Source organism: Carassius auratus, chromosome 10 (genome assembly GCF_003368295.1).
Source record: "Carassius auratus strain Wakin chromosome 10, ASM336829v1, whole genome shotgun sequence".
Taxonomy (NCBI): domain Eukaryota; kingdom Metazoa; phylum Chordata; class Actinopteri; order Cypriniformes; family Cyprinidae; genus Carassius; species Carassius auratus.
In genome coordinates, this window is record NC_039252.1 from 7,631,495 (window position 1) to 7,703,583 (window position 72,089).

General features: G+C 36.4%; 2 protein-coding genes and 1 pseudogene across 2 annotated transcripts; 1 reads left to right on the forward strand and 2 right to left on the reverse strand.

Annotated features, from left to right (window-relative positions):
• Positions 1-9,047: 9,047 nt before the first annotated feature.
• LOC113109697 (signal peptide peptidase-like 3) lies at positions 9,048-35,250 on the forward strand. The gene is made up of 10 exons (XM_026273429.1): positions 9,048-9,523; positions 21,944-22,021; positions 24,981-25,072; positions 25,179-25,298; positions 25,450-25,528; positions 26,689-26,801; positions 26,923-27,029; positions 29,145-29,499; positions 31,000-31,109; positions 33,133-35,250. The coding sequence occupies exons 1-10, from the start codon at positions 9,501-9,503 to the stop codon at positions 33,202-33,204; spliced, it is 1,149 nt and encodes a 382-aa protein (XP_026129214.1). The 5' UTR covers positions 9,048-9,500; the 3' UTR covers positions 33,205-35,250.
• A 14,516-nt stretch (positions 35,251-49,766) lies between these two features.
• On the reverse strand, positions 49,767-61,632 carry LOC113109698 (cytosolic purine 5'-nucleotidase-like). Its single transcript, XM_026273430.1, has 18 exons — positions 61,476-61,632; positions 58,742-58,815; positions 58,538-58,655; positions 56,729-56,824; positions 54,392-54,483; positions 54,255-54,312; positions 53,876-53,969; positions 53,142-53,195; positions 52,936-53,019; positions 52,766-52,807; positions 52,543-52,644; positions 51,468-51,534; positions 51,203-51,373; positions 51,064-51,115; positions 50,698-50,758; positions 50,378-50,554; positions 50,187-50,273; positions 49,767-50,049 (listed from the first exon to the last, which is right to left on the reverse strand). Exons 1-18 carry the CDS (start codon positions 61,511-61,513, stop codon positions 49,966-49,968), a joined length of 1,551 nt encoding a protein of 516 aa, XP_026129215.1. The 5' UTR covers positions 61,514-61,632; the 3' UTR covers positions 49,767-49,965.
• Positions 61,633-66,869: 5,237 nt separating this feature from the next.
• LOC113110453 (spindle and kinetochore-associated protein 1-like) overlaps positions 66,870-72,089 on the reverse strand; it is a 7,276-nt pseudogene continuing 2,056 nt past the window's right edge.

Here is a 72,089-nt window from a genome sequence, read left to right on the forward strand (position 1 = left end):
AATTTTACATTTAAATCATCTTAAAAAATATATATTTATAATATAATTACAAATATCAGTATTCAATATTGTATGTTTAAAATATCAAAACAGTATTAATGCATTTGTAACTGCAGGTTAAATACATTCATGTCCTGCATTAAACTGTGCTAGGGCTGCATTTACTGCATGTCTAGTACAGATCCAATCTTTTGACCATATCCGATTTTTTGGCCTGTCTGTTTACATTCAATAGACACAACGATAGGCTATCTGTTGTTTACATAGTTCCCGCCCAAAATGATTGTGAGTGATCACACATGGTTGATCCTCGGGTTTGGAATGGCTGTGCTATTAAAATTATTTATATAATTCACGTCGAGTGGCCATTTGGCTATTATTTGCCAGCAATTTTTTTACGTTTCCATCTCAGTAAAATGCGAGCGCATACAGCACACCGGCATTAACATGCTATCTTTTCCAGGCAAATGTGTCGCCCTCGCATTCGGGAGTTCTGCAGGGAATCAGATATGTGTGTTTAGATGTAGGCCGGATGTCCAGAGTATCTGATATAAAACCACATTTGGAAACGGCTCAGATCGGATGCGAAAAAATTGGATCTTGTGTGGATTTTTGTGTTTACACATGTGCATTAAATTCTGACCTGTGTCAGATGTGGGCAAAAAAGCGGATTTATTGTAAACACTGCCTAAATGCCACCTCTAATGCAACTTCTGTGTTTTCTCTGCATTGCAAAGATTAATTTTATCAATACTGATTTCATTTGCTTGGTAACAGCCCAAATGACTTCTAATTGACTGATCCAATTTACGAATTTGACTGAAAAGATTATGCACATTTTTAAAAGAAAAAAAAATAGCTTTATAAATAATAAAAATCTATTTAAACTTGTTTCTATTTGAACTAATTTCTATCACTTCTGTGAACCGATCACCACACAGAAGAAGAATATAAAAAAATCAGTCAATCAACCAAAATACCATCTAATTATAATTAGCGATAAAATCCTACAAAATAATGAAATATATTCTTTGTCAACATCGCATACCTCTAATATATTTAAACTTTTTGTTTATAAAAAATGTTAATAAATATGAGAAGTGCACGACAAAATGTCTGTGCACGTCCCTGTGTTGTTGGATTTGCTTTCTTGCGTTCTGGGTGAGATGTGATGTTACATTTCTATAAACAGCTCTCCTGTGGGAGGAGTGATGTATGCGCAGTCTGTCCATGCAGGCAAAGGAAAAGTTTGGCACTTGAAAAATGCTTTGCAAACTATCATGTCACGCAACAGTCATTGCATCTCCATGAAATAGCAGGTAACATGAGTTTATGTATAATTTAAGTGTTTTGAATACAGCATTCATCTGATCTCACAACGCATAAAAATTCACGCGGGCCGCATTTTCATATTTCGTTTTCTTCAATCACATATAAATAGCAAATGCATGCCTAATCTGCTCATGCACGCTGGGATGCAGTTCACAACAGCAGTCTTTGCACGGATATTGCTAAAGGTTCAATTGCGATTGGTTCAGCTGTTTATTTAATTAGAGCTATTCAAGACCCATGTGTTCAGTTGCTTGCACCATGTTTAGTAGTTACAAGTTTTCAATGCTTTTCAGCCACACTAGCCTAGTGAACCTGTGGTTGTGCTGTGTGCTTGACGGATACAGGGTCGCACTGCAAGGGTTTCAGGGGAAATAGATGTCACAGATGCAAGACATGACCTCGGGCTTATGTGCGTCTTATCAGATCACAGCAAGCAAAGAATGACATCGAAAAATATTACACAAATATGACATTAGAGGCACTTTTTTAGATACGGTTGGTAGCAACCACTGAGCAATACATTCATTTAGGCTAAATTTGCACCCTGTTACTTAATTCTGTTGATGCACATTTAATGCTTGCTGCTAGAATAATATGATAATAACAATACAAAATTAAAAACTTAAAAAAAGGTTTATGAAATTTTGCTACCAAGGTTGGCACAAATGTGCAAACCTCATATAAGATGAATAGTTTTGAAATGAAAATAATGTAATATTTCTGCTCGTACAGTTTTAGTCTTGGGGTTTTCCACGTTTCACCGTTCTTGTACTAAGCATTTCTGCATTCTGTATGTGATTCCACATAATTATAGCTGTCTCTGTGCCCTCTGTTTGTCTGTCTCTCTCATTCTCCATCTTCCCCCCTCTCTCTTTCTGTCTGTCTCCGCGCCTCTCTCGCTGCTTCCTGTCTCCCTAATCCGTAATCCTGTGAAAATCGGTCAGGCGAAACAGGGCGGCTTTGATCAGGCTCTTATATCAACGGTGGATTCGGTGTCAGCTCACCCGGATCCCACAGAACCCTGGAGCCCTGGCGCAGGAGCTCCTGACAGCAGCTCATCCACCCAGCCCAGACACCCTCATCCTAAAGGACTTATGATGCATAACAGCTACAGCATATGGCTCATTTGCCATTGGATTTCTCATTATTATACAGACTATTTTAGGGATATTGTAATGTTTAAAGACCCCCTAAAATCACTAATTACTGTAGGGGGCTCTAAATTCGCAAAAATACTCAAACTACATAATCTGCTTTCAGTCCTCTACAACATTATAATGTTGTTGTTGTTTTTTTTTGCTTTTGTGTTTTCCATAGAAAACAAGGATCGATCAGAATTATTTTTAGGGTAATCAAAATTGTGAGTTGATTTAGTTCAACTGTTCCTGAACCCAGAACACGCTTTAATATTCATCTGCTGGAGCAGCCAGGTTCTCTGTTTGTGTTTTGCACCGGTCTCAATCCCTATGTGGGTCTGGTGTTGAGTAGCTTTGCTCACCCAGGGAGTGCAGACTTTCCACTTCCTGCGCAGTGATCTCACACCCTGACGGGTAACCAGGGTACCCATTTGACATGGACAGTAACTTTATACTCACAGGACGTGAAGTTAGCAAAGCCAGACATCTTATCTCGTGAGTGAAGCACAGTATTGGGTTTGTTGTGTGTTTAAAAGGGATCTGTTTTATATCAACAGTTCAGCGAGGTTTTACTGAGCCATATTTATGGGCCAAATTTCTCTTGTCACAGAGCTGAACTGACCGGAATATAATATAAATAAATACATATATTCTCAGCACTGACTTCACTTTTCTGAACCCATAACTGTTCCCAAGGTGATTTTTAGTGTATCATTTCCCCTCAATTTCACACAGGTGGTTTAGCAGAAGTAACAAACTTTTTTGAAGATTTTATTTTATTTTTTGCATATACTGTATGAATATATATGTGTATATATATATATATATATATATATATATATATATATATATACACACACACATTTACATAATTATTTATTTTTTTTTTTTACATAAGTGCCTCTTGGTTTTGCAGGTGCATGAGAACTGTAATCAGGTTCTTTGAATCAGTAAGAGTGCATGAGCATAGGTGCGCCCCAGCACTGCACAGGAAGTACAGCATCTGATAGTCAACCACCTAGATGAGCTTCTATCTCTTCCATCTCTTTCTGCAATTTCAGCAACTAATAGCGATACCGTAAACACTATGGGTTTTTTCCATTTAAGACTCAAAACTGATTAACAGTGAGCGGTGCAAGTGTACTAATGAGTATGGATGTCCAGTGATGCCTGTTGATTCAGATGAGGTTCATTAGTTCTCATTTTGTCAGCGGGTAATAAAGAAATAATTTTTTTATTCTTTTTTTTTTTTAAAGCTGGCATGAAATTAATATTCATCCTACTTTGTCAATGCATATTATAAATCTTGTTGTGAACGATTAATCTGTGCATGTTTCCTCAGGCCATCCAATATGTAGATAAGATGGTTTCTTCATCAGAACAAATTTGGAGAAATTTTGCATTGCATCACTTGCTCACCAGTGGATCCTCAGCAGTGAATGGGTGCCGTCAGAATGAGAGTCCAAACAGCTGATAAAAATATAATTTTGTTTCTAACTATCACAGCTTTTTTACTCCACAAGACATTAACTGATGGACTGGAGTGGTGTGAATCACTAGATTATTGTGATGTTTTTATCAGCTGTTTGGACTTTCATTCTGACGGCACCCATTCACTGCAGAGGATCCACTGAAGAGCAAGTGATGCAATGCAAAATTTCTCCAAATCTGTTCTGATGAAGAAACAAACTCTCCTATATCTTGGATGGCCTGAGGTGGAGTACATTCTCGGCTAATTAAAATTTTGAGTGAACTATTCCTTAACATTGTATATAACACATAAAACAATGAATGTTTTATAATCTTTTACATCATGATATGGGGGGAAAAAATAATCTGTCACTACTCACTACCCTAAATGCGCTTGTTGGCGACATAAGAGAAACTTTAAGGCTCCCTGTAAAAAAATCATCTTTCGGTTAGAGGATTTATCTAAAAATTTAAGAAGATGGAATGTGAATAATTTTTATTGTTAAAAAATACTCTTTTTTATATGTTTTACAGTAAAATAACACAAAAGTAATATTTCTTTTGTTTAATGTTCCCACATTTCTTTCTAGTTTAAATGACTGTAGTTACTGCAGGGTGAATACATCACAACCATCTGGAAGTCATGATGCACTGGATAGGTTGTATATATCTAGGAAAATGTGAACATTGTATTCACCCACACTTCTTAATCATTCACTGGCCGGATGGTTTGTGAAGCTTGAGTATTTATTTCACTGGCACGCCATCTAATGGTTATAAATGATACTGAAAATGCACTAGAGGAAGTGCACATGTTCTTTATACATAATAAATGTCACAAAAGATGTCCTAAGCAGCTTAAATAAAGAATATTAAACTATCACACTCATGCACTCAGTCAAACATTCAAGGGGCTGTAAAAATGTTTCCCAAATAAAAACATCTGAGACCAGAGGTTTAAAAATGGCCAGCAGCTATTTCCACTGTGTAAATAGTGATAGAGGATATTTACACTAAGTGATAATAGTTATAGATTCTATTTACACTGTTAAAATAGCAGGGTTTTCTGCTATTTATGCTAGCCTACTTTCTGCAGATAGTGGCAGTAATCTGGACATCAGTAGGCCTATTGTAGTACAATTTAAAACATGCAATAATAACTCACTGAGTGTAAATTTTAATTCAAATTATTAAATGGATGCCACCTTATTGGGACAATAATGTCCTCCCTACACCTACCCTAACCCTACTTTATTTTCAACTTTTTGATTATTTCCTTCATTTTTATGAAAAGAAATGCTTTTCCGATGTGATTTAAAATTTGAAAAGAGGGAAAAAAGTTTGCCAAAAAGGCAGATTCGATCACGTCAAAATGAGTACAACACATGTTTAACCACCTGTGCTACTGAACCTGAAGACTGTTAATTAACTGTCTTCTGTCATGTTGATTAAACCAAATCACGCGTTGGTGAGCGGAGTTAGTGTAAATAGCCTCTGCAGACAAGGCGGGTTATTTGCACTTAGTGTAAATAGACACTTGGGTAAAAAAAAAAAATTTGTATAGTTATTGAAACACTACTATTATTTCTGTGATACTTTGAGGTTTGACGTGTAACTGTTTGTGCAACTGTTGTGGTTACAAGGACAGGTTGGGAATAATCTCTGGGAACAACAGCTCCTTGCAGATTTTTGTAATCCCAGGCTGAAGCCCCCCGGGGGGGATTAATCCGACTCCTCTCTATACCTTACACACAAAGACCCTGTCACTGAGCTCCTGGACTGAGGAAAATAAGAATAATGGTGTGTACTGTAGTTTTGGATTTGGAATTAGCAGGAGATCGCCATGCATCCTCTTATTGACTGAATAACTGATAATATACCCTGTCACGGGAGGAGCACAAGACAGACACAGTGGGCGTGGCGTCAGGCCTCGGAGAGGCTTTTATTAACAGAAATAATAAAACACAGGGAATAAAAGTGGCCAAAGGGGGAAAGTGTCCAAAATAACAGGGAATCTGGTGTCCTCGTCGTGCTGCGGGATTTGTGTGGGTCGGGCAGTGTTCATGGAGGAAGGGTCCAGGTAAGGGGCGGAGTCCGGCGGCCGCACGCGCTCCCCTCCTTGGTCCGGGCGCGAGGGGCGGCGGCTTCCTCTAGCGGCCGCGTCTCTCTCGTCGGCCGCGGCGCTGGTAGGGGATGGACGGCCCGGCATCCTGGCCCGTCGGCCGTGTAAACGGGTGCGGTTCTCCTCCGGATCGCGGGTCCGGCTGCTCACGTCTCTTGTGGCGCGGGAGTCCCTCAACGCACCCTTCCTGGACCCACGAGGACACCAGTGTGCATGCACGGGGAAGAGACCGGTCTCCTGAGGAGAGGCGCGTTGGGCTTTTAAACAGCGGCGGTAATGAGGCTCCACTTCCTTCAGGTGTGCCCCATCACACGCCGCCAGCCCTGACTCGTCCAGCGCCCCTCCTCTCACACACCCACTCCAGTCGGGAGCCTGGTGAAGGGCGGCGATTTAGGACGGGGTGCCGGTGACAATCAGGGAGGAGGCAGCTGACTCGTCACATTCCCCCTCCCAAGCGACATCCCCGTCATCAGGGCGCCGCCCACACGGGAGTGCTACCATCCTCAACCAGGCTCCAAACGGTCGGAGTGGGCGGGGCTTCCTCTCCGGGCGGTCCTCCCTCTCGCAGCGCACCAGAACAGGGACAGAGAAACCGGGTTTTAGTGACAGCCTCAACCAACCACAGGGTAAAATGACAATGGAAAAGTCACTTACCCCTTGTGTGGCTGGGAGGCTGTCCCCAGTTTTCCTCCGTCCCAGTCTGGGTTCTCACGAACGTTTGCAAGCGAGAGGGAGTGACGTCACCAGACGTTTCCCAACTGCGCTGTCTAGGCTCCGCCTTGCCCGCATTCTCCACCAGTGTCACGGGAGGAGCACAAGACAGACACAGTGGGCGTGGCGTCAGGCCTCGGAGAGGCTTTTATTAACAGAAATAATAAAACAAAGGGAATAAAAGTGGCCAAAGGGGGAAAGTGTCCAAAATAACAGGGAATCTGGTGTCCTCGTCGTGCTGCGGGATTTGTGTGGGTCGGGCAGTGTTCATGGAGGAAGGGTCCAGGTAAGGGGCGGAGTCCGGCGGCCGCACGCGCTCCCCTCCTTGGTCCGGGCGCGAGGGGCGGCGGCTTCCTCTAGCGGCCGCGTCTCTCTCGTCGGCCGCGGCGCTGGTAGGGGATGGACGGCCCGGCATCCTGGCCCGTCGGCCGTGTAAACGGGTGCGGTTCTCCTCCGGATCGCGGGTCCGGCTGCTCACGTCTCTTGTGGCGCGGGAGTCCCTCAACGCACCCTTCCTGGACCCACGAGGACACCAGTGTGCATGCACGGGGAAGAGACCGGTCTCATGAGGAGAGGCGCGTTGGGCTTTTAAACAGCGGCGGTAATGAGGCTCCACTTCCTTCAGGTGTGCCCCATCACACGCCGCCAGCCCTGACTCGTCCAGCGCCCCTCCTCTCACACACCCACTCCAGTCGGGAGCCTGGTGAAGGGCGGCGATTTAGGACGGGGTGCCGGTGACAATCAGGGAGGAGGCAGCTGACTCGTCACAACCCGAATACCCGATGCACAAAATGTTTTCAGGAAAAAACAGCCATAATCGGTGTACCATGTGTTTCGTATAACCTCTGCCATACAGCCAAAAATAGTGGCCCATAAATAAACCTGAAACAACTGAAGCAAAAAACTTCCTGTGACCCGAGCCAAAAATGCTCTTCGAATGAATTAATAGAATTGTGTTGCAGATGTAATGGCAATATTGTTAATAAAAAACAAAATGACTGTTAAAATTGTTAATACATAAGCATGGGATTTCATATAGGGATTCTGTAATTGACTGAATGTAAAAAATAATTTGGAACAAAACCAAACATTCTTGTACGCTGGCAAATAAAGTATGTCTCTAAAAATAAAATCAAGCTAAATCGTCTCATACATCTTTGTGTGTGATCAATAAAAATGCGAAGCTTGCAATTTATATTCTTATTAAAAATATAACAAAAATCGAATTTAACAATACCTTTATATAAATACATAAAATAGCACAAAAAAGAATAATTCACACATATGTATAAAATAGGTATATCTGTATAAATATCTATTTAAAAAATAAAATAAAAACATATTTATAAAATAATAATTTGGCATTATTTATTTTGTTTAAGAAATGTGAAAATGATTTACAGAGGATCACAGACTCAAAGCTAACATCATTTGCAGCTTCCTGGCCTTTTTCACATTTGTTCTTTTTAAAGGGATAGTTCACCCAAAAATTGTAAATCTGTCATTAATTACTCACTCTCATGTTGTTGCAAACCCGTAATACCTCCTTCGTCTTCAGAAAACAAATTAAGATATTTTTGGTGAAATCTGAGAGCTCTCTGACCCTGCATAGACAGCAACACAACTGAAATGTTCCCAGATCCAAAAAAAAAAAAACATAGCAAGGACATCTGTAAAACAGTCCACGTGACATCAGTAGCTCAACTAAAATTTTGCGAAGCTAGAATATAACTATTCTTCCACCATTTTGGAGAGCACCACAGTGCATGCACGCACTTTCCCCAGAATGTAGACAACGTAATCAGCACTGTTTACATTCTAGGGAAAGGCTAGCACAGCATGCACAAGGGTAGCCTACTCTCCAAAATGGTGGAAGATGTTAACTTGGGGAGAAGAAATGTATAATAAATCATGTTATTTTTGTTTTATTTGCACACAAAAAATTTTCTCGTAGCTAAGCAAAATTTAAGTTGAGCTATTTTAAAGATGTCTTTACTACCTTTCTGGACTTTGAACGTGTCATTTGTGTGGCTGTCCATGCAGGGTCAGAGAGCTCTTGGATTTCATCTATATATCTTAATTTGTGTTCTGAAGATGAATGAAGGTCTTAAGGGTTTGGAACGACATGAGGGCGAGTAATTAATGACAGAATTTTCATTTTGGGTGATCTATGCCTTTAAACATATGCCTACAGTATTATTTGAGCCGAGCCAATCACGAGGCGCGTGTGGAAGGTGCAGTACTGCATGTGACCGCGTGGCAGAGCGTGTCCCTTCAGTCTCATCTGTGTGGGCAATCGCGTGCACGCGCACTCCTCTGGCATAGGCGACAGTCGCGCGCTCGCCACAGAAAACAAAGCTATCCGTGCGCTTCCATTACGAACCCATCATCACACACAGCTCTCTCTCTGCATGCACACCCAAGATGGGTTTGCAGCTCATCTGAGGGCCTTTGAAAGCGGGGCCTGTTGCGAGGACAGCCAGCCAGCTGAAGTCAGCCAAACGTTTCGGTTTTCCCCCGGACTGCTTTTGTTTCTTTGCCGCGACTAGCAGCACAGCCACAATCATTGTCATTTCTGCTGCGAGCTGCCGAAGGAAAACACATCGCCATGTTGTTAACGGAGGGGGCTCAGTGAAGAAGGCGAGATCGTGAGCTTGTGGAGGAGATAATCTCGTCGTTTGAGCCGAACCCGAGTCCTCAGCTGCTGCCTGACTGACTGACTGACGGACATGGCGGAGCAGAGCTACTCCTGGTGAGTGCCTGCAAATATTACCATTCAGACACAAAACACTGATATTCAGTGCGCTTTAACTCTCGTATTTCCAGTGTCAGCGTCTAAAAGGTGTGCTTTTACCTCAGTTTCGATGTTAACACGGCAGCATTGCGCTCAGGTGATAGGTCTGAGGCGTATTTTGGGTCTAATGTAACGTTAGCCCATTAGCTCTCTTATATACGGTTTGGCGTTTTAATCTCAACCGCCACCAAGCCAGCCACTAAATTAATTCGTTTTACCTCACAAATGATTTATTTACCAATTCTTCTGCTATTAATAACGCATATTTCCCGTCGTGTGCGTGTGTGTTTATGTGGTTGCTTCTGTGGTGACACAAAGGGAAATGCAGTGCGCTAACGTGCTAACACGACCAGTGCAATCTGAAACATGATCATAATGTCATTTGATTTTTATCATTATTTCGTCGTTTGTCGTTAGAAGCTGTGTTGTAGTAGCCGGTAATCGTAGATTGGGTCGTGCTTGCGGTGCTTTAGCTCATTAGCTGCTCTAATCCAGTCTTTTAAGGAAGAGAGCAGTGTATATGCAAGACACGGGCTGTGTTTTATAAGCCCAGGGAAGCTGACTACACAGACAACCGGTTTTGGCGTATTCTAATTCTAAATGAGATGACCTAAAATGCTCTCTAGGTAGACGGCACTCTAGGTTTAGAGATTCAGGGTGTAATGTGTAAACAAGATATTCAACTCTTGTGAAATGAGTCCCACATTTTAACTCTTGGTTGATTTGAATGATAGCATATGCCTCACTCTTTCACCTGTGTCAGGTGTTCAGTTTCACTGAGATCAAGCTGGAGATAAACTGTGAAAATGTGTGAAATGTTTTAGACCACCAAGTTGATGTCTGCCAAGTTTTGGGCCTATATTAAGAAGTTCTCTAAATATATGTGCATTTATCATGATTTGCACGATTTGATTTGTATATCATGTTTAATATTATAAATTACATAATATAAAATGATAAATTTGTGTATATGTAATGTTATATACTGTATAAGTTTTATGTAATGTTAAGTTTTTAGTACACTTTTATATTTCAGTTTATATTATATTTAAACAAGTTAATTGTTATAATCAGATATTACTTAATATAATATTACTATTTAGCACGCATACATTATTAGATTAAATCATGCTATTACAATATTCTGTTGTATAGTACGTTTTACAATTTTATATATATATATATATATATATATATATATATATATATATATATACTGTGTTTATATAATTATCTATTTAAAACTTACTTAAAATATATTTGCAATAAAAGTTCGAAAATACTGTTCAGAAGTTAATCATTGTGTTTATAAGATAAAAAGTGGAGTCTGTATATCTGAAACTGATAGGAGATAATCTTTTCATAACTTTCTCACTTATCTAGTTATCTGAGCTCAAGTCGATGAAACGGCTTTCCAGGAAGTTTGACTGGTGTGTATGTGTTCATAACCGTCTGCATCTCTAATATCTCGACTGGGCAGTATTGAATGATGTTTACTTTTCTTGAAGAGTCATGGTATTGTTGATCTTAAGTTGTCAGCCATGATTTGCCTGCAGTTGTTCTTGACTAAAGCAGCAGTTGAAGTACACTTGACTTTATCAGTGAACTGTAACACTGATTTATATCTGCTACTAGGGCTGGACCAGATTATTCGAATATTCTTTCGGTGGGTTGGCATTCGATTTTCAATTTTGAGTCGCACACATAGCTGGGACATCTCATAGGCGTAATGGTTTTTATACTGTACAAAATGTATATTCTATCATCCTTCACAAACCCTACACCTAACCCTAACCCTCACAGGAAGCTTTGTTCATTTTTACTTTCTCAAAAAAAACTAATTCTGTATGATTTGTAAGCGTTATATATAAAATTTCTAACACCTGGCAAACTGATATTCCTGCCTTTATTACACTGTCTACACAGGATTCAACAGTTGTTGTGTCGTGCCACATCTGTCCAAATTCTGTCTATAAGGTACGCGACAAAGCGACCATTGAAAACCATTTAAAATTGAGTCGGTATGTAATAATTAGAGCGCAGCCGCAGTTTACTGTCGGGAATTTGTCAGCTACGCCACATCCAGACAGCATATAGATTCTGTATTGTATTTTGTAGACTGCATTAGAGAGAAGAATATGTTCAGCCCCCTCCCCCTGAAGCTTCAAATATTCGGTCTTGATTACGTCCAAAGCTACGAAGCTCAAAAAATGACAAGTATTCGCACCAGCCCTACCTGCTACTGTAATGCACGCAAATATATGAGACACATGTACACAACAGCTGATATTTATTCAGTGACCTCATGCCACATTCTCATTTTTAGAGTAGATTGAGTAATTTGCATGTAATTGTTGACCTCATGGCCGTATGTGAACAAGTAATTGTCTTGCACTAATCCATTTAAACGAACAATGTCAACTAAGCAAGCTCTTTTGTCATTAATAGGCTATTGTCTACGTCTACTTTAATCAATAGTTTTCAAAATGCATTAGCTTGGTATGTGTAAAAGGGCACAAAATTTGGTTGATATTTCATATAAATTAAGTCCTTTTAATACTGTATTTTTCTGCGTAATCGAACCATGGGTAATTCTGCCTAGAATACGTCTGTAATCTGAAGCTTAGCAAATGATCACAGAACACAAGTGTGACAACATTGCAGTAGACCATTGACTACAGTGAGCCACTTTTGCTTCCTAAAAGGTTTGTTTGATATCTACAACATCTCAGGTCTTAAGATCTGCTTACTTGAAAAGAAAGTATGAATTTTGAACTAGTGAGATATTAAATGAGCAGAGCTTTTTATTCATGCACTTTGTCTAGATGTAGAACTGGCTAAATGTTTACGAGGGTTATGGTGATAGTGGGAAACCACAGTGGCTGGTAAATCTATGTTACGTCTCTTATATTAAGACATTAAATATCACAGACTTGGAAATGTGAAAACTCTGCACATGCATGTGTTTTGCTGTGCACATTAGCCCCGTTCCACCGCAGGAACTTTCCCCAGGAACTAGGGACTTCAGCAGTCCGCTGCAGAAACCATTATCTAAATAAAGTTCAGGGTAAAAATTTGCCCCTCAGAAAGTTATCAAGTACGCTGCTGTTCGCAGAATTACCGGATTTGCGTCATCGCAGACATCACACCCCCGAGTCGAACTGGTGAAGTCCGAACTACCGAGGATGCAAGTCCTAAATTTTCATACCTGGTATTGAGAAACGCGTGCAGACCTACATCACCAGACTATTTGCCTAATCTTCACAGTAGCAACAGGTCTGGGGCATAAAAGCTCCTGGCACAAATTGTTCCAGGTAATTTGGGTGGAAAAGCGAGCGCCTATTGATTTTGTCTGACTTGAAGATATAATTATTTCGATTCAAGTGTGCATTTTTGCTTCTATACATCAGCTTTCTTATGTCAATCTGAGACTTTTGACAGGTCTCCCACCATAGGGGTTGGCGGAGTAAATTCACCCACCACAGCAATGCACAAGTACCAGCAATTTTAGAAAGCCAAAGACATAATAACATGTATCCAACATTTATGTAATGCCTTAGTAAGCTAATAGTGGGATGAAATGGTTCACGTTAAAAGTTTTGATACATAAAACTGGGTATTGAAACACATTTCACAATTATTTGATTAAGTAACAATCTTTGTTTAATTTGATTATTGTATCATGACAGGTAGTATACATCAGATAATGCTGTAAACCATACAGGAAGCCCTGTCATTTCCTGAGTTACTATAATATTAAAGGTTAATTAACAACTGATTTGTATAAAACATTTACATTAAGTTGAGTACTTTATTCAAACAATATTCAAGCTTTAAATATAGAAGAACAGGTTGAATAAAGATATATATAACTATCAGAAAATACTTCATATAATGCATATATTTAGATAGTGTTGCTCTCTAGAATTTTTTTTTTTTTTTTTTAGCTAAATACCAAGCTGTGGTCTTTGAATGGGTTTTCTGTGGAAAGTGCAACCTTAATTTATTATTATTTTTATATATATATATATATATATATATATATATATATATATATAGCTGTTTTGACGTCTTTCTGTGGTTCACTCATTGAGCAATTATATGAGACATTCAGCAATCTGTCATGACACAGAGATTCAAAAGATTACTTGTTTTGAATTTTCTAACAAAATTGACTGATTTTGAAAGCAGGGAGGCCTTGTTTCATATCTGAAGTACGGGATTGGAACAGAGGCACAAGACTAATGTTAGTGAGTTTTGTACATGCATTGACCGAAAAGGTCATAGACTGAAAGGTTGATTGTTGGGATTTAAGAATCCTTATCAGTTCATCAAAATGAGAATCTATTAAAATCTATATTTTTCAACCCAGCCCTGTTGATAGTCTTTTGCATATCTTTCTCATAGTCTTCTTCAGAAAAACAGCAGTTATGATTATCAGTGCATTAACATTTTCAGTGATTATGCATGTTGTAAGGCGTGTAGTTCAGAAGAATGCTGCTAATTTTAGCTCGGGTAACTTGTGTAATGCAACATTGTCGCATTGCATGTGCCACTTGATTTGCTTGAAGTGGATGAAACTGTGGCTTGATTTTAAGGCAACATAAAAAAAGAGCTGAATAAATGCAGCACATGTCTGCTGAACTTAGTTTTAAACTGAGTTTCTTCTTCGGATGGGCAATACGGTTTATATCAATATACTTAAAAATATAATGGAGCACACCGAGAGAGCTGCTGCAGAAAACGCACTCAATCCAAGCTTTCCAAAACAAATCTAAACATGAGATGTGCTTTAAACTAACTTCTGAGTTTGCGGCTTGCCCATCTGTCAGATGCATGAGATGTTTAGTGCATTTAAGACATGTTTTCCTCCGTGCATGACATTTTAAGATTTAATATTCTCAGAAAATTTTAGAAAGTTGTGTGAGTATTTTTTGCGACTCACAGTAAAGCAAGTATACGTTTAACTTGACAGTTCGCTGAAGGAGCGTCAACATATGCTTGTGTGTCAAATAGACAGTGCAACAATTCTGACTTAGAGAGATATTTTGCATCCAAAAGTGGAAGCACATAAAAATCTCTTCCCCTATTTTACAACACCAGAGACTGCAGTAAAAACAGTGCGCTGTAGCCACTTTTATGAAGACCGAGGCTAGTCAGGAATTCACTCAAATTAAATAAAAAAACACAGAATGAAATGTTTAGTTTTTTCATCTCTTCTGTATCAAAAACATACCAAACTGTGACTTCAAAACAAAGTACGCACTGAACTGTTGTTTTTTTCTGTGCAATTACTTTCTTAAAGGGATAGTTCACTCAAAAATGAAAATTCTGTCATCATTTAGTAGCTTTCTTATGTTGAACATAAAATAAGATATTTTGAAGATTGTTGGTAATCAAACATTTGGTGGTTCCCATTGACTTCCATAGTATTTCTTTTAGGGCTGGATCAGAATATTTGCTTATTAGAGAGAAGAATGTTGATTACTACTGAAGCTTTGAAGCTCAAAAAATGGGTTTCGGACCAGCCCTAATTTCTTTTCCCACTGTGAACGATCACGATTCAATTCTCATTCACAAGGTTGAGATTTTATTCGATTCCCGATTTGATTCAATTCAATATCGACAGTTTTGCATATATATCAGGTACGCATGCAAAATTTTCTCAAGAAAATGAAAATCTCAAAAGATCTGGACTGTACTTTTGAACAAGATACTTGGGAACTCACCTGTGAAAGTGCTTTAAGGTTTTCATTTAATAGTAGACAGATTAATGCAGTTCAATATTATACATGGAGTATATTATACACCTGAAAGATTACACCAGATCAGTGATTCATAATCATAATATTGCCCTAGATGTAAAACAGGTACATTATTTCATATGTTTTGGAATTGTTCTGAACTTAAAATTTATTGGAGAAAATTAATACAAACTATTGACAAAATTACGTCAAGCTTCCATATGACCCGAGATTTATCTTATTGGGGGATGAATCAATTCTTCAACCTGATCAAAGGAAGATTTTACGTTTAGTTAAGATGGCTCTGATAGTAGCAAAGAAATGTATAGCTATACAATGGAAATCATAAGAACCACAAGGCCTATTGTATGGCTTGGAGAACTTTCGTCCTATGTGCCTGTTGAAAAAGTAATGTTTAATCTGAAAAAAAGTCATCAATGTTTGTGACAGTTATTGCATACGTAAATAATTTGGATGTTACATTGACTGAATGTGATGTGATAATGTAACCTTTGTAGACTTGAATTTCTTTATTATCAGAATTATGTATTTTATTTATTTGGCAGTCATAAAAAAATATCAGTTAAACATCGAAGTACAGTGAAAGTTATAATGAATATATTATATGGTGCGATTGATTACATGAGACAGGATACATATTGTAAAGTTGTACTCTTTCTTTTAACTTGCCTCTGATATTTAATCATGTTTATTTTGTGCTGAACTGGTATTAATCTGAAGGAGATAATTAATTCACGTGTGCTAGTGCTAGCGCTGCTGCTTCTGTTGAACTGAGATGCTACAGCAGCGATCTGTCACTCCACATTAAACGGCGCCAAAATGGCATGAATTATTTGAATGACAAATAATGACAGCGAATGACAAAATAAGTCCGCATAACAGAACATAAACCTGACAATAAATTCATTAGGCTATTGTTAGCCTATAGTTAGTGCTGAATCTCGAATCTGATTGGACAAGAGACTTTTCCTGTTGATATTTCACTTGCACATTCTGGACAGGCTTTCATTGTGATGCTGAAAGGTGGCAGCCAGAGACTGTCTTTGAGTAAGTCTTTAAACCGTTCATTCAGCTACACATTCAGAAATGCAGGTTCATTCAAAGAGAGATGTAATGAAACGCTGTTAAAATCATTTAAACTTTGAGCGCTACTTTAAAAGGCTCAGCTGACCAGCAGAGGGTCAATGCTTAAACAGAGATTTCACTTTCCTTGGACATGACAAATTATTTTAACAAATATACATTACTCGGCCTGAAGGACAGATGCAGGTAATCGCTTGCGCTCAGTCAATCTCTCGCTCATTCGCTGTCTGTTCAGGCTTAAGTGCAAATCTACAGAGCCTTTGTAAAAATCAGCATGGTGCATATTATGTTATTGTTACTAACTTATTTCATATTTAGTACACATGCACAAAGTGTAAATCGAACAGGTCTTAACCTTACAAAAAAGAAAACCCGCAAATATTGCGGTTGCTGCGTTCTTCTGCGGTTATGCTCATCAATAGTGCGGTATTGCGATGTTGCTGTTATCGCAACTGTCCTATTTGACATTGCTAATATTTTCATGTTCTGGCTCCATTCTGGTATAAAACACCCACACCATCCGAATCATTCCCCAATGGATAAAATCTTGACGTTTTAACCGTTATATATATCTTTTTTTTCACTCAAATAGTTTATGGAAGTGAAATTGTTTGCGAATGCATGTTGACTTCAAGTGGAAATGAAGCACTGGGAATCTGTTTGTTTTGGCCTAAGGTAGACGGCATGTGTTCAGTATAAACATCATTGTAATCTGTTTAGTAATATGACAGTAGCCTTGTATTAAATTGTGAAAGTTCAGATGGAAGCACTGTTGAACTTTCTATGAATGTTTTTTATAACAAATGTCATAAGATGACTAACTAGTGATAGACTAAAGATGAAATACATGGACTGACAGCTGAGCGGTTAAAGCCTCAAGCAAAGCACTTAACCCTAGATTACTCTAGGGTGACTGCAGTTGCAGTTCGTATACTGTAAACCACGTACAAAAAGCCACTGAAAAGTGACAAGTAATGAATGTGGAGCTTAGACGATTTAAAAAAGCAATATACATTTTATGGTTTAAGAAAATTGTGATATATCTCAAAAACACCAGTCATTTCAGGTCTTACTAATCTGTATCTTATTAAGCTGTCTATTTCTATTGCTGTTATATGGAATTGTTTACTGCGATGTCAGGTTTTATGCACTTATTGCCGCAAACAGCCATGTTATAAATGGTCATATTGCATTGCATTTGGCCCACACTCAGCTGTTGTCCCTTTAAATAGGATTTTGCTATTCAGGAAGTACCATACCACTGAATTGCATTTAAGAGCAAGAAAAAGCCTATATGTAGTGCTGAATGCAGTGCCCAGTACAGGATCTCGTTGTGTAATATGCCAGAGCGGTTTTTACCACCACACTTCTGTCATGGCCTAGTGGATTATTGGTCCTACTGGCGGTTTTGTTGACAGTTTTGTCAGCCTGAATGACACCATTTTCATGAATTTGCTAAAAGTGCCTCAAGCGAAACTTTGCTTTGACAGGTGTGCTTGGCTTTAGCGCTTTTCGTAACCAAACTAATCCAAGTGTATTCAAATCAGTGTAAATCTTAAGGTATTGATGATCAGATGTGGCTGTGGAAGATAAATGAGGTAGTGAGCTGTAGAGAGGGAAGTGTCTGCTCTTGAAAGCTGTTGCATGATGCCACTTCTGCCAATCTACAGCCAATAGGCTGTGAAGTTACTCAGACATATATGTGCTAACTGAGCAGTCTGACTCAGAGGCGAATGAATTGGACCCTGATGATTGAATATGCAGGAAAGGGGCTAGCTTTTAGAAGAAATGTGCTAGACTTTAATTGTAGTGGAAGATGCCTTTGTCTCAATTTGTAGTAATATTTTTTCAAGTACACTGAATTCAAAGTAGTGTTCTACTTTGTAAAGTATAGTCAAGTACTGCATATAATATTTCAGGAAAGGACATTTGATTACGACAGTGATTTTCTTTTTCTCTCTCTGTGTATTCCACTTATCAGCATGTATATCAAACTGTTCATAATAATAATAAAATTAAATCTCTAGCGTATTGGTTGTATTGTATTTTGCAATCTCACTTAATTTATAACATTTGTTCCTTTTGCATTTTCGGCCTGTAGTAGGCCTAACTATATAATTTAAGTCAGCTTTTGCAAAAATGCATCAGTAAGGCAGCATTCTGCCTCCCAGCACCCCCTTGTGTATTTACAGGGACTTTCTGTAGCAACTATCAGCTGTTAGATTATGGACAGAACAGCGAAGGCAGTGTCCTGAAATGTCTGACTGGAGTCAAACTCTGAATGTCTGTCATTGACATGATTGTCTGTTTGTATGTCTCACCACACTTAAGATGTAGAATAAAAGCATGCTGCAGAAGGAAATCTGAGTGGCGTGATGTAGTTTCTAAGTTGTTAGGGTGTTTCTGGGTGGTGGCTTACTAGCCTAAGTCAAAAGAGTCACCCCAAGTCTCTATAATATTCTGGTCAGGCCCTTTCTTTCCTTAGCAAACACCACTAATTATGTAAATAGTCTATTTAACCTCTGGAATTCAAGATAATAAAGTAATTTTTAATGGAAATTGCTAGATAACCACATGCATGTCTTACATGTGCGGTTCTGTTTCCCAGTGAGCACTTCCTGGTGGTCAGAGCTGGGTTGAGCAGTTTTATAGGGTTTTAGGGGCCAGACGGCCCTCTGAGGGCCTTCACATGTTCCTCACGCCTGTCTTTGAGCCTTGTCCACAAACACCCCTCATCATCTTCACCTCCATTTTCATCCCCTTCTACAGTTTGAATATATGCAGAGAGAATGTATCTCTGTACTGCGACTGTATTGTCACATTTTGCACCTTTTTTCTTGTTGGTGTGATTTTATTATAGAGTTTGCACCGTTGCCACAACCATTTGACTAACTGTTAACTGCTGGTCATATCTGTTGCATATGAGAAACAATAAAAGGCAAACAGGTCAAATGTGGAATGAAAAGTCTTAGACGTTTGAACTGCACCATATGGACCATCAGCTCAGGCTAGAAAACAGTGCAAGCTCAGAGCAAATGCATTTACTCACTGACCGGTCTCACCAGTATTAAACAGCACTGTCAGATCCAGTTAAAAGCATTCGGGTTCACTGCAGACTTCTCCACAAACCGGTGACTAGTTTAAAGCCAGACGAATCATCACTGACATTCTCAAAACACTCTGTCACAATAATCCAGAAGGCTTTTCATTTCACAAAACACTAGACTATAACACTAGACCATAGCCATGGAATTGTGGCAGAAATGTGGGGATATTCATATCTAATTTTATAAAAAATAAATAAGGTTGACTTAAGAGTAATGGAATGTACGTAGTTTTTGTTATTAAGCTGTTGTGGGTTTTGTATTAATGGGTCAAAGATGAAAAAGGTTTCAAGCATCAAAACAGTAAAAGTTTAATACAGATTAATTTTTTTTAACTATACATAAGAATGTGTCCTGTTTAATTAGCAAAAAACAATGACATAATCATACAATTATTTAATGATTTAGAAAAGACACCCACTAAAAAGCATACAGTCTAACACTATTTCTTTAACCTAAAAAATCTTTTCCGGCATATTTAGAACTTGAATCATTAGATGGCATTAAAAGGATCACAGTGAAGACCCAACTACTAATTTGTTGTTTTACTAAACAGCAACAGGAATGCAACGTTCTCAAAAAAATATATATGCACAGGGGATGGCTGCCATAATAAAATAATTTATGATTTAGGCAATTCGAAAATCTCCAAGATTATTTTAAATAATGATTCAATCCATTTCGAACAACTGTTCAAAAAGAAAACACGCTCCGACCGCACTGAAGTCACAGGGACACTTGGGTACAGCTGCGCAAGGTGGGGGTATTACTGCCAATTTTCCACCACATAAGCCGGTCGCTGTCAGCTTGCTATGGTCCTTTTCATAACTCAGAATTTCCTGTAACTAGATGCGCGAATAAGGCGAATACCCGTCTACCTAGCCGCGAGACCTCCAGACACAAGTAAACGCAACTTTACATTGACTTAACATTGAAATAATTCGCGCCAGATGCTGTATTCGCGTTTGGTGTGAACGCAGCATAAGAGATCGCTTTCAACGTCACTATAGGCACGTAAATTGCTGGTATTTTCTGTCTAGCTTTCGCAAGGCATACTGCACTTTAGGAATTCTTTATTTTCTTTTCTGCTTATTTGTGAGTTTTGTTACATCTATATTTTTTAATTGTTTACTTATTTAAAAATGAATAGTGTACATATTTGGTTAAAATCGATTCCCTATTTTCATTTTCGAAACTTTTTTTGGTTGGTCCGATCGATTGTGCAATGGATTTTCGAACTAAAATTGACAAAAAAAGTCACTTTTTTTTTTTTTTTTTTGGACCAAAATGTATTTTTGATGCTTCAATAAATTCTAATTGACCCTCTGATGTCACATGGACTACTTTGATGATGTTTTTTCTTACCTTTCTGGACATGGACAGTATACCGTACACACAGTTTCAATGGAGGGACTGAGAGCTCTCGGACTAAATCTAAAATATCTTAAACTGTGTTCCATCTTATGGGTTTGGAATGACATGAAGGTGAGTCATTAATGACATAATTTTCATTTTTGGGTGAACTAACCCTTTAAGACTTTTTATCTTTCTGTAAAATAGGACAAAGTAGTAATGAAAATAAATGTTCATGACGTAGTAATGAAAATAAATATATATCTGGAATGGATTCTACTGTCAAATGTGTAATTCCAAGAGACAAAACATGTAATATTATCAATGTTACATGTACAAATATTAATATTATTTTTATTATTAATAAATGTCTTTTTCAGTGTTACCAAATAAGGTACTAGAGGTCTGTAGAGCTTGCTCTCAAATGTTGGTCTGGAGCCCTGTATAGGTCTGTCCTGTGTTTCAGGATCATTACGTTCAGAGCCGAGGTTAGGTTTCTGTGTGACTGCTAATGAGTTTTTCTTCAAGCCATTTGTTGTCCATAGTAAAGAGTGTTGTTTGAGGATAAGGTCAGCACTCCGTCCTACTTTTTCTCGCTCTCATTTTCCTTATTCATACATACTTTCATAAATGCAAACAATCAAGTCCGCTTTTGTTCGCAGCCACACATTATTTTTCCAGCAAACAAACTGTCGCCCGCTCACTATAATCATATTTTAAGAGTCACCTCCGCACATACAGCCTGACCTCTTTCTCTACAAGCTTGTTATTTACAAAAGGCAAACGCAGGTCTCAAAAGACGCTCGGCGGAGCTCGGGGAGGGTGAGAATGGTGTAACTCGAGACGTTTCTCATACACTGCTCTCTAACAACTGGACCAGACTGAGCTTTGATTCATGTTCCACCTGCCCACTTGCATCAATAAGTTACAGCTTGGGCGTGAATAGTTTGAACCAGGAAGGGTCGCACAGGGTGACTATCTTTGTATCTGTTGTATGACATATCCGACCTCGCATCTTTCATTGTGCTGTTTTGTTGTGGCATACAATAAGAAACTTCCTTTTGTCTTTTCAGGGCGTACTCCCTTGTCGACTCCAGCCAGGTGTCCACCTTCCTCATCTCCATCCTCCTCATCGTCTATGGCAGCTTCAGGTAAGCTCTCATCTCTTCCACTGCAGACCTGAAACCAGCGCTGGGTTGTCACAAAATAGTGTTGTCAAAAACCCGGTACTTCAGTACCAAGTCGGTACTAAAAAAAATGTAAATTTGACTGTACCAGGCTTCTTTAAGTACCGGTAGTACCGAGGTCCCGTTCAAATCCGGTTCTTGACGCATACAGTGCTATGATTTCCGCGAAGCAGAAAACGAGGACGGAATCTCAAAATCCAGTCATGAAAATGTTCATTTAGTTAATTTAGAATTATTCCTATTTATCGAACAAGAAGAAGATATGCCGGATTTTGAGCTAATGCGCAAATGGCAATTTCATTGGCTGGCGTTCATCTATTACCGTCCCTGTTTTGATTTCATCAAATCAGTTTGACCGAATGCATACAACGTGATTAATATTCATGAACCCAGTAGAATCAATCTATAGTGCATTGTATATTGTTAGTATGGTAGTAGAATTAGTAGCAGTATTATCTTTAAATAATAATTCATATGATCTATTACTATTTATTTTTTTTTTTTTACAATATCTTAAGCATCACCACCAGTCTTAAGTTCAGTTAAAATGACAAATATGCATTCATTAAAAGTTCATTTTTACATAAAGGCATTGTGCTACTAAATATTACTTTAGTTAAATGTATGTGATACTGCTGCTACTGTTGAAAAAATAAATAAAACTTTTATTTTTTTAAAGAAATAAATCACAAAATATTTCTTCCATGTTTTAATTTTAATAGCAAATCCTCTTTATTTACCAAAAATCAAATGTTTAAATTTCATAAATTAAAAGGCAAATTAAATTTGGGTGAAACTTGTTTAATGTTTTTCATAATTATATAACTTGTAGAAAAACTTTAAACTCAATTGTAAATTAGTATAAAGAATGGCATTGGTTTTATTTTAGTGCTAAAAAGTTTTTTAATTCTAATAAAAAAAAAAAATTAGCATATTTTTGTTTTGCTTGGGTACCGAAATTGGTACCGAGAACCGTGGATTTTCACTGGTATCGGTACCGAATACTGAAATTTTGGTACCGTGACAACACTATCACAAAATCTTGTTTTTGTAGATCATGTGAGTGTTGTACATGTACAAACATAGTCATGTGGTAATCTCTTATTTTTCTGAGCATTGTTGAATTGAATGTCATAAAATATGTTGCTAAATATCTCGAGTTTTTTAGCTGGTGGCTGCTGTCGCTTGTTAAAATGTTAAGAATGCCTTCTAATTATAAACTAATCAGTAACGTTTGGTTTCCAAATTGATCTAGTCAAGCTACCATTACTGTCAACTCTGCATAACTAAGAGATCAGAAATATGCTCATATTTGTTTTGCAGCCTGCACTGCAAACTGTGCTGAAGATATGCATCACCAAAGTCAGCCAACACAAACCTGTTTCATATTTGAAACAATATTACGCATTCGAACTAGGAAGTTGAGATTTATATTGTTCAGGAAAAAAAAGTAGGTAAATAATAGGGCCGGGACTCGATTTAAAAAATTAATCTAATTAATTGGAGGCTTTGTAATTAATTAATCGAAATTAATCTCATTTTAATCGCATATAAATATTTGACCTGAGAACAGTGAGAAGTATATTTTTTTTTCACATGGATTTATAGTATACCATTGAATAAAGACTGAATACATAAGCTTAAGCAACAAAATATTGTTTATTTTTGTTCAACCAAGTCTAGCAGACCAGTGCAATTTTTGCCATGAAGTGTAGCAATAGCATATTTAGAAACAATTTAGAAATAGTACATTTCAGAAATTCAGGAAGCTTATAGGTGCTGGAACCTTCTGTAAAGTGTTTTGTAAGTAAAACACAATACTGTCAATTACATTCAGAACATTAGAAACACTGACTATTAGAAAACATCTCTCTGTTGCTTCAGAGGCCATAACATACTAAGTCCAACTCTCAATAACCTTGGCCAAAACAATAAAGAGCTCAACATAAACTGTTGCACCAACAAAATAATACATAGTTCAACATAAAGTGTAAAGTCCACGCTAGCTGCTATATGTTTTGCGATGAGGTGATACTTGAGGCTCGATGTGCTGCAGTGATATGCGAAGCGAACGCTAGTTGGTGCTTCGGTATAATCGGTCCCGCCGAAACTCATCCAGTGAGAAACGTTCCGCGGTGCAAAAATAAGTTATTAAAAATGCGGGAATTTTTTTTCTGTAATTAATTAATCTTAGTTAACTCGTTATTTTTTGTGTAATTAATTAATCTCAATTAACGCATTAAAGTCCCGGCCCTAGTAAATAATTAAAAGGTGTTTGGTTTATTCTGACCATAAATAGCCGTTTAAAACCACGATTGATGGTCTGATTTCAACAGCTTTCACTTAGGAGCGAACATCTGCCTTTAAACATTTGATTTATTGACTTACTCTTTAAAAACAAAAAAATGTAAAGTTACTTAAAAAGAGATACAAATTAAAATTCAATATATAGTGGATAAAAATAATAGGTACTGGCTTAGGTCGGCAAAAAAGCATCTTTCCTCTGGGTCTTGTACAAATATCTATTAGAATGAATTAGTTGGCATTTTCCAGATGATATAGGCCTGTATTCATTTGTTGTGACAGAAAATTCATCTATGAGGTGTAGAAGTGTAATTTACAGCGTCATACATTTTGTGCATTTTGTAGTCAATCGTTTAACTAATGAAACATATGTCTTTCCAAATTTGAAGTGGCCAAATTCTAATACTCATGGAGTTTGAAAGTTAGATGTGCCTAAAACAGTACAGTCTATATTATATAGACTGGCCATCCCAATCTTTCATTTGCTTTAAATTATATATGCTGTCTGTGACTTGTCAAAACCAATCATATCAAGTGTAAGACTCCTGCATCCTAATTCTTCCTGCTGTTGGGTGCAGAGAAATCGAGGTTTGTGGGTAAACTGTGTCTGTCCACACAGGTCATTAAACATGGACTGTGAGAACCAGGAGAAGGACAAAGATGGAAACCCCACCAACACTGGCTCCTTCAACAATGCTAACTCTAACAACAGTGAGTCCTCCACTAACCTCTTCATTAATCACACTAGAAACAGATGAAGATGTGTGTTAGTGTGCTCTTCTGAACAGAAGCTGAATCCTCTCATGCATTTGCACAGGTATTCAGACCATAGACTCCACACAGGCGCTGTTTTTGCCCATCGGAGCCTCCGTGTCTCTGCTCGTCATGTTTTTCTTCTTCGACTCTGTTCAGGTGGTGTTCACCATATGCACTGCAGGTACGTGCCGCACACAAACACAGCAGTGACCTTGCACCGCTCCTTTCTCACACACTGACCTAGTTCATACGCCGCAGCCTGTCACTGCACTGTGATCTGCTCGAGTAATATTTACGTAATTCTTTGTGTTTGTTTTGTTCTTTTTTCGCAGTTCTAGCTACCATCGCATTTGCATTTCTCCTGCTGCCGATGTGCCAGTATCTGACCAGGCCCTGCTCCCCACAGACCAAGTATGAAATGCTAACAGACTCGTCAGGGTGGTTTCTGGTTAACTGCAGCTACCTCCGTTCATATGTCAACAGTGTCTCATTGGGATTCAAATTATTCAGATCAAAATCTTATGACATTCACTTAGGAAACCTTAATTGTGTCCCTCAGTAGCATGTGTATATGAAGTCTTATGATGAATAGCTGATGCCAACATTTTTGTATTAAATGGAATAAACAATTAAAATAATAATAGAAATTATTTAATTACATTTTAAAATAATAATTTAAAATGATAAAATAATTACATGTTAATATAAATATTATATTATATTATGTTTGTCATTAATATATTATAAAAATAGATATTAATATAAAGCATTTAATGATGACTATGATTAAATCTTATATTTTATTTGTTTGTCTTTTTGCAAAAAATATGAAGTAACTTTTTTTCATTATTTTCTTTTATTTTTATTATATGGATACATTTCCCATTTCCAACTTATGACAGGGGTACTTTTTTATTAATTTTTTTTTTTAATAATAAAATGAATATTTCAAAATAATATAATACTGCATATTTACAAATATCAATATTGTGATCCTTTTCCAGTAACAAATGTCAAAGTATGGACTTTTTTTGAACACTTTTTTTCATTTGTTAGGTTGGTCAGAAGTGCACACAGTCACAATTTTTTGTTTTTTAGTTTGAATTGTGACCTAGAAATAGCATTAATAACCTTAATTTACATCCAAATTTTAGATCATAAACTTTATATTTCCAGGTGTGAATTAAAAAAAGTGGTTTCAGACATATGGACCCCAGTTTATATAAAAATCTTTTTGCATAGCTTTTTTGGCTCAACCCAGGTTATTAACACTTAAAAGAGATTTGTTGGCTGATGCTCAGAATCCTCAAAAATTGGCTTTTAAAGTAATCTTTTTGACACAGACAATGGACCTGTTTGTTGGCAGGGATTTTCCTCGTGGCTTCACTCAATCTCACAGTGTAATCTTGAATCGGTTCAGTTTGCTTTGGAACAATCCTCTTGTGTATTAATGGACCGCAGTGTTAAAGATCAGATGCTGGGGTGTGAAAAAGAGAGCTTGATGTCTCAGCCGAGTGACGTGTGTTTGCTAGTGTATTCAGCATGTGAGCCAGCGTGTCTCTTGTCTCCAGGATCTCATTCGGCTGCTGTGGTCGCTTCACGTTGGCGGAGCTGCTGTCGTTTTCTCTCTCTGTCATGCTGGTTCTCATCTGGGTGCTGACGGGCCACTGGCTGCTCATGGACGGTGCGTCAGCATGCTGTTACTCTGTGTTTGTGTGTAGGAAGAGAATATAAACACATCCTGTGCTTTACCTCATGGTGCGGTGGTATTTTTCTCTGAATCGTGTGTTTTTTATCTCCTGCAGCTCTTGCCATGGGGCTCTGTGTGGCCATGATTGCATTTGTGCGACTGCCTAGTCTCAAGGTGTCGTGCCTGCTGCTGTCAGGCCTCCTCATCTATGATGTGTTCTGGGTAAGCAATGAATGCAGCAAGTCACACTGGTTCCTAAGGATAGGCATCAAGTCTTCATGTCACACCAAGTGTGAATTATTTGGCACAGTAACCTATTATACACAACCAGTACTAAGGTTTAGACATGTTGTATGGCCTAAAAGACCACTTATCTAAAGGTTTTTGCTTAAAGTTGGCATGACGCATCTATTTACATTCTAATTGCATGCCGTAATTTCTATTTAAAAATGTCATAACTCAGTCTACCAGTAAAAAGCCATACATATGTACATAATTTAGTTTGGCCTTTTTTTTTTTTTTATAGGTTTTTCTAATAATCAAATGCAAGTTGTTGTTTTTTCAGTTAACTTTTTTTTTACTCTTGGTGTATGCCAAAAGTGTTAAATTCGTTAACGAAAACTATTATAAAAAATGTTCGTTGACAAGCTTTTTTTTCTTTTCCCATGACTAAAACAAGATGACAATAAAGTCAATAGATGACTATAACTGTGACTGTATCAACATGAAATATAAAGACAACACTAAAATGTATTTAAAAAAAAAAAACTATACCAAAATCTCTGTTTGTTTTCGATCGAATAGGAAAAATATTTAGACTGCTGAACATGCCTCTACTACACAAGCTTTCGTGTTTGCGGTTGCCAGATATCAGAGTTCAAATCCCCAAATCAGAGCTGTTCTGTTAAAAGTATATATTTTCTGGTAGTTGTTGATTAAATGCACTTACTCAACTGCTATTGTTTTAATAGAGAAACATTATTTCAATTTTGATTACTGTTAGGAATTAACTATTAGGATAACGGTTATAATGATTTTTGGTTGTTTTTACCAGTTTTAATAATTTAGACTGTGAGATCGCATGTCTAAGTTTTTGATGTTAATTTATTAATGTATTCTAGTAAATAGCCTCTAATAAATCAGAGCAATAGATGAGGTCAAGTAAACATCTGTGAATGTGCAATAACTGGAATGTAAAAATAAATATCTCAAATAACAATAATTGCAATTATAATTGAGCAAAAATAATTTCTCAGTTTAACCATAAAACTAAACAAAAATGCTCAGACATTAGGTTGACTAAAATTGACCAAACAAAACAGGACAAGATTAACTAAATATGATAACTAAAAAGTAAATTTGACACAGGACTAAGACTAATTCAAAATACTAAATAAAAAATGGGTGACAAAATGAACACTCATTATACAGAAGGGCACTAATTCACTACTACCATCACTACTTAAGCTTAATAACAACTTTATGTGCTTGAAATTAGTTTTGTAAACATAATTTGAGCTTACTTATTTTTTTTTATTTTTTTATTATTATTCAGTTAAAAAAAGTGTGTGTGTGTGTATGTATGTTTTTATATATATATATATATATATATATATATATATATATATATATATATACAGCTGCTATAAAAAAAAAAAATTAGAAATAATTAATGTCTTAATTTAAGCCGTATTGCAATTAATCGTGCAGACCTTACATCATTATAGTCTATATTACTTTCAGAGCGTTGCTTTATAGGAATTCAAAGCTTTGCTCGGTAACAAGTTCTTCCTCGTCTTGACTTGTTCAGAAAACATCCTGCATTTTATTTTCAAAATCTTGCTTTTTTTTGTTGTCTCTCTCACGTGCGAATAATTAAAGCAAGTCATGCACATGTATGATTTGTCATCATATACTGCCATGCCACTCCACCCAGCTGGTGCCATAAAACATGTAATTCCAGCTCATGAAATTGTTTCACAAGTATTCAAGTAATCCTAAAAAGGCTGTTTCCTTAATTGCTTGTGAGTAGTCTTTTAACAGATGCTTTATTATGTAGACTAATGCACCTGGACCAATATGGGGTTAAGTTTGAATTTGAATGCAAACCTGTGACCCTTTGGTTGCTAGTCCACTAGATCACATCAAATAATGTAATTGCAACTCTGAAATGTGTTCCCCATCCCACCCCCATGCTGACTGTCGAGACATTTTCGTCAGTGTCTCAAATGACTCCAAACACGCTTACACAAGCCTGACATCACTCTCTCTCAGCTCGGTCTTAAAACAGCAGGCAAGCTGCTCTGTCCTCTGACTCATCTCTCTCATCTCCTGCAGGTCTTCTTCTCCGCCTACATCTTCAACAGCAACGTGATGGTGAAGGTGGCCACGCAGCCCGCCGACAACCCCCTCGATGTGCTCTCACGCAAGCTGCACCTTGGCCCCGGCATGGGACGGGACGTCCCCCGTCTCTCCCTGCCAGGAAAGCTGGTGTTCCCAAGCTCCAGCGGCAGCCACTTCTCTATGCTGGGCATCGGTGATATCGTCATGCCGGGCCTGCTGCTATGTTTCGTTCTCCGATATGACAACTATAAGAAACAGGCCAATGGAGAAGTGCCCGGTTCTGTCAACATGTCCGGCCGCATGCAGCGGGTTTCCTACTTCCACTGCACCCTCATTGGTTACTTTGTTGGTGCGTTTCGCAACAGGATCTTCCCAACACACTTTTTGATCTTTTGATCTCTTTCAATTCTTCGTCTGTTTATCGTTATTTAAATCTGTCATTTCATCTATGTAATATTCTGTCAGTCTGTATTAGTGGTTGACTGATATATCGGCTGATATTTTTCAAATATCGGAATCGGATGCCAAGTTTTTCTGCTTGGCCGATGAGTTCGAGGCGCGCCGGACTTTTATTTTGACAACGTTGAGAGCGGCAGTGCCTCAGTGCGCACATCGCTCACACTCTTTTTGTTTGTCGTCATCGTTAACACGTCTGTCTAACACTGATAGAAGTTTGTCTAATAATCAGAACGGTTAAACAAAGAAATGAATGTATACGGAAAGTATTATAACGATTGCTTTAATATTAGGCCTATTAGTTATAGAAAGGCAAGCATTATAATACTTTCTCATTAGCCGTATAATTTATATAAATAATAATAATCTGCTTTATATCGGCTATCAGCCCCCCTGCTTTTCCAAGATATCGGTATCGGCTGTCAAAAAACACATTGGTCGACCACTAGTCTGTATATTGTTTCATCTATCCATCTATAGTTTTTTAGATCTGTAATTCCATCTATCATCTTTTGATCTGTTGTCCCATCTATCCATCTATTTGTTGTCCTTTCGATATGTCTGTTGTTTCATATATCTGTCTATTGTTTAGTCATATATCTTTCATATTCATATATTTTATAAATCATTTCTGGATCATATATTCATATGTCTGTCATTCTATATTATATAGTAGGCGCTTACACGCTGCATAGTTCTAGCATGGTTATAATAACTAGCCTGCATGATGTAAATAGTTTTACATGGCTTTTTAAAAATGCTGTGTAGCAGGTGTTTCGTATGCGTTTGGCCAATCGGTGTACCCTTACGTCACTGGTATTTCCTCTAGAACAGTTTTAGACTCTTTTCTGAAGTAGGAGCTCAATTATTTCCCCAAACAGAGTTCTTGGAACTAAATGCATTACTGGTCCCTGCAGTGCGAACACTTAAAGATGGGAACTTCAAGTTGTTCTAGGAATTATGAAAAGGTTCCTCCGGTGTGATTATCTGTCTGTCTGTTGATTTGTCTGTTTTTCCATCTAATAGTCTGTCTATCGTCTCTCTTTCCAGCTCAGCTTCTTTCTGTCCATCTATTTATCATTCTGTAGTTCTATCGATCTCTCTTTGTCTCTGTCTGTCATTGCTTCAACCCTTTCTGTCCATCATCTTATTGTTCTGTCTGCTGTTCCATCTGTCCTTCGTTCAGTCCTTCCATCGTTCTGTTACATCTATCCATCTAACTGTTGTTCTTTGTGTCTGTTGTTTCATATTGATTCAAATGGTTTCAAAACTTCTCATGACAAAAGGCTATAGTTTCATAACTGACTTAGAAACCATTTTGTGCTGGTAAAAATACTAGTGGCCTAAGACTTTTGCACAGTATACTAAAAATACTGCTGTCTTCCCATCTCAGGTCTGTTGACTGCAACCGTGGCCTCCCGTATTCACCGCGCGGCCCAGCCTGCCCTCCTGTACCTGGTGCCCTTCACGCTGCTGCCTCTGCTCACCATGGCCTACCTGAAGGTGCGTCCGTTTGCACCAACACCAGAATCCCCATGGGGGGCTAGGGCCTCATTTCTAGGAATCTCATAACGGTGTCAACTTAATTTCATAGAAATTCGCCGTTTCGTCATTGCTCAGAAACAATGCAGAAGACGACATCGAGTCGTTGTCAGGTTATTTGAGCAGGGTGTGTGCCGGATCCGTAACGCTGGGCTACATTATTCATGTGCTAGCGCACACACCTGTGTGCGTCTCTGCGGGTACTTCACATTCCTCTTATTGAAGCTTCAATAGTACTCGGTTTCTTTTCACTGTGGCAGATGTTTTGTTTTGCATGTGTTGTAAGATTCTCATAAGTTCTGAGTGTGCCATCACGATAGCAACTGGCCTCCCTTTTCCATAGAAACCATAAATTATACAACATTTGTGGAAACGTTCATGCCAAGTCAAATGTATAGGATGTTATTTTAATCCGTTTGCACATGTTGTCTCTCGAAGCACTTCCTTTCTTTTTTTTCTTTCTTTTTTTTGACAAGGTATGTTGTAGTACTTGTTAGACGTGAAAAACATCAACAAGATGAGTTTTCAAATCTGTAAAAAATATAACAGGGAAAAGAAAACTAGGATTAGAAAATGAAATTCCAAATCCATTTTCTGAAACTTGAAGCTCCCACTGTTTTTCCATGTAGGTGTGTGGTTTAAATTGTGTTGACCTGTATTCTGGTTGGGATAGCTGTCAGTATTATGAGAGTATAAATAAGGTCTTTTGTTGTTGGTTGAGTTTGGTTGGTTTGATCGTGAGGGGTGTGTCTGGAGGGGTGTGACCTTTATGAATTGAACAGATGTAATCATAGATGACGTAAACACAGCCGCACGTTTTGCTGTTTTCATCAGAACTTCTCCACAGTTTAACATGTAACATTGAAACTTTTATGACCGTTAATAACAATCTCAATGGCTGTGCCAACCTAGTAAAGAATGTGTGGCAAAATAAAGATTTGTGCTTGTTGGGAAATTGAAAGTGTGACTAGGCGTTAACAAGATGAGGATGTAATCATATCCGCACAGATCTACACAGGTCTGTGCTGTTTTATAGAAGAACAATATTCATGCATAAACATTTGTTTGCACAAGCCTCCTGTAATTATAACCTCTGTGACGCATGAAAGTGTGCTGAGTGAAATGTCACAGTTCTTTGTAACTTACTGTAATGCAGCTGCAAACCCACTGACATTTACTGTAATAATCTCCGACCATATCTCGTATTTGTGAGCTCTGATATGCGTGTAGCTTAATGCTCTGCTAATGGGTCAAATGTATGTGCAGGAATGATGGACACTGGGACATTGTGTTATCACACGTGTCAGTCGAATCAAATAGTCTGCATAATTAAACCATGCACTTTATTCATCTTATCAAACACATTTCAGACCAGATATAGTAGATAGGATTTTTTGTTATACACTTATAATAAAATATATTATTAATTGGAATGTATAATATATTTTTGTCAAAAGAGTAGTTTTATTCTATTTGTACTTTAAATAGATTTATGAAATGAAAATTTATCAAAAATAATATTTTGTTTTATTCAAATAATTTGTGTGCATTAACTAATACTACTACTACTATTATTATTGCTACTACTATTACTACCACTACTTCTACTAATAATAATACTATTATTATTATTATTATTACTACTACTAAAACTACTATTACTACTACTATTAATAATACTACTACTATTAATATTATCATTACTACTACTACTACTACTACTAATAAAACTACTACTACTACTACTACTTGCAGGTTCCATGTTACCAACAATGTAATGTTGTAAACTACTATTATTTTTTTTTAGTCATTTATAGTCATTTTTATTACTGCTGTTTATTATCATTACAATTTTCATTTCTTTTTTTACATTTAATAAAAGACTCATTGGCCATCCAGAGAGAAGCTTCTAAATATGTGGCTGTTTATTAACACAGACTCACTCTTGGTGTGAAGCGGTGGTAATTCTGCCCGTGTCTTTTAGGGGGACCTGCGGCGCATGTGGTCCGAGCCCTTCCACGCCAAGTCCAGCAGCCCCCGCTTCCTGGAGGTATGATGCTGCTCCGACCAGCACAAGTTCCCACCATCCCTCCGTTCCCACCCACCGGAGAGAGAGGGCGAGAGGTCGGAAGAGAGGAACTGCACTCGTCTTCTCATCATCCCTCATTCCTGTTGTCATCCTCCAGCCAGTGGATGAGCAGCTGCATCAGACTTCACTGCCAGATGGATTCATGCACTCCTCTCTTCTCCATTCAAACTCTCTTGATCTTTTTTTTTTTTCTCTACCTGTTTGCTTTCTCATTTCCATTCCACCTTCGTCACACCATCTTTCTCTCTCTTGCTTCTATCCCATCACATTCTCTACTCTTCCACTGGATTCATTTTCCCTAATCGCTTGACATCTGGACGTGAACCGGAGCCCCTTTGAGCTCCAAGTGTGTTTCCATTTGTACCATCTGGCACCATTATGGATTTACAGACTGAGATCTCTTTCTTATTTCCTGCTCTAAATGAACTGTGGACGAGGAACCTAGATTCTGCCACAGCTTGGGATGACGATGACTCTGTAAGGGACCAGCACACAATAGAGGACAGCATCGTTTTCCCCCTTCCTTCCCTCGTTCTCTCTTCCTCTTTCCCTTATAAAACCCAACCCACATCCCTACCTCCCTCCCGCCAGATTCCCTCTAACAGCCCCTCCTTCGCAGAAACGTATTTTATTTAGAAAGATTTTATTCTTGGCATATACAGAAATGATGCATTATAAATTGTGAGGGCGCACAGCTCTATGTATATATGTGTACACATGTATTAGGGGTTATCATGTCGAGGTGCAAGTGTGCGTGAGATCATGTGCGTGTGTGAACGAAAATGCATTTAAACGGGAACCCGTTTTCATTTCGTTACTCTTAGATCTCAAAATGTGCATTTTTCGCTCCTAAATTCCTCTGCCTAGGTCACTTCTTTTTTTTTTTTGCCTCTCATGTACAGTTCATTACCATGCGCCATTCAGTTTGGCTATTGAAGACAAGAGTGTGTGATTCGTGTTTGTGTTGATGTATGAATGTATGCCTCCACTGGCTCTGGACGGACTGCTGAAGGCGAGCTCTACCGTGCTAATGGAAGGAAACGTTTAAGGATTGTACTAAGGTCTGTTGTTTAAACTGGCCGATTTTTTTCCACTAGTATTTCAAGCATTAATGGTTTCATTTGTAGTCATTCCTTTAGCCCATTTGGCTCCGTAATGATGAACTGGAATTCAGTTTCAAGATTGAGAGCGTGTGTGTGTGTGTGTGTAATGTTGTAGAAAATAATACATTTTGCTGGCTCAGTCCTTTTTGAGTTTTTCTTTTTTCTTTTTTTTTTTTTTTACCTGTTGTTAGCCATTTTTTAATCTGTTAGTCGTCTGGCCTTGCATGTCAATTGTACAGCGTGTCGTTCTTCAAAGCTGCGTTTTCCAGGGCAATCACGCTAGTGTGACGCTCTGAAACTGAGACGCAGACACGGGGTCGAGGACGAAGAGTCGCACAAGAGAGTTTATGAACCGGAGAGGGGCAATGAGACCGGGCCGCTCTGACCCCTGCGGCCGGCCTGGACCTCGCGCTAACGTTGGCACTGCGTTGCCTGAATATTCAGTATGAACGTTCGCCTGGCAGTGGCACACTGTTAACCTGAGCATCATGGACATTGTTTTACCCACAAACCACAAAAGACATTACATGGAAAATAAAAACAATATAAATGATGATTGCATTGAACGTAAACTCTAATGGTCATTTTTTTTTTAAATGGAAGATTGCATTTTGTTTTATCCCATTTTTTGTATTTTTTTCTCAACTTCCCCCCCCCCAATGCAGTGGGTTTTCGTTTTGTACTTCGGTCTTTTCCTCTCCTCCGTCGTCCATCCTGTCTGTAGAGGCCGATCAACTTTAACAGCCAAAAGGATTCTGTATAAAAATAAAAAAAAATTGAATAAATAAATTAAAAAAAGTGTAGTGAAATGTGGATCCAAATGAGCTGTACTGAAGACATTTCAGCTCTTATAACCTTCCCTTTCTTCTTAGTCAGGATTCTGCTGTAAATAAACATGACTCTAACTGTATGCATAAGTGTCTCATTTCCTGCAGCCACACAACATTTCTTTTATTATTATTATTATTATTATTATTATTAGTTAGTGCTGTATGCTAAAGAGGACGTGACTGCTGATACACTGTGCAAAAAAAAAAAAAATATATATATATATATATATATATATATATATTTGATCGTGTCATGACACATTGTTTTTTATTTTGTTACATAAACGTAACAATAATTTGGCCATTTACACATTTTTTTTTTTTTTTGGTAAGTTATATGAAATTCATAATTCTAAAAGTCGGTTTAATTTCCAAAGTACTTGTATATTGATTTAGTTGACCTAAAAGATTTAAGATAGTTAAAATATATATATATATATATTATTTTTATTCATGTTTTTGCTGCTGCTGCTATTATTAATATAATTACTCATATTTGCGGGTTCCATGTTCTGACATTAAATATTAAAATCGCACTCCGTTTGTTTCGCACACATGAAATGGTTTACAGACCAAGAGAGTCTGTGCACAATAATCACGAGCCTAACAACAGAGCTTCAACCGGAGAGCACGCAATCTAACTGGATTGAGAGGAGCATATGTTTACACGTAATTTTAAATGTAAAAGGTAAGGTTTCGTCTGCTAAGAAAACCTCGTTATCGCAAATATGTTGAATTGAACTGTTTGGGGAATGATTAATGTACATATTTGCCTTTGCACAAGGAGATTGTGACGTTTCTCCTCTTAATTATCTTTTTGTACATTAAGACGCTTACTGTTGCAGAGCTACGGCGCGTTCACTATGTGAACACACGGTGGCGCTGTGACCTCACCGCAGCTCACGGACTCGGTGCACAGCACGTGATTCTAGACACATTCGTTTTCTAGGATTTCTGATTTCTATGGTTGGAGGAAGTATAATAATATAAGATTGTGACACTACAACCAAACGTCAATATAGAGGATGTTCCCAAAACGTTTGTGTTGAGATTAAAGGCTATATAAATTGTAATTTATAATAAGGAAAACGTCTTCTAGAATATCCTCCTAAAGCAAACACATACCTGGCGTTAATAACATAATTAACACTTCAGTTCATTGTCGCGCGTCCGCTCGGTTTTGACGTCACTTCTCGTGGCAGGCAGCACAAATGGCCGCTCGTGCATGTGACGAATGATGCTGAATCAACCGCTGCTCTGCTCTCTAACACTAGTGCTGCTCGAAAATAGCACGGTTTGTCAACACTTACTCAAAAATACAGCTTGGAATAGAGCTTTTTTGATTGAGGTTTTAATAGGATTGACACTTTGTGTGTGGGTGGTATGTACACACACACACACACACACACACACACATACATTCTTAAAAATAAAGGTGCTTCAAAAGGTTCTTCGAGCAGTACCATAGAAGAACCATTTTTGGTTCCACAAAGAACAATTCAGTTAAAGAACCATCTCTTTCTTACCTTTTAATAATCTGAATAACATTGTGTGAAACAGGTTCTTTAAATGTTAAAGGTTCTTTATGGAACCATTTAGACAAAAAAAAGGTTCTTCTATGACATCTTGAAGCTCCTTTATTTTTAAAGGGATAGATAGATGCAATTTGCTGCATTTTTGTTATTTATATGGTAAAAACGTAATATAAATTATATTATGTTGCGATGTAATTTGAAGAGATCATTTCATATAACAGTATAGAATGCATTATTTGTCACTCTATATTCGCCTAATAATATGTCTTAATTAGATTATTAAAATGCTTTTTTTTTATTAAAAGCGCTCTAGTTTTTATATGTGTTCCTCGAAAGCCTGATGTACCATATCTGATCAAATCAAGTAAACGGAAGTTGCTTCACCTCCTCAAGTGTTCATCTTGAAATATCAGTAACGATCTCAAAGTTATTCTCACGTTTACTTGCTTTATAAAAATCAGCATGACGCCATGTGTAGCACAATCTGAGGCGGATGTTTTCACAATTACACTAAAAGACCTTTTCATTTATTGAAATGTAGGCATGCAGATTGTGTACAGAGTCCCAGAAGCTCCCGGCGCTGCAGGGTTAATCTGCTGGCCCTTGAGTCCTCCATCAGGGCATCAGGGCTGTGGGTGAGGGGGGTTATTGGGGGTCGTTGAGGTCAAGCAAGTGTTAGAGAGACGCTGCGGCTGTGGAATCTCGGGCATTGGCCGGAGCACCCAAAGGCCCTGCAGGCGGGATGACTGTGCTGGACTGGGACGCTGAGGATGGTCACATGTTATCTGTGGGGAAAAATGGCTGAGCCTTAGTGCAAAGTTAACTGGATGAGGAGTGTGTTGAATGGAAAGAACAGATGTCTTTCACTTACACAAACAGGCAAGTGTTCATTAAAGGAAAGGAGATTCAACTGTTCTGTAATAAATCACAGGAGCTTGTCTTGGCAATGCTTGTTTGTTTGCTTCTAATGCTACAGAAGCAACTAATGTAAGCGGCGAGCTTCATAATGCGGCTATAGGTGCATGCTTTGATTAGAGGTTATCCTTAAAGTAACATCCAGCGCTCCTCCCCCAGACTCTGTGTGGGGTGGGCTCCTCTGGCCCGGTGCCCTTTGACCCCTGTGTACATTCCACATGTATTCTGTGAAAAGAAGTGAGGAATTCCTCTGAAGTTTAGTTAATGGATTGGAGGCGCTACTGAGGAACACATGGACCTGTAGCTCTCACAGAGCGCCCCGGCAGTGTTGAACATGATAGGAGAAGCCCAGTACATTTAGGAAGTTAATGCATTATGTAGACATGGATAATTTCAAAAGTTGGCATAACATTTTAATAGGCTACTAAAGACAAAATCATAAGTAGGCTACAAAGTTTCTTTGGTGGTTGTAACAATTGATGGAATTATAAAAAAACAAAACGATGCATCACTTTTGGCATTTTTTGTTTCATGAAGAAACTGTAACATCCATAGAACATTTCCAGTCCGCAAAAGATTCTTTATGATTGAACAAGTTTCTTCAGATTATTAAAAATATTCTTTACAATGAGGAGAAACTGGTTCTTTTCAGAATCGTTCACAAAAAGGTTTGATATTGTTTTTTAAAAATCTTTTCATATTAAATACAAATAGACTATTCCAGGAAATATAATATAATATAACTATTCAATTTATAGAAGTAATTTACACTGCACTTAAAATGAAGTAAGGTTAAAGAGTGACTAAAAATGAAAAAAATTGTATAATGTAATCAGGTAGGAAAAATCATTTTAAATCATTTTTTTTATTATTTAAATCATTTTAAAACCTAAAAACTGCATTCAGTTAATTATCTTTATATTTTTTAGCGTATTTATTGAAATCATATAAGTATTTACCTTGCTCTTAAAATTAACTACATTTAAAAATAATAAAAAATCAGTACAAAAAAGAAAGAAATGTTATGATTTAAGATTCGTTAACGTAATAATTGTTATTCACTATACCAATCAAAACGCTGGGGTCAGTAAGCTTTAAAAAAGTACCAATTATTACGAATTACTTATGAATACTAATTTAGCACGGTTGAAATAAACTGGTCAAAAGTGACAGTAAATATTTCTATTTTTTATTTCAAATAATTGATTATCTTTCTTGTCATCAAAAGAACCCTGAGAAAAGAACAACATTTCCACATAAACTGTTAATAAAAACTATTAAACTAAAGGGGACTGTTAAACTAATTCAGCTTTTGCCATCAACTCAATAAATGACATTTTAAATTATAAACCACAAAAGAGTTATTTGAAACTGTAATAACACCTGACAGTATTTCTGTTTGAACTTCATTTCAGATGCAGCTTTAGTGGTTATAAGAAGCTTCTTTCAAGAACGTTAAAATATAGAGTATGGCTTGTGACACGTCAGGACACATTAACTTCCTGAAGAATTTCATCTCAGCTAAATACATTTACTTCAGTTTACAATTGCATCGTTTGTTTTCCCCCCTCACAAATCTGAAATATTATGCCCACCAAAAGGCTCTGTGACCGAAGTACGGGGGGTGAAGGTGTTGTGCAGAGGCTAAATGAGCAGAAAGGTTCTTGGTGTGAACGTTGACACCCCGAGCATGTGTAAGCTCAGAAACAGAAACGCTCCGGACCACCACCCACACAGCTGAATGATGGCCATGTGCTCCACACACCCGCTTTGGGCTGGAAAGGGTAGACAGCACTTCTTAAGGCAAAACAAGGGGGAGAAGAGCGCTGGTAAACGGGAGGTCTTGAAGGTGGATCTCAAAGGGACTCGCACCCCGTCCGTGTCACCCCCCAGTGAGACGGCGATAGAAGAGCCTCGTCCATTAACCTTCTGCTCAGATCAATGACTGTCTATCAGCGCTGCTTTTCCCTGTTGGGTGATCCGTGAGGGAGAGAGGCATGGGATGCAGGAGAAGAGGGTAGGCAGGGAAAGGTGAAAGGGCAGAGGAAGAGGGGAGGAACATTTTTGGAGGAAGGGAATTGGGGGAAAGAAAGAACAAAAACATAACTCTAGCTCCCATGTTTGAAAGGTTTCCTGTTCTCGCTTCTCGCTCAGGTATGACTGCTGGAGATCAAACAGGAAGCTTTTCAAATCAGTTCAAAGGGGAAAATCAAACAAAATAATTGATTTAATGATTAAAAAAGTAACAGTTTGGGGTAAAATACTTTATTGTTTTTAAAAACAACAATTAGTTTTTGAGGGGGGGGGGGTCAAATTTGTGTGATTTTTAATGTATTTTAGCTTGTTTTTCTTCTGATCTGAATGATTTCAACTAAACTCACTGAGCATAACATTTTACAAAACAAATTTAAATACTGAAGAAAAAACACTGAGTAACTTAGTAACTCTTTTTTTGTAACTTTTAGTAATGTAAACATTTATGTGTTTAAATGTGTTTAAAGACAAACATGTTACTTGATGTTGTTGAATCAGACTAAATAGATTAATTTATAACAACACAACTAGTTTTGCTTAAATCTGGTAAATAAGACATTACATATTTTGCTAAAATTTTTATATTGAAAAAATAAAACTTCTAACATTGGTTAAAACGTTTATTGGTAACATTTAAATTAAAACGTTTAAAGACTAAATAGATTAACTTATAACAACTAAACTGGATTTATGGATAAATCGGGTATTTAAAAATAATTTTAAACAATCTTTAAACAGCAAGAATTAAACCTTTAAAAAATATTTTAAATGCTGAAATCACAACTGCATTCTCCTTATTAATTATCTTTATATGTTTAGTCAATCAGTACCCTGAAGAGAGATATGTGATGACACCATCTTAAATGGAAAATTACAGATTGACTCCATAGAATTAAAAAAAAAACTAACAAAAGAAATCTTTTTAAAAAATATTTATTTAATTAAAATGTCTTTATTTGCTGTTTTAATTTGAAGCAGTTAATTGCATGTTTTATTTAATGCACATATGATTCCATCCTTTCTGTGTAAATCTATTTTTCTGTTTCTATTTTATCTTTATCATTTTCCTAGATTCACAAATAATTATTACTATATTATAAAATGTATAAAGAAAAAAGTCTTCTTTTGTATTGTGGAATTAAGGGTGACATGATGACTGATTAAGGGTGACTATTCGATCTGTTTTTCTGAATAATTTAAACACATTTCTGAATCATTCCTTGAGGATTACATCAGCTGTAATCCTGTTGATAATTCTCAGAATATTTACCACAGAAAACATTAAATAACAGGCTTGTGTATTAAAGTACTTCAGAAATACCTACACAGCTTTATTTCCTCCACAAATGTTTCTTTTTTTAATGCTTTAATTAGATTATGCTTTAAAACATGTTGTTATTCAATACAAATATAAGAAAAGAGAAATACAAATGTTTTGCTCAAAACATGATTCTTGAATTAGAGTAATGATTTCAAAATAATAATTAAATACGAAATACATTTACAAACAAAAGTGTTTACAAATAGCTACTTTTAATAAGCGCTTTTACAAAAACAAATGTGTTTAGATTAATATAGAATGTTAAAATTTCACATTTTCTCTGTGAATACATGTTGAAAATGAATCAACGAGCCTTACTGCTGATGTTTTCTGTGGATGTTTTTTTATTTTCTTAAATTAAGATGATTTATTGAATGCAACATATTACAGCAGAAATGTTTTTTTTTTTTATTATTAGTAAATATATACATTTGGATTAAAAAACATAATTTAGAAGCCACTGATCGTTTTGGATCTTTAATTGTTTGATAAAGCAAAGAGGCAGGGTGTATCTCTGAAGTCAGTTATGGTTTTAAATGACCAACAGAAAGACAGAGGCAGAACATGCCTTTAGTTTTCCTCGCAGCCTGTTGAATACATTGCCCACATCAAACACTTTTAACAGAGTAACCGCACAATCAGATCCCTTCATATTGGGGGACAGAGAGAGGGAAAGGTGGGGGAATGGGCCCTTTCTCACTAAACAATACCATTATTTCAGCTCCCTTGGCCAAGAATGCCACATTTCACAGCCCACTACCCTCCTCCAGATGTCAATCACAGCTCAAGCGCCACCCAGAACCAGCCCTGGTTCAGCCCACAAAATCTCCTGTCATCTGTGTCAAGTCTGATGAGAGAAAGGTGCTTATTTATGTCATTGGATTTATTAAAAAAATAGTGTTTTTAGTTCAAATGTATTCTTAGAGATCAATGTATTTTCATTTTGTTAAGCTCTAAATAAATGTTATACTCAATATACTAGCCTAAATATAATAATTTGTTTTAAGGTTAGTGGTTGCAAACTATTTGAGCTACATATAAAAAATAAAAAACATGTTGAAAGTTAGTCAACTAAATGTGTTTATTTAAGTGTAGCTAAAATAAATAGATTGCAACCTTGAAAACATTTACTAAATTCCTTTTTTGTGTGTGTTTTTGTGAATTAATGAATAAAAAACAGCCCTGTAGTAATGTAAGTTAAAGAAAAAAGAAATGTAAAATGTGCAATTGAATTAGATTTCCTCATGCCTTTTTTAAACAAATCTTGATTTGATTTTTGATCATAGTTATAGCTGATATGAAATACATGAGCCAATGCATGAATGCATTTCTATTTTTATTTCATTTTACATGCAGTTTTCCATTTACTGCACAAATACTTTAAAATCTATTTTATAATGTGAATCAGAATATTTACTGGCATGTTTACATGTGTGATCTTGATTTAGACTACTACACAAACAAAAAATCTATACATTTTATGTAACACATCTGTATGAGAAGTTTTATTGTGCTTTGACACAGACAACATGGTGAAATTAAATTAAACATTTCTGTTCATATGACTATTTGCATCAATCACGTAAAAATACTCATATAAAACCAAGAGCCTGTACTTTCATTTATTTCACATCTCTGTGTAAATTACTACACCATTTCAGACCCTTCTAAAGTATTGGGTTTTGGATTAAAACTGCTAGTCAAAAAATACTGTAACAATTAAATTAGATTGTCATCATCAGTTATTCTAACAGATGTATTTGAGCTGTAGTATCATCCTGGATCAGAGCGGACGCCGGTGATTTTGTGAATGAGGCACACAGTGCGTCGCGTATTTGTTGTTCAATTAAAGTATGCAGCAGCGTTATCAGTTTAGCATCCAATCACAGCACGAGTCACAGCGCCGAGGAGCTGGGGAGTCAACCAATGGCTGATCGAACGGCAGAGACTAGCGCAGCAGCGGACCAATCAGCACCCGCGCATGCAAATAAGGAATTCGCTCCGGCTGGATCTGAATGTCAACTAGTCAAAGATGGAGTCTGACGCTGGAAGGCCGTGACGCCGCGCGTCTTTACATTCACTCGTTTATTTCGCAGAGCCGCGTGGTAAGATTTTAACTTTGCGCTCTCGCAAATGGAGAGTCGTAATGCATTTACCGTTTGAAAAAGGACCGAAGACGAAGGTGTTCAGGTTTTGCACCTTTTCCTCAACTTTTCCTCCTCTCTCACTCTGCATTTTTTTTTCCTCTGGCGGAGTGTCCCTCCCTTGGTTCGCTGCCATTCATGAATATGGGTTCCTCTGTGTCCTCTTCACGCTTTTGGGGTGATTGGGCGGACATGGCGGGAGCTGTAGGGCGTAAAGGAGAGTTTGGATGGATGGGACCAATGCACTCGCCTCATTTTCATGCGCATCAGGAGTGTGTGCCATCAAACCCTGGGTACGAGATCTCTTCTGTAGTGCGCAGTGTTTGCTGCCTAAAGGAAATAGAGAAGGCTACACGTAATGCTACTGTTTAAATACACGCGCTGATAGTGTGATCAGGTACGATTTATGTTTTTAAACGGTGTGATTATGAGGTAATGTTAAACACATCACCGTTATTAACTGTAAATTCGTTTGTGTTTCCTAACTTTAGTTGAGCTAGTGATGCTTTACATTTAATCCGAATCAAAAACAAACACGCCGAAGTGTCGAGAGCGTTTAATTCGACTTAAGTCCATTATTAACGCTATTAGAATGCATCTAATGCGATTGCAAATTGTTGGATAATTAATTAGGGTTAGACAATGATTCGTAAAGTTTGTTAGGGTTATCAACAAGTTTTTGAAAATGCTAATGCAAATTAAGCAACCTGTTAAAGCGTTTTCTTTCTTTAATAGCTCTCACCGCTGAAAATCAACGTGTTTATACGTGTTTTTGATGTTTTAAAAACGGTTTATGAAGTCGCATAATTTCCCAAACCTCACAGGGTTCCCACTGTCCTGGAAAACTAAATATTAGGGAATTTCAAAAGTAATTTCCAGGCCTGGAAAAGTAAAACGCTGTTTCAAGTGGAATAATTATTTGTAGTGTTTGTATTTTTTAAATCATAATTTAGTCTTTATAAAACGCTGGAAAAGTCATGGACAAATCATGAAAAATGTGGGCACCCTGAATTAAAATTTTCATTGGTGTTTTGCACTTCTTCTTTTTTCTTTTTTTTAAAAAGCAAAACAACTGCATCCCTCTGTTTTTGTTTTCTTTTTGTCAATTTTGTTTCGATTTTACGTAATCTTACATAACTATCAAGGTTTCTTTAAAAAAAAAACGTTGCAGTTGTTTTAGGAATACTGTGATTCTCTGTCAGAAGTCTTGAAACTCACTCCTGGAGAAAGTTCAGTTGAATCAGAGAGACAATAAGTTATTTTTTTATTTAATTGCACTTATTAAAACAAAAACTAAAAATAGTTTTCATTGCATGAGGCAGAGCCCCACAGAGACAAATCATAAAGGAAACATGGGAAAGATGTGCTTATTTGTCTAAGATGTGGTTTTAATTTTTATTTTGCTAAGCCTTCTTTTAAAACTAGTTTAGTGGATGTAGCCAACATTTAGTCATAGTTTGTAGGTTAATTATTTGGTTGTGATTAATATGTAATTCATATTTAATGAATTGTCAGCTGCTCTATCCTTTGATTTTCCAACCAAATGTGCATGAACTGTATAACATCAGATATAAATAAATCTTAATGCAATGCAAATGGTCAAACATACTGAGGGGAAGGATTGTATGGTTATACTGACCATGTTTTGTCCATTGCCCTTTTTCTGTTGTACTACTGGCCAATCAGAAGAGCAGTGCAATATTAAAAGGGCATTGGCTGATAGAACAGAGCCCTCCACCTCCCTCTGTTGCCTTCACCTCTCACCCCTCTCCTGCTCTGACATTATTTAACATGTGGAGACCTGGAAAACCATGAAAGCTGACACACTCTACACATTTACTGCAAACTGTAAACATTGGACAAACTTCAAATCAGTTTTAAGAAAGTATTCTTTTTGTATTTATTTGTTATTATTATTATTATTATTGGCTTATAATGTAGTGTAAAAAGGCTATATATTTAATTGTCAATCATATTTAATCATTTTATTACTATATTATTAATACTATATTATATTAATATAGTAATTACAGTGCTGTGGCTGCATTTTATCGTTTCCTTTATGTATATGCCAATTAACATTTTAAATTGTTATTTTTAAATGAGAAATAATTTGAATAAAGAAAAGTTTTTTTTGTTTTTAAATGTCTTTATTAAACCTTTCATGTATTTACTATAGTAATAACCGTAAATGATAAATAATTACATGCAGTAAACCTGAACTAAACCTTAATTCTAACCCCATAATAAGTGCATGATGTTAATTAATATTACTCAGTAACTAAGTGTATATTTCACTGTAACAAAGAAAACTGAAAATATAGTGTAAACAATATTATTAATATTGTTGTTCCTTTTTATATTGTTTTTAGTTGTTCTGCTTGCATTTTGATTAACTGCTGATTTATAAATAAAATTAACAGCTGTTTATTTGGGGGGGGGGGGTCTTTGTTAGTTGTATTGTTTTATTAATAATATTATGTTTTAATATGTGTCTGAATTATATTGTATTTGTTCTTTATATATGCCTATGTAAATCATTCAAAATTATTTAAGTTTTTTTTTAATAGCTATTCTTGCTGATAAGGTGGAAGGTTAAAACGAGGAGTTGAGGGCGAGCGGTCAGTGGTCAGAGAAGATGGCTGTCCCTCTGTCCACGTGCTGATGTGCTGAGGTCAGCTGCTCTGACGATGTTGCACTACTGTACCATCCATTCTAGCAGTGCAATAGTATTGTCATAGCATTTAGCCTCTGATATGCTCAACGCTCACGGGACCCCTGGGAAACAAGAGCCAGATCGCTCAGGTCATGCCCTCACGTAGATTAACCTCCAACTCTAACCAGTGTAACGCATGTGTTTGAGAAATAAAACCACTTCTTTTGGGACTTCAAGCTGAGTTCAGGCCTCATTTGTTTCGGGGGTCTTGCCATTTCCCTCAGTTGTCGCGTTATCAGGCGCTATAGGCTTGGTTTGGAGCTAAAGGGCCGAATAAAGGTGCATGGGTCGGACCCTCCCTTGTTGCAGGTTAGCAGGGGGAAGGGAATGTTTTCAGGAATGTCGGGAGGCTAGTCCCGGGGTGGGGGATGGTCAGGAGAGGGGCCCAGGACTGCTAAACGTGTCTCTCTGCATTGCTGAGACGGTCCTTAGCATAACTGCGTGAATCCACCCTATAGGCCGCATACCGGGCCTATATGAGCGAGACGCTACACAAGCTGTCTGTACCTGCCCCGTGACTCTACAAATATGCTGTTGTTGTCTTTGTGAAGTTGAAGAAGCATAGGTTACTCGGTTATAACTTCACAAGAAACACTACACGTGGAGGCTGTAAACGTGTTGTTATCAGCTCTCAAGTGATAAAAAGTCTCTCTGCGATTTTAAAAATTGTTCATCAATGTCGGTTTTTACACTGAGGCAGTAGAGTAATTTTAGTAATACGCCTGGGGTTAAATCTTAACCCTGTTTGTGTATTGAGGCGGGAAACTCTGGAGCACCTCAAACACTCCAGTAATGACGGGGACTTGTCGAGGCACGCTTGCAAAGCTTGCTGGGAAATAGCTGAATGTGAGGAAAAGGTGATGATATGTGTCTGTGGCGCTATCATACAGGACACATCATCACACTCTACAAAATAAAACTTCAAAAAAACAAAAAAAAAAATTTTGGTTTTGTGAACCTTTCAGGGATTGGGTTTCAACAGAACCGTTTTTAACTCCATGTGAATTATTTTTTTCCCCACTATATCACTTTAAAAAAATGGGGGTTTGGCAACAATGTCATATAGAAGAACCATTTTTGGTTCCATAAAGAACCTTTCAGTGAACAGTTCCTACAAGAACCATTTTTTTTCTTAGTGTGAAGAACATTTGAATAATCTAAAGAATCTTAAAGATCATTTGTCTCTTATAGAAATGATACATGGATGTTAAAGTTTCTTCATGGAACCATCTATGACCATAAAGAACCTTTATTTAAGAATCTTATGTGAATTGGAAAGATTCCATGTATTTTGAAAGTTCCTCAAGAAATCATACATTCTGATAAACATGCTTAAAAATAAAGGTTTAATTGGCATCTATACACTCTAAAATTAATGTTGGGTTGTTTCAATCCAACTTTGGGCAAATATGGACTAATAAAACCGTTTGGTAAAATTTGTACATAAGAATTTTTAACCCAAAAGTTGGATTAGTCCAAATTTGACCCGCAGTTGGGTTGAACAAACCCAAGCATTTTATAGTGGTTTCATGAAGAGCCTTCAGCAACCTTTCTATTGGACAAATGATCTTTACGGTTCTTTAGATTATTAAAATGTTCTACATGTAACAAACCTAACCTGGTTCTTCTATGGAATCACTGCAAAAAACCCTTTCTTATATACAGTATAAGAGTGAAAAACAGGTTTCTTTCACTTGCTCAATAATCTGCTAGCCTGTATACTTTAATCTGGTGTCACAACTGCTTTTTGGTTATGGAGAAGAAAATAAAAAATTGTGTGCGTGTGTTATACGTTATACAGATTTTAATAACAGTTACACCTTGTTTCGGCTTTATTGTTGAACTGTGTTAGACATGATGCAACAAGTTAATTACCACTGAATTGCAATGTGCAAGTTTCACTTGAAGGTCACTAAAAAGGGTCAAAGTCCACTTGAGTTAAACAGTTAAAAGTGTTATTAAAGCTTTAATTAAATCAAATCTTCATAGGGCTAAGGATTGTCAAGCTGCCAGATTGTGGATGTGAAACTGTCCATAGGAGATCTGGTGTCTTAAAACCACAACATTGTTATTTGTGATGTAGTAACTTAATTTGAAAGGTTTTAAGGGTTTAGCACAGGAATAGCAAGACTTCACCTTCAGCACAATTTCATTTCATTTAGAGAGAACCTGTTTCATTTGTTATTGTCACTGATCAAAGTCTTCAGTGTCAAATCTTCGTAGTTGTTTTCATCAGACACTTTCTAAGAATATGGTTTTAAAAAAAAAAGAGCGCCAGAAAGTATTCAAAAATATAAATATTTATTATTAGCCTCATGTCAAGTTAAAGTTTTCGTGAAATAGTCTTCTACCAAATGTTCCTTTGTAGGCAATAACAAACTTAATTTAGTGAAAAATATTAGTTTTTGTCATATTCCTCGCAATAACTTGACTGAATGGTTGAGCTTGACAAATGCAGTCAAGACTAGGTTTTAAGGAAACCCAGATATTCTCTCCTGCTATATAATGTTACTTCATCATTAAGAATAATTATTAGATATATTTTTTTTTGTAAGTAAAATCATCTGTTAAAAGGGTGTGCTAAATCTCTTTTATAATAGACCTAAACAATAGATTGTGCTGTAATGAATTCATTGACTAAATGATGTTTGTTTTATGATGTTAGTGTTAGATTCAGCCATGAAGGTGAAGAAAGGCCAAGTTAATGGAAAGCTTTGCCTGTGAGGTGAAAGCTAAGCAATAATAAATTAACAAACATATAGCTTAGTTCTCACAACAAAATCACGATATTTTTTCATCTAATGCCTCACGTGCTATGTTTGTGGAAAGTGCCATAGTCTTTTGTTTTCCTGGCCGTTACAAAGTACAATGTGGGATTTACACACAGGCCTGTATGTTAATTTGAAAAAATGCGTTTTAAGTAAATAACAGGCTAATCCTTGAGTTACACAGTTTGAGTAATATACATGGGCTGCTTTTATGATAATCAGCGTACGTATCGATATCTGTGGTAATACATGTTATTCTGGTGATTTATAATATTGTTTTATGGTCCTTGGGGAAAAATACTTTTATCCAGGTTATCTTTGCTCTCTCTCAGGTTAAAATTGTTTGGCACAACGGAAAAAAACCCACAAATTAGCGCGTGATCTTTATGTACGAACACAGTAGTGGTACCTTATATTAGGCTATAAAAGAGGTGTTTACCCTTTATACAAAGTCGAGATAAACAGTCTAATTTAACAATTATGCTCTAACAGAAGCTGATTATCATTAAAGGAAAGGCCTCCAGTCAAGTCGAGTGCACACAGTCTTTGCCGCCATCTTACGGCGACTTTCCTGAAGATGTCCGTTTGTTGATTCATTCACACGTCTCCGATTAAACGGTTTCCCCTCACTTAATCACAGGTTTTTATATAAATGTGCCGTTTTAATACAGCTACATATCCTCTAGGGTGTATTTGTGAAATCAAACGGTTTTTCATAAGCTTTTAAAAGGCTCCCAATACAGGAACCAACTACTTTAGTAAACGTACACGCGTTAGTCTTATGAGTTCAGTTAAGTTGGAAATAAATGACAAGAGAAGAAGTCTAAAATAAAGCACTTTAATATTTAATTTCAATATGCTTATGAAAAATAGTAAATAAATAGCAGAACACAGAAACATTTTTAAAAGTTACTAATTTAAGTTACTATATTCACATTTCCCTGCATTATTCAGTCACATGTGAGGAGATATGATAAACAAATGCAAAAATAAACATAATTTGACCAATGAGACCTCAAAATCCTGCAAAACCAGATGAATGCACTGATGTCTTTTAGGCCTACATGTAAAATACTAAATACTTAAATACTTCTTAATTAAATACACAGAATATAAAAGTTTTATAAAATGGTTAAATAAAGATTTTACTCTTGCTTTACAAAAAAACAACACAAAAGCTTGGGATGCATCAGTAACATCACAGAAAAAGTTCTGTTCAATCACAATCATCGGCCAGAAGTGGAATATCACTCAAGCTAATAAATCAACCAAACAATACACAGGAACTGAAACTGTAAAAGTGAAACATGCACACTAAATAAAAAGTTCATATTTACAGCAGTTAAGAAAAAAAATGAGTCCTCATGTCTCTGTAGATGTAGCTGGGTTATTTCGGGCACAATTATCATCTCGTCCACAGTCACTGCCGTCACACTCACACTGCCGCTGTGTGGGAAAGATGCAATGATAACGTAAATCATTTTAATATTTAGAAATATATCAATTTAAAACTAAACTTGATAAAATAATAATTGATGCTTAGGTGTCTAAATGTATAACGTAGTGATTAGAATGAAGAATGCCTTGATGCTGGTGGATCTGAGCATGTGCTCGGACAGCTCTGGGATCTGCTCTTTCATCTGAGACTCCACTGCGGCCTCGTGTGGCAGCTGCAGATCCAAACAAAACATTCAGAAAACACCAGCACCTGCTCAGTTTCTTAAATATTAATAATTACTACAAACTATTAGATTCCAGTCTAGGACAAGCTTACCAGGACAAGAGGGGCTCTGAAGAGGAAGCTGAAGGGGTAGTTCAGGAGGTTGAGGCAGCAGGTTGAGTAAATATCAGCATAGCGCAGTAACTGACTGGCAAAGAGGGTTTTTGTGGAGCCACAGCGTAAAAGACTGCCCATTTTCCCATAGCACAGATCCATGCCATACGTCACCATCTGAAACACAAACGAACAGCTTTAGAACAACAGTTCTGTCACTTTAAGAGATGGCTATATAGTGTATAGACACAAAACTCTGCATGTGTTGCACGAAGAACGAATCGGATGCGAAAACGTATGAGATGATCCCTGAAGTTTACCTTTATCCTTTTCTGAATCGCACTGATATCTGGGCACTCTTGATTTCCACTGTCTAAATGCCTGATGGGACAGAACGAGAGGTCAGCTGAGACGTTCGTTTGATGTGTGTTTGCTTATGTGCATTTCAGGTTTTTTCAGTCCATAAAAAAAACTAAAAAAAGTTTGCAAAGAGACAAAATATGTGAAAAATCTGGAAATATCAACATATTATAAAATTAAAGCTAATATGATATAATATAGAATACATTTCCTATAATAAAAATAAAAAGGTAATTAATATCAACTAAAGAGCAGTGCTCTAGCGCCATCTCTCGATCATGTCAAGTATTGCACTAGGTAACTGATAACACTGAAGTCATACTCACTGATATAATTCTGCAAGGAAGATGTCAAGATGTTTTAACTCCTCAAACATGCCTAGAAAAAGACAGACACGAGACAGTATTTTTATCCATTCTCTACCAAATAAGGGACTATTATTTAATTAGCTGAGCTCAGACTCACTGGCTTTGTCGGCCCAAACGTGCAGCTCCTTCACAAGCTCAGGAACCACCAGGAACGTCTTCCAGCCTTGACGTTTCTTTGACTTGAGGATATCGCCAAAGATGTGATCCCCCACATAGAGGATGTCTTTCCCCTTAACATCCAGCAAATCACACACGATATCAGACGATCCTAAGAAAAGGGTTGAACCAGGAGAACTGACATGAGCCAAAGGAGTGCCTTCATGCAAGCTTAGCGAACAGATGATGAGGAGAACATGGAGTACCTCCTGAGTACACCGTCCCATGCTGAAGCTCTCCAGTGTATGTGCCGATACGCAGCTTCCCCGTATCCTACAACAGAAGGAGTCTCTCAAATACTTCACTAGACTCAAAGAGACTCAATGTTTAGGAAATAATACAGTGTACAATGTTACTTATGTACCACAGTTCAGCTTTTGGGGTTGTTGTTTTTTAATTTAGGCTGTGTTTAGTTGATTAAAAATTCGGTATTATTGTTCAATATTATTTTGATTGAAAATAACAGCTTTTTATATAATATATGTTAACATGTAATTTATTCCTGTGATGTAAAGCTGAATTTTCTTCAGTGTCACATGATCCTTCAGAAATCATTCTGATACACTGATTTGATGACGAAGAGCCACTTTTTAGTATTATTATTACTGTTATGAATAATTACACTGCTTTATATTTTTGTAGAAACTGTGCAGCACTATTTTGGATTCTTGATAATAGAAAGTAAAAAAAATAACAGCATTTATATGAAATAGAAAGCTTTTGTAACATTCTAAAGGTATTTTCTGTCACTTTAGAACAATGTTTCTTGTTGAATATTTATTTCAAAAAATATTATTATTGCTATTTTCACAAAAAAAAGAAGCTGTAAATATTGTTAAATGTCTAGGTTTCATGTCACCCCACAAATATTTGTATTATTTTATAAGAGAATAAGATTTTATAATATAAGAATTCATTATATTTAGACCATTATTATGACATATATCAACTATATCATCTTTTCTTGATGAACACAATTTAATTATAATCAACATATTTCTATAACATAATATTAGTTGATAGTATTTTTAACATAACGGTAGGATTTATGTTATTGAGAAAAAAACACTTCAACTCGCTGCAAAGAGAAATGGACTTTGCTTATAAATGTTTTCATTTTCTGGTTTTGAGGTCAAATAAGTATGTTCTTGACAGGCTTCAGATTCATATTCTCAGTGTCATTAAATAATCATATACAATAGCTTTTTTACATTCAAAATGATCAAAAACCTGAATAAATGCTTTCTCTGTATATGGTAGAAGTGCACAACATGAACTCACCGTGTCTACCTGTCGTAACACTGTCCCCCCTGCGAAGAACATGGGCTTCCTCGTGTCCACCACCACCAGATCAAAGTAGGAGCGCCACGGTTTCTTGGGGTTCTAGACAACACGAGTCATTTCAGAGTCTGAACATCTTTATGTGTGTGATCAAGCAGAGCCATAAGCAGTCAACACTAAACACTGGTGTTTGTCTCAGTTACAGAGGGATCACGCTGCTCACCTTAGAGCCAGACGGAAAGTCCAGTAAGTATTTCATAATCGCCTAATTTGAGAAAAGATATGATACAGTGTCATTCAAATGTGATTCTGAATAGTAATGATGGAGTGCAGTGATATGCAGCCTGTCAGTGGCAGTTTCAATTATTTCTCGCGGTCTGGTGCTCTCCTTACCTCGGTGTAATTGAAGTCGCTGTTGGTGGCCAGAAACACTTTGGCAAACTCTTTGATGCGGCTCAGAAACACGGGAAGACGTGGCTAGATAAAATATGTATATGAATCAGTCTTTTTAAGCCATATACAAATGCCTATAATCAATCATAGCAATAATAATGATTAACAAACAGGATTTTCTCTCAAGACAAAAAATGAACACTTACATCTTTAATCACATACTTGTCCAGGTTCTTCAGTGTTCTTTCCTTCAGCGTGCCCTATGGGACAAAAATAACAATGACGTCGTGTGAAACACACACATCAGATGGGATGATTATATTTTGCTTTTAAATGCAGGGTCGGTCAGTTTTTGATTTAGTCAAAAACAATTTTTTTATTATTATGCTGGTTGTCTTCACATCCCGATAACAATATAAGTGGAGGGCACAGGACCATAAAATGTTCATCCAATCAAATCTCTCAGTCTGAAGGCTACTGTAAGCTGTCATAACTGCATATATAAATAAATAGTAAAAATATTGAGAAAGTTGCCTTTAAAGTTGTCCAAATGAAGTTCTTAGCAATGCATATCACTAATAAAAAAAAATTGTTTTGATATATTTACGGTAGGAAATTTACAAAATATCTTCATGAAACATGATATTTATTTCATGTCCTAATGATTTTTGGCATAAAAGAAAAATCAATAATTTTGACCCATACAATGGTTGGCTGTCGCTACAAATATACCCCAGCAACCTCTGACTGGTTTAGTGGTCCGGGGTCACATATAATGTTCTGGTTATCCTCTGCTCTGCTTGTGCTTGTTCTTTGGAGAGTGATTTGCACGGAGGATGAGATCTTATGCTTTCAGAGCTAGCTTTCCATTGCTAGCCTCTAAATTCTTTCACAAGAGGGTTAGTAAAATCATGCATTTAGTCAATATAAAAATGGTTACGGTGTCGTGAAGGTGATCCATGGCATCCCTCACGTCCTGAAACATGCTTCTGTGTGACATGAACAAGTCACCGTGTTTGAACCCTTTCTGGCAACTAAATGGGAGAGAAAGATCGTGGACACTTAATATATTTTACGTTTCCAAATGAAAGCATCAGGGATAGCAGTTTTTCGCTAGGACGCGGCATGATCAAAATTTGTCTGAAAAAAAAAAAACTGGTCATAATTTATTATATACCTCCTGTCATCTGATTTATTATTAATACTTATTTATAGGGTGATCATTACGTGCCAATTATGAATATCATCCACATGACTGAGAGACAGTGAAGCTGTAAAAAAGCCATAACTCTTGCAATCATAAAGAATAATTGACTCACTTTTTATATCTGGTGCTTTTGGTGAAGAAGTCAACCAGGCACGCATAAAGATACGTCTCTGAGAGAAGGAGAGGGACAAATCTAGTTAACAAAAATCAGTGATCCTTTCACACATGGATGTAGAAGTGTCACTGTACCTGAGAGGTTGAAGAGTGTGTTGAGGACGTAGAAGCGGTCAGTGTCATCTCTCTGGATGAACTTGTTTGGATAATACTCATCGACCTGTCCACTGCAAGCAGACACATGTTAATGAGAATAACAGCAGGTAAATAAGCTTCCTGACACACCATACCACTAACAACTACTGTTCTCAAATAACTGATCCCTTGCTAAATAAGACTGTGCCTACAATACCCCCTGTCGGGTGGAGTCTAATGAAACACCCTTTCCCTTACGAAAAATATGATTATTCAAGTGTGCTATAAGTATACTTCTTTTAAACTAAAAAAGAGTCTGCTTTTAGTTTACTTTTTATGTAGTTCTCAGAAATTGGCTTTTTGTACTCCTCATGAATATACCTAAAATGACATTTAAGTATACTTGACTTATACTTACAAAAAGTCTAAATATATTTGAGCTATACTCCTAGAATCTGTGTTTTCATTATTACACAGTAGAGGGCGCTAGTACACATCTTCTGCATGAAGAGGAAAAGCGAAGAGGAAAAAAGAAACACCAGATACTAACACATGTAACACGATCATCTGACATGAAACCGCATCAAAACTGTATCGTTATGGAATAATAATAAATGATCAACGAAGAGGTTATAATTACAGTCAAGCTTTGAGGTGTTGATTGACTCTATCTACATTTTGATTTTGATTATCATTCTGAATTCTGAGTCTTTTTTCAAATTTTTTGTTCTTTTTTTATGAAACACATTAAAGTGTTTAAAAAAGAATGCATGAAGCTAGAATAAAATGTTTTTGATTACAAGCAGATACTCATCTTTCTTTGGATGTTTGGTATGTTCAGATATTCATATAACAAAATATATACAGATTAAAACCTAAATAAGGACATAGTAGTATATTTAAAGTATGATGTAAAGTTCACTTAAAACTTATGAGTATACTTGCAGTATAAAACTACTAAACTAGTAGTTTACTGAGACTATACTTCAAAGTGTTCAGTTTTAGTATAATTGCAGTACAAACTACAAACATAGAGGTAAACTAGTAGTGTCCTCAAAGTTTGCAACTGTTATACTTTTATATACTAGAAAGTGGGCCAATTTAGTCCCAAGGAGTACTGAAACAATACACTTACAAGTGTACTACTAGAACACTGATATTTGTATACTTGCTACATAAAGTATACTTAAAATATACTTGAACTTTACTTAAGAAAACTTAGTAAAAAACTTGAAGTATACTTTTTCATAAGGCTTATTATGCTTCTTATATGCTCTGTGTGTGAGAAAACTAACAAAAATAAAAATAAGATTTTTTTGTCCTGTTCTTAAATCTGTGTGAATATGAACGTGTAAATGTAGTTGTGTATATTAAAAGAAGGGCCTGGACTCAAATCCTGAAAGATGTAGGTGTAAAGCATAAGTGAATGGTCCACTTATACTTTTTTTTTTTTACTTTTTCCTCTTCATTTGTGTTTTTTTTATTTTATTTATTCTGTGCAGAAGATATGTACTAGCGCACTCTACTGTGTAATAATGAAAACACGGATTCTAGGAGTATAGCTCAAATATATTTAGACTTTTTGTAAGTATTAGTCAAGTATACTTAAATATACTTGACTAAATCCTTTGATGTCAAAAAAATGGTAAACAAATACAGTAAAAATACTAATATTGTGAAATATTATTACAGATTAAAAGGTCTATTCTGTAATTGAATATATTTCCGAATGTAATTGTATTCCTGTGATGTCAAAGCTGTATTTTCAGCATCATTACTCCAGTCTTCAGTGTCACATGACAGAGCATTAACTAATTCATTTCCAGCTCTTCTCAACTTCAGAACATTTAATTGTTGTCAAAATGGTGTCAAACCAGCTTTTCACAAAACAGGTTTTGGTTTCTCATGAAAACAGATATTAATAGGGCACACACACATCTGTCTAGGAGTTTCCCTGTTTGTTTGCAATTAAATCAACACATCCAAAATAACTCGTTTCCAACTATGGCAATTATGTGAGCACAGCTGTAAACGTGTATTGTTATGATAAAAAAAAAAAAAGCACATTTTTGATTAAAAATCTGGTTCAAAAAACTGGTCTGAATGATTTGTCCAGGAATCAGAGTGATTGAAATATTAAGTTCGGCTAACTTTTGCTATAATAAGACATTGAGTGCATTAACTTGTGATATTAAAGACTAAATGCCTCGCTCGGCTGTGCTAGTCTCTCTTGATCAGTTTTTAACCGTTCTTGACCCCGCTGCTTCTTCACACTGGGTTTGTTGCCTTTCAACCGTGAGCAAACTCTCACTCAGTGCACCACTGACCCTCACTCACCCTCTCAGGTACTCAAAGCCGTGAGTGCACAACAGGATGTTTCCATTCGAGTCGATTTTCAACAGGTTCCCGTACGTGGTATCGTACACCAGACCTCTGGAGAGAAGAGGAGAAAGAGAGAAAGTTTGAAAGGACCAGCGTCTGGGAGCAGGCAGACAAGCCAATCATTTATAGTAAAACATGGCTCTCTGAGGAGTTCAGACAAGAGTTCATTCATATTTATATTTTCCCCCAGCAGTATCATTGAGCAGACAGTCTTTGTTTGGTATTCAGCCCGTTTTAATGATGACCTCAAGCGACCTTCTGCTTTATGAGACCCCTGAGACTGGCAAAATGCAGGATGTTTCTATTTGTATGGTTGCTCACAAAGTCTCTCATGAATGGTTTATAATAAGACACTCAAAAGCAACTACAAACTGATTTCCAAATGAATATGAAGTGGACTTAAGATCTTATATTTAAGAAATCGGTTCAACCTAGAATTATGTGTACAACTGTTCAAATGCTTGGGATCAGAACTTTCTTTTTTTATTTGATACTTTTATTCAGCAAGGATGCTATAATTGATCAAACATAACAGTAAACATAAAAGATCCATTTCAGATAAATACTGTTCTTTTGACCTTTCTATTCACCAAATTATCCTGAAAAAAAGGATAATAAAATTGTATGATGTTTTCCACAAAAATAAGTTATTTTAAATACATAAAAAATATATAATAATAATAATTTATAGACCCCAAACTTTTGAACAGTAGCGTATCATGAATTGATGTGTCTTTTGAAGGACAAGACAAAAGAAATAAACTTCTGTCCAAATAAAATCTAAACTAATCCTTTAAATTCTTAATACACATTTATAGTTCATAACTGCACATTATTCCATTTTTAATTCCTTGAGTTTACAGTTTTATCAAAATTTAAATAACTTTCTCCATTTCTAAAACAACTTTATTTCATAAGCTCCTCCCTTCTGTTTAACTCCTAACACATGCTTATTTTCTAAAAAGCCAATCAATTCCTGAAAAAAGTGATTGGATTTTGAGTTATAATTGGTATTTCACATTGACTTAAAATACGTTCCTGTTACTGTAGCATTACCGTAAGGTACAAAAGACAAAAGCTACATCTATATGAACCATATTGACCCCAAAACAGTAGATATAAGTACCTCGATGGAACACTATAAAAGTAGATACAGTATACTTATTAGTACCTTTCGAAAGGGTACCACAGTTTTGTACCTTTTTGTCTGAAGGACTAAAGACTCCCATTTCCTACATTTGGAATTCACAGCATTATTCTTTACTTTTGCTAATGTTGTTTAAATAAACATTTTTGCGATGCACTGTTGTCCTTGAATTCAATCAAATCACAGCGTTTTGTGATGCAAAATACCTTTAGTGGCCAAAATTAAAACTCAGGCTCCACTTGTCTCAACCCTGCATGAGTTTTTTATTCTGTCGAACACTAAATATTTTATCTTGAAGAGTGTTGATGATGGTAGCCCACGACTTGTATCGTCTTTTACATACTATGAAACTCAATGGCTACCGTCAACAGTATGATTACACCCACATTCTTCAAAACGTCTTCTTTTATGCTCAACAGAAGAGAGAAACTCAGACACGTTTGGAATAACCTGACAGACACAATTTTCAGTTTTGGGTGAACTGCTCCTTTAACCGGATTATGGATGATAGGAAACAATGTGCATGTAAACACACACAGCAAGCCTCAAAAGTCTAAACCATGAGCTCACAGAGCCGATATAGCCTAATCCAGAGCCTGTAATGGAGCAGCACTTACCGCGTGGGGAAGGTGGGGTCGTAGGTGTAGCCCAGCAGCTCATGTGGATATCCGACTGACACCATCCTGTCCCTGAGCAGCTCAAAGCCCAGACTCTCATACTCTGGAGACTTATACACTGTCCAAAACAAGAGAGAGGCTGTGAACGAAGCACTTCACACAAAGCCTGACAGCTATTCCCAACGGCGCTATAAACGCTCTCACCTGCCAGAGTGTAATCCATGTCGAAGCCATAGCACTTGATGTTTTCAAGCCTCAAACTCCGGTTCACAAACACCCTGAAGGGAAAGACAGGAGGTTGTTTCTGTCACTTTGATGGGTAGGTCAATTCTACCTTTCTCACAGTTAATGATTTGCTTTTATCCACAGTAACTTAAAATGCATTCGCGTTATAATCAAACCCACAGTGCTGTTATTGCCATGCTATATCAGCTGATCTACAGGAACACATTATAACTGAGCCTATAAGTGTTTGTATTCAAACATGTGCAGTGCTTATCGCACGGTCCTATGTATCAAGTCAGCACAGTTTAGGTCTCTTCTTATCAGGTCCCTCACATATGACATCAGTCCAGCTGGTGTGAGGTAACTGCTGCTTAAAAGACGTAAAGACTCTTTTTGGCTTTCACCTGTCAAGTTTTTATATGGAGGGTGGGAAGTTCAGACTAAGAAATCAAAAAAATAGTAAGACAATGCAATTTGATTTAACCCAAAGATATTTTAAATGCACCTCAACAAATTAATAGTGAATATGGGAAAAAATACAGTTCAATATTTTGCATGAGAACTGAAAAAAAAAAAAAAAAAAAAAAAAAAATATATATATATATATATATATATATATATATACACTGTAAAAAATAAGTGTAATTTTAACTGTAAAATTTTGTAAAAACGCTACAGAAAAAAACTGATAATAGGTTAACAGTAAGTTCCCGTACTATATACAGGGAAAAACTGTAAAAGATCTAACAAAGCATTTAATGTAAATTTACAGTAAAATTCTGTTAATTATACAGCTTTTAGAAGTAAAAAAAGAACAAATCAATGTATAATTTACAGTCTAAAACTGTAAACTGATATTCCCAGAATTCCCTGCGTGACACTCCACGTTTGAAAGTATTTTGTTTAAATAATCATGTTTTTAAATAGTTCTTGTTATCAGTTATGTACATTTGAGCTTTATGTTACATCTTCTGTTGCTTAATGAAAGTTTTTTGCATTATTTAAGTATCACGTGTGTTACCATGATGGTGTTTTGTGTTTGCATAAATGTGCACCTTCTATATGTTAATATATACTTCTGCTTGTGGTGAAGCTACTTGTGATGAGCTTTGATACTTCATGTGGCTTTCTCTTATACAGTACCATCTTTATTATTATGGTGGTTGTCAGTATTTTCAAGGTACAAAACAGATTTAATTTTGTGTGTTGTTGAATTTACTGGTTTATATTCACATTTTCTTGTTTGTAAATTACAGCTTTATATTGTAAAATTAACAGTTTTTGACGTAAATGTGTTTACAGTTTTCTGTATTTTTACAAAATTATTCTGGCAACCACAGCTGCCAAAAAGTTTTTGTAAAAACAACAAGAAATTTTTTACAGTGTATATATATATATATATATATATATATATATATATATATATATATATATATATATATATATATATATATATATATTTGTTATGGTGACTCAGGGTTCATCTGAAGGTTTAAAGCTGGTCATGTCAATAGTCATCAACTTTCTTGTCATTGTATTTCATTGATTAATCATTCAGAAATGAAAATTACATTAACTTAGTCATTAGTGTTCCACAGAAGAACTGAAGTCATACAGATTGAGCATAAAATGAGATAAAATGACTTTTGGGAGATCTATTAAGTGAGTCTATGTCCAAGGCCTTGATGATGATGACCAAACCCAGTTAATTATCTAAAACAGATGTGTGACTGGTCATCTACGACTAACAATTCAAACTATTCACAAAGAGCAGGAACACTCAGTCTTTTATCTCTATATAGATAAGAGTATAATCAAACAAACAGGACTCAGTTAATGAATTAATGAATAAACAGGTAAACAAATAACACTTTATCTTACATTGTCCTTGTTATATGTTACATGCGTTACAGTATGAGTAAATTATAAGTAGGCTAAATACAATCAATCAACCCTAAACCGAACCCTTACCTACGTACATGCTGGGTAACACCTTAGTATAGGGAACAATTCTCATTATTAACTACTCTTTTTAACCACATGATGTGACAATATTGTACATCCCTAATCCTACCTCATTACTAAACTTCATAACTACCTTACTAACTGATAATAAGCAGCAGATTAGTAGCTTACTGAGGGAAAGGTTGTACTTTATGGTTTGTTAATAGTGAGAATTGGACTTTAAAATAAAGTGTGACCACATAGGCTATTGTTGATTAATATTGATTAGTATACACTGTAATGCCTTAAAATATATAAATTCCTTTAAAATGAAGCAGTTATTGTTTTATGAATGATTCATGGTCTTGTTATTGTTTGAAATAAATTACATTTTGTTTAGATATTACTATCAGGGACACTGGTCCAGATGAATGTGAAAGTCATTCATAGGCAAAAACCCTAAAGCCTGTCAGTGGATCTATTATCAACTTATTGATATCAATCCATATGATTTACAACTGTGATAAACAGAGGCTTAACACCCCATAACTGAGTCTGATATTATAAATAAAACTGAATGAAGACACTTGCTAAAAATAACTGCACAGAAGAGAGAAAACTGCTACCTGAGTTGGCTAGTCTGACAAAAATAATTTAAATAACAACTAACTGAATCTATGAGGAAATACCTGCACACTAAGAGCAGTGTTCCTGTAGTTCTTCGGTCGCTGTGTGAGTGTGTACATGTGTAAATGCTCCCGGTCTTTACCTCTGATGCAGCTCTTTCTTGGCGGCGCGCGGCTCCATCGCGAGACTGCGCTCCCAGAGTCACTCTGTTATCACCAGCAGTGTGAAGCTGTCACCAAACTCCTCTGTGCGCTTTAAATTGTACCATGATGTTGACATCACCAGTGTGAGTTTCCTTTGGGTTTGGCTTGTAAACAGGAACCCTATGTACGTAATTTGGGCGTATGTGGAATGCACGCGAGCGTGAGTGCAGTTTGATGTCGCCAGGCGTCAGATTGTGTTATCAGAGCGCCGCACGCGCTCGCCCCGCGACGACGCACAGGTCCCGTTCAGCGCCCAAACTCTTGACAGTCGACACTGCCGAGCTCACCACATTCATGAGCATTTACAATTAACCTCGCATCAATAATTCATCTAGCGCTGCCTTCATGCATTCACGAGGAGAGAGAGTATGTCCCGAACACCGGGGCAAGTTGTCACGGTTGTAACAGTTTTCATTTTAAATTTAGTTTGTTTTAATTGTATGAAATTTTGTCATCATATAAGTTTTTTGTCATCATATTAGGATTATACTATTTATAAATATTTTAATCAGCTTTTATTTTTATATTTTCAATTACCATTTTTAGTTTAAGATTACATGTTATGAGCTTAATTTGATTAACATTCCGTTTTTTCATTTTCATTTAGCTTTAATTTATTTGTTTATCAGTTTAAGTAATTGTAGTACTTGGATTAATTTGGTTGTATAACGTTTTTAAGTTTTCACCTAATTTTTGAATAAAATTTTATATTTCTAATAACAAAACATTAAAATTGTGCTTTTGTTTGTGTGTGTGTGTGTGTGTGTGTGTGTTCATGCAATAGTAGTCAATTGGTTGATCATAAAAAAAACTAATAATAATAATAATTAAAAATATATATTCTTTGTATTCATCAGAAGAAAGAAGTCTTCCATTTTTAATGGGTGTTAGTTTTTGAGTGGATAATGTGATATGTAATTTGAGAATAGACAATCTAAATTGAATAAACATAAAACAGCCACTTAGTGATTTTCTGAGCAATTTTGGTAAGCCTCATAAATATGATTTATGAGAGATGCCACATTACATAGTCATTATGGTGTGGGAAGAATTCAACACACCTCTGAGGATTCAATAGATACTCAAGCCTTACTAATCACTCTACAGAGTCATCCAGAAACAGTGTCAATAAAGTCATTGCACCACAGCCGCTGTATCAGGCCAAACCTGAATCGGTGTCCCTTGCCATGACAAAGTACAAATATATTGATTTAACATTCAGCTCGCCTCTAATTGAAATTGGATTTTGAGTTTACAAATGGGATGTGGCTTACAGTTTAACACACTCACTGTCACCAACAGAATAACCAAACAGACCACAGTCTGCAGACATCAACACAGAGAAATATTGGGTGTAAAATGACTTTCCATTGGTCAGTTTCTGAACTGGTGCTAAAGCTTGGTACATATGGTGGTCTGGATGTTGTGTATGTGTATTGAGCTCAGTTTGGACTGTAGTGAGTGTCTGCGTTTCTGGTGCATTCTCATAAAAGTCATCTGTGATCTCCAGAACACCTTTATTCTTTGTCTCAGGCATGTGGAACCACACGAAAACACCAGAAAAGAAGCAGATCACAAAAAACACGAGGAAGCTGAAATAATCCAAATGCTCCTGCAAAGGATAAATACATGAGAAAGGACTAACTAACTGTGAATAAGACATGTTTCAATGGTGCGTTCTTTAAACTTAGACTTATACTGCCCCCTAGTGGTGTTTTCAGAGTCCTATGGAGAGATGCACATAAGACGTGTTGCATAAGAGGAGTAACCAAATAAAACGTGTAATATTCATTTGATCATGTAATCTCAAAAGCCTCCATAAAGAGACCTGCTCCATGTAGGGGTGTGCAGTATTTATCGTCAACAATAAAATCATAAGTAAACAATATGCAAGCTGACATTATCAAATATGCCACTGGGAAAAAATAAATGTTTTGAGAGTTAAAAAGTATTCACTACATGAAGCCTGTTAGAATTATTTTTAAATCCCCATATTACAAGTTATAAAAGCAAAAAAATATAATAATAAAAAGATAAGAAATAGTCAAGTAAAATCACTCAAGCAAGAGTGCAGTTTTTCTGAATATTAGCATGTGGATGTGATAAATTATATGCAACAGTTCAAAAAACAAGTTTATACTGAGCGAGGTACAATTTAGACATAATATTGTCGTTTTTATCTGGTCTGCCACTTAAAATGGTTTAAAAAGCAGCACACAGCAGTGTTTCGTTCCTGAATGTGTGCGTTTTTAAATGAATCATCCAAGTCAACTTGCTCATCAAGAAAAGTCCTGTCCAGTTAAGGATGCAGGCTTCCATGAACAGCAGAGGTTTATAGGACTGTGTGAAAATCTCACCAGGAAGTGGTGCTGTCACCCCAGCTGTGGAAGAGACAACTCACTAGCGTACTGTTAAGACAATAAGGCTACAAATAAACGTCTGAACTTCTCACTGCAGGAGAAAAATGTGTAGATGTACTTGGCCAGCTAGAGAAGAAGAAGATGTACCTGAAAATAATGACCGTGCTGCAAGTATGGCATTCAGGATACAAAGTCCAGCCATGTGCAGTCTCAGGAATAGTTTACATTTATGCATTTAGCAGACACTTTTATCCAAAACGACTTACAGTGCATTCAGGCTATACTCTTTTTTTTTTTTTTTTTTTTTTTTACCAGTATGTGGATTCCCTGGGAATCAAACCCACATCGGTGAGATTGTGTTGTTACAAATTAAATTTTTTATTTTAGAAAATAAAACTATTTTATGCTCATTATTGTTTTTGATCAAAACAGCAATATGGTGAAATATTATTACCATTTAAAATAACTGTTTACTATTTCAGTATATTTTTTTATGTAACAGTAATTTTAAATGTGAAAGTCTTCAGTGTCACACGATCCTTCAGAAGTTATTCAAATATGGTGATCTGCTGCTCATCATGTTGGGAACAGATGTGTTGATTCACATTTTTGTGGAAACCGTGATACATTTTATTTTCATGTCATAATTCTTTGATGAATAGAAAGCTCAGAAGAACAGCATTTTTTACTTTCCTGTCACTTTTGAACAATAAACATTAAATTTTTTAAAAAGTGTATGTATATATATATATATATATTGAGACAAAAGAGGCAAAAGAGGCCATAAACACATCCACCATAACCACGCAGCCTCTTGGGGGCGCAATATATACATGGTGTGGACAGCTCCACAGACACCACATTGTCCAAAAGCAGAATTGTCTTCCTATCGAAAGTTAAAAACACATGCTGTTCAAACAACACACATGCACTTCAATGCTGCTCCATGTATAAGAATTAAAATACCACAAATTTAAAGTTTCCCAAAAAAGAAAATGTACTTTCTTGGGATTCAAAATCTCAACAGCTCTTATAAATCTTATAAAGCTCGGAAGAGCTAGGACATTTTCAAATATAACTCTGACTGTATTCATCTGAAAGAAGAAAGTCATATACACCTAGAATGGATTAAGGGTGAGGGATTAAATCATTTCATTTTTGGGTGAACTATCCCTTTAAGAAACATAGCACTCAGCCAGAACTTTAACATTCTTCATTTCTCCCTGTGCCAGTTACAGGAACAGAACAGAACAGAACCTGGAGAGAATGAATGTAGGTTAGACTGGTCAGAAGAAATATCAGTAGCTGTTTATTGCCCTTAGCATAATTTCAGGTCAATTCTGAAAATTAAAATGCCATGTTGTTTATTACTGATTCACACTCTAAGAACGCTCAATACCACAGATAACTCTGAAAACACAGAAATATGGAAGGATCCACGTAAGCACCTAAAAATCAACCTAAAAAAATAGAAAACATATTTTCAAATAGTAATAATGTTTCAGAATTTTTTGTTTTTACAGTAAAAAAATATATATGCAGTGAGAACAAGTGACTTCTCCGAAATGTATTTTTTAAAAATAGTACTGACCCCAACTTTGCTGTATATCTAGTGGCATTAAAGGGACAGTTCACCCAAAAATGAATTTGCTCATTATTTACTCATCCACATATAATTTCAAACATGTATGACTTTCTTTCTTCTATATTTAATTTGCTTTTAAAAATATCACCTCAATGTGTCTGCTACAGTATATGGATTCACTCCCAGTACCTTCAGCATACCAGGCTTCAGCCAGTCCTCCCATGTAATATATGGACACACACAATGAAGGACCAGATGAGAGACAGCTCCCAGGGCTCAAGAGAGCGGCCATAGCGTACTGCGTACTGGCAGGTGCTGTTCACCAGCTCTTTAATAAACTTGCAATGTAAGCACAAGTCTCAGTTGATTATGTCATTCATTTCATTTTAATGGAAGCACAGCGTTTCACAGGTTAGCACCAACTCATAAGCTCTGATATGTATCGATTCTTTGATCCTTCAGGGATCTTAAGACACGAGGCAGAAATGCATCTGATTAATACTGATTACCTCCAACCCCCCTATTTGCAGCTCGAAGGAGACAGTAAATCAGCCTAAGACACTTCATAACTGAACGTGTGGATACTTAGGAGTGATGGCGAGTTGAGGACAGAGATATGGAAGCTGTGTTGAAAGGTTCCTCCTGTGAAAATGGCTGCAACAAGCACAGGGCTTCTCGCCTGCAAAAAAGGAAAAACTATTTTTGTGAAAACTGAACAAATCAAGCTACGACGTAATGAAAGAGCTGCTCTAGCAGTTCTCTTAAAGCCCCCGTTATTGTTTGTGCAAATGCAGTGTCTAACAAGTGAAGATGACAAAGCAAGGACAGAAATGTCTAACTTACTGTTGATGTTTAACTTTTCATGCTTGGTTGAGTTCTAGGTGACAAAAGCAGGGTAAAGTCGATGAGTCGGATTCATCTTCACACGTCTCTGGGGTAGTAATCTCAAAAATTAGTGTATCTTAAACATCAATACGCCAATCTCGCCAGTTTATGAAATGACACTGACATTTGAGATGAGGTTACGAACACGCCAATTTTATTTAAGCGTCAGTATTTGTCCACTTTCCACCAATATAAACAATACAGCAATCGATTTATAACATCATCATCGCAGATAAAGTGACCCAACTGTTAATTCAATCACGACGTCAATTTGTAGGCCGACCCAGAATGCGTACGTGAGAATTTGTAATGGGTTTTTTGAGTAAATTAGGTCTGTTGTTGACGTTATTTTAAAAGACATTTGTTCAGCAAAATAATCAGTTTTTATTCTCCAACATAAAGTTCTGAAACCAATTTATTAGCAACACTTTGAGAGCACACAAAGGTTTCAACATTTGATGTTTGACCCATAAATCCATTTCTCTGAAAGGTTTACGCCTCAAACTGAGGAGATGCAAATCAGGATGATTTGACATAATTCTATTTTGAATAAAATAGACACTGAAGTTCATTCCAAGGCAGAGGGACTCATTCAAGCGGTGTGATGGAGATGAGTCTCAGAGCAGGATGAAGCGTGTGAGACCGCCGCCTCGGACTTCCCTCAGACCTTCAGCTGGACGAACTCTCTGATGTCTTTCTCCACGATGAAAAACTGACCTGCAGGACATAGAAGGAGTTGATGGATGACCTCTTTCAGCCCATAAGAACTTATTAAATACCAGACCAGGATGAATGACCTCAGTTATCGGAGCACTTACACCAGTTCATGTGGTGGTGGTGTTAATAGTTTACAATTCTCAATATGACAAGACTGTTAGTCCATGATGGACTGCAGTGCTAAACAAGGTCAAATAAGCCTTTGACCAGGAGCTCTGGAAGAGACACAGATTAAACGGTGATACCCTTGGTGTCCTTTGTTTCTTGGTCTTTAAAGCACTGGTGGAGCGTGCAGGACACATTGTTCAGGGTTTTGACTGGCTGATGGAGGATCTTATATTTTGACGTCAGAGCTGTGGTGATGCTTTGCACCGCTGCGTTCAGCTGGCCATACGTCACGCGGCCTTTCATATACCTGTGACAGCACAAGTGAACATAAAGAAATGGACTTCATGTGAATTGCAGTAACAATTTGAAAGATAACAGAACTGCATTACAACTGTTCTCTGAAATACTTGATTCTGATTGGTTAATCATGGAATTCCTGTCCCTAGACCTAATGAGCTCTCTTCCTTTCTGCTGTCTACATTAGTAACTACTTTTCAATGCTTTTCGAACCAAAATGGAGTATCTTAAGTAACCAGTCTGAGACATTCTACTAATGCACTGCAGCAGTCTGTATAGCAACACAAAAGCACCCCATACCGGACTCACCATTGATTTCAATAGAGCGCAACTGCAGAATTCTGGGAGTAAAAATGTGTTTCTTCATAGGGGAAGAACAAGGTTATTAATCAATGGTTTATTTTTTGTTGTTGAAGACTTCAGCTCACATTAATATTTTCTTTTTAATCACATTGAACAGTGAAAACTACATTACCCAGAGCTATTTAAAAAAAAAAAAATGTACATATTGAAATCGTTTTTAAAAATAACTTGTTAAAGACAGAGCCTCCTATGAGCTCTGAGGTTGTTCATCTATGGCATATAATTGAGTTATTTTACAGTAATTTTTGTAAAATTCTAACAAAATTATTTACAAACAAAAATACTGAATTTTTAAATTTTAGCCATCAGGTCTGGAAATACAAGTCTAGTTGAAGCTTCATGGAGGCCTCTCTTCAGTCACCATTGTAATTTTGTTTCATATCTTTCTATGATTATTTCCTCTCTCTTAATTAATTGTCAAAGCTAGCAAAAATGTTGACACTTACAAATCTATCCGCTCTATATTTTTAGGTTCACATTCTCTATCACCCTTGCTTTTAAACTAAAATACCTAGGCTATTATTTATTATTATTTCATTCTATTGTTATTATTATTTGAACTTGTCCATAACGTCACATTCAGCAAAGGTATGTTTTGCTTCTGTTGTGGTTAATTGCTAAATTGAATCTGAAGGAGATTATTTTCGTTGCTGTTTCCCTTTCATTTCATATCGTAGGTGTTTTGTCTTGTGTCTGGAAATCCAAAAATACCTCAATAAATATAAAAAAAATTAAATTGTATCCATCAATTTGCATTTTACATGCAATAATAATAATAATAATCATGTTTTACATCAAAATGTAAATAAAATTTACCAATAAGAGAGTCCACTTCCATGAAGCACTGCAAATTAAGGCTGCACGATTATGATTACTCCCTTGAAATTGTGAGTATTAATTACTATTATCACAATTTACATTTAATGATGTTTATACTATTGCTTGGTGCAACGGCATGCCATATTTTTATATGAAATAAAGAAGCTGAAAAACTTTTAGTGCTTTTCTATAGTATTAACGAATTGGTTTCTTCTTTAAATGATAAAAAAGTAAAAATATATATCCCTCACCTTAATCTACATCCTTCCACTTTAATCTTTCACTGCTCGCAGGGTTCCCTCAAAACCACTTTAAAATCTACCCAATATGAGGTCAATATGAGGTCAAGATGAGGTCAAGATGAGGTCACAATTAGGTCAATATGAGGTCAATATAAGGTCAAGATGAGGTCAAGATGAGGTCAATATGAGGTCAATATGCCAACTTCGACCCAAGCTTTCTGATCTCGTAATCAGCAGTTCAGCAGTGAGTCTTCTGAGGCGCCAGATTTACGTCGAGCAAAATGCCTCCAAAAGAACGAGGAGATAGAAGAGATAAAGAAAATGCTTGATTTTCTGGCTGAGGAGTTCTCGACTGTCTCTAAGCAGCAGAAATTGATCATTGATTTGATGAGCGAAATTAAAGAACTGAGCAACAAAATGAGGAGAAGGACAAGCGGATCGCCAGCCTGGAGTACCTTGAAAACGAACTGCAAAGTGTTCATTAAACTGAACGGGTCACCTGAGGAAGCACTCTCTGTTAGATTCATTGAGGAGCTGGACAAGCAGTGAATCATGAACATGTAACTTTGAAAGGGGTTCAATTTGTATCAATGTGTGTGACTTATAATGGCTATGGACACTTTTGAAGAGCTTGACTGTTTAAACTTAACAACAGTTGGAAATGAGAGTGACAATGATGAGAGTGAAGGTTCTTCAAAACTTTCAAATTCACTGATCATAATCTACATGGTTTTGAACAAGATCTTGACCCCGAAAACAATTATCTTAACAACATAATCAACGACTGTTGTGATTACTCTGATGATCAATTCAACATGAAAATAAAATCTGATTATGGATTGTCAATTGTTCATTTTAATAGCAGAAGCTTATTTGGAAATTTTATTTTCATCAAAGAATACTTAAGTCATTTAAACAACCCATTCCAGGTGATATCTGAGACCTGGCTTACTTCTGAGAAGGGTGTTGATCATGTTGAATGGATATGAACTGAATTAGGTTAATAGAGAGAATAAAAAAGGAGGTGGAGTGGCATTGTATGTAGATAGAAGATTAAAATATATAATTGTGAAAAATTTCAACTAACACTGAAGATGTGATGGAGATAATAACGGTCAAAATTAATTTGGAAAAAAAGAAAAATGTAATTGTAAGCTGTGTATACAGAGCCCCTGGTTCAAATATAGAAATGTTCATGAACAGTATGGAAAGAATATTTAATAAGAATGAGCAAAAAGTGCTGTTCATTTGTGGGATTTTAATATAAATCTTTTAAATCCCAATAAGCACAAACTGACAGATGAATTTATCAATTTAATGTTTAGTATGAGTCTTTTCCAACTTATAACTGAACCAAGCAGAATTTCATCACACTTTGCAACTCTAATAGACAACATATTCACAAACCAAATGGACAATACGCTAATGAGTGGGTTTGGTACTAAACGATATAAGTGATCATTTGCCATTTTTTGTGATGTGTGCTTGTGATCATGTGAAGTATAAGATTAGTTACAGGAGAATCAGAACTATTGAATCAATAAATACACTCAGATTTACACAATTACAGTGAATTACTTGCATATAATTGGAAAAAACTGAATGATAAGACTGATACCAATAATGCATATGCAACATTTCTGTCCACTTTTAAATCATTATATGATGAACACTGTCCGATAAAACAATTTACCATAAAGCACAAATTTAAAGAGAGACCATGGATGACAAAGGGATTAAAAAATGCTCGCAAAAAAAGAACACATTGTTTAAAGAATTTATAAAACACAGAACTAAAGAAGCTGAGAATAAATACAAAAGATATAAAAATAAATTAATATTATAAGGAATGGACCGATTAATAAAAAATACCCTCAGTATTTTATAGATAATGAGAGGACTTTAAACAACATGAAAGATGCGGTCAATGGGTTTAACAACTTCTTTGTAAGTGTGGGAGCAAAGCTGGCCGATGTAATTAAAAATCCACAGAGTGAAGGTGAGGTGAAGGCAGGGGATTATTTAGACAGTAAACCTTACTCTATGTTTTTGAAACTAGCTGAGGAAATTGAGATTATTGCTATTGTTAACAATTGTAAGAATAAAAAGTAAATAGACGTGAATGATTTTGATATGGTTTTAATTAAGGATGTCATTGGTGCAATTGGTAAACCGTTTACTCATATTTATAATTTGTCTTTCAAAACAGTTGTGTATTCCAAGCAAAATGAAAATTGCTAAAATCATTCCACTATATAAATCTGGAGAGAGAAATCAATTCACGAATTATAGGATTTAGGTCAAACAGATCTACATCAGTGGCATTAATGGATAATTAATTGAAGACGTTACCAGTGCTATAGATAACAAACAATATGCAGAGGGTGTATTTATTGATTTAAAAAAAGCTTTCCATACAAACTATCAACGTTTGTTAATCAATAAACTGAAAAAGTATGGTATCAGAGGAGTTGCATTAGATTAGATGAAAAGTTACATAAGTAACAGACTACAATTTGTTCAAATGGGGGTGTACAGCTCGGAGTGGTTGGGTATCACCAGTGGAGTACCACAGGGGTCAATATTGGGTCCAAAATGATTTATTATGTACATTTATGACATATGGAGGGTGACTAACCTCTTAAAATTTGTGATTTTTGCTAATGATACTAATATTTTCTGTTCAGGGGAAAATCTGAAGTAGCTTTTGGAGGTGGTCACATCAGAAATTAATAAATTAAAAATATGGTTTGACTTAAATAAATTATCGTTAAATGTAGATAAAACCAAATTTATGCTGTTTGGTAATAGTAAAACCGACACACAAGTAAAAGTTATGATTAATAATGTTAAAATAGAAAGAGTCTATGAAAATACATTTTGGGGTGTGATTCTTGATCATAAAATTTGTTGGAAACCACATATCAAATACGTTAGAACAAAAGTAGCGCAGTATTGGAGTAATGGGGAAAGCAAGGCATGTATTGAGTAAAGAAGCACTTTTTATTTTGTATTGTTCACCTGTATTGCCTTATTTAAATTATTGTGTTGAAGTATGGAGCAACAACTACAAAACCCACTTACAAACATTAAGCACAATACAAAAAATAGCAATTAGAATAGCAAATAAGGTAGGATATCATGAGCATACTAATTTACTATATTTAAAATTGCACT

What these genes read in the sequence shown, in the direction of transcription:
- LOC113109697 (XM_026273429.1), top strand. Translation starts at nt 9,501, where the DNA reads ATGGCGGAGCAGAGCTACTCCTG. An exon ending in CCCTGCTCCCCACAGACCAA is followed by an intron (nt 25,529 to 26,688) that starts GTATGAAATGCT and finishes TCTTGTCTCCAG; the next exon opens with GATCTCATTCGGCTGCTGTG. An exon ending in TCATCTATGATGTGTTCTGG is followed by an intron (nt 27,030 to 29,144) that starts GTAAGCAATGAA and finishes CATCTCCTGCAG; the next exon opens with GTCTTCTTCTCCGCCTACAT.
- LOC113109698 (XM_026273430.1), bottom strand. Translation starts at nt 61,513, where the DNA reads ATGGAGCCGCGCGCCGCCAAGAAAGAGCTGCATCAGAG. An exon ending in ACTTTCCGTCTGGCTCTAAG is followed by an intron (nt 52,645 to 52,765) that starts GTGAGCAGCGTG and finishes CGTGTTGTCTAG; the next exon opens with AACCCCAAGAAACCGTGGCG. An exon ending in TCAGAGCCCCTCTTGTCCTG is followed by an intron (nt 50,274 to 50,377) that starts GTAAGCTTGTCC and finishes TTGGATCTGCAG; the next exon opens with CTGCCACACGAGGCCGCAGT.